Below are 60,948 nucleotides of genomic sequence, written 5' to 3' on the forward strand. Positions count from 1 at the left end.
CTGAGCCTCAGTTTGCTTATCTCTAAAATGGAATTGCAATAGCACCTAGTAATAGACTGCTAGTTGTCTGTGCAATTCTTTTCTCTTTTTTTTTTAACCACACCCTGATTTTATTCCTGATGGCAATGTACCCAGCTAAATAAAAGACTATATTCCCAGCCACTCTTGCACCACTTTTTTACTGGTGGCCAATAAGTGGAAGCTGTCAGGTGAGACTTCTGGGGAATACCCTTAGAGGAGGCTGATGCAGCTGGGAGGAAAGCCCATTTGCTTTTCTTTCTTCTTCTTCCTACATGGGACTCAGGCATTATGGCTGGAGCCCTAGCAGCCATCTTGGATCAAGAAGTGACCTTGAAGATGAAGCCATATGGTAATGAGATTGACGCAACATGAGGCTAAAGGAACCTGGAACACTGATGATATAGTGGAGACTGCACCAGCTCTGGACTGACTCTTCCCAGACTTCTTTTTAAAAATAAGTCTTTTATTTTAGGACAGTTTTAGATTTAAGAATTATTGCAAAGGTAGTACAGAGAGTGTCTACATACCCTACATCCAGTTTCCCCTATTATTAACATCTTATATTAGTATGATACATATGTCACAATTAGTGGACCGATATTGTATCATTATTAACTGAAAAGTTCATTCAGATTTGCTCAGTTTTTCCCTAATGTCCCTTTTTATTTCCAGATCCTACCCAGGACGCCACATTACATTTAGTAGTTATTATGTCTCCTTAGGCTATTTTGGTTGTGACAGTTTCTTAGACTTTCCTTGTTTTTGATGAACTTGACAGTTTTGAAGATTACTGGTCAAGGATTTTATGTTAATAACATTTCCCTCAGTTATAGGCTAATTTTTCTATTTTTAGTAGAGATGGGGTCTTTTGCTCAAGCTGGTCTTGAATTCCTGAGCTCAGTTGGGATTTTTCTTGTGATTAGACAAGGGGATGCGTTTGGGGAGGAAGACCATGGAGGTAGCACATCACATTATATCAGGGGTACATACTGTCATTATGACTTATCACTGTGGATGTTGGCTTTGGTCACTGGCAGTTTTCTCCATTTGATTGATACTGGCATCTCTCCATGTAAACTCATTCCTTTTTCCTTTCTGTCTGTACTGTACTCTCTGGAAGAAAGTTACTCTGTGCAGCCCACACTTAAGGAGATGTTTCACCTCCCTTAGGCTGGAGCATTTTCATAAATTACTTGGAATACTTCTGCATGAAAAATCTCTTCTATTTATTTATTTAATCATTTATTTATATCAGTATGGACTCACGTATATTTATCTTTACTTTGGGTTGTAATCCAGTACGACTTTATTTATTTTGTTGCACAAATTGTTCTACCTCTGACTCTTTCGGGTGGCTCCCCAGACTTCTTGACATGGGAGAAAAACAAACTGAGGTAGATATTTTGCAACGATGGTCTCAAATTCCTCCCATTCCTGTATGCTCACCCCTTTGCAATGACACTTTGCAACTTCTCTCAGCAAGACCTCATCTTTTTCCATCCCTTGAACCTGGGCTTGGCCATGCCACTTGCTTTGGCCAATGGGAAAAAGCCGAGGCTTGAAAAGGGCTTGTACGTTGGGGTTTGTTCTCTTGTAGCACCTGGGATGCTGAGACCACCGTGTGAGCAAGCCCCGGCCAGACTGCTGGGGGATGAGAGGCCAGGTAGACCACCTACCTCCATTATTCTTGTCTACGACCAGGCCACAGCCATGTGAGCGAGGCCATCGACCACAGCTGACTGCAGATGCACAATGAATCCAGAGGCAAGCTGTTTCCAGCCTGGGTCCAACACTAAGAACAGTTTATTGATCAATCCTCCAATGACCCCATGAGGCAGTAGTATTATTGGCTTGTTACAGAGGGGGCCCGAAGCACAGAGGGGCTATGCAGCTTGCTTAAGGTCACACAGATATCAAGTGGCTGTGCATTATTAAATCTATCAGCTGCTTTTACAGCCTGCGGGCTGCTGTGGGCCTGTTCTCTGTATCCCATCAGAAAGTAGGTCTGGTTAATTGTTTCTTTCCCAAGGTTAAGTGATTTCAATAAAAATAATGAATATATATCACATGGATTATTGGCAGTCATCATTTGCTAATCCTCATGCCTGTGCCACGTTGGATCAATTCCTAGAGCTCTGTGAGGTGTTTATTAAGGAGCGGGTGGCAGAATGGACAAATCAGGCCAAGTCACTTTCCCTCATTTTCTCATTTAAGAACAGGGATGATTACTTGCTGAGCTGTGAGGATTCAATGAAGTATCGCATCTCCTCGATTGTAAATGGTGGCCTCTATGTCTCGTAGGTGCTATGTCTGAGGAGATTTGGGTAGAAAGAGAAAATAATAACTTGTATTTTGCCTAATGTTTAATTTATTAACTTTTTTTTAAAAAAACAGCTTTGTTGAGGTCAAGTTGACATGTGAGAAATGCATATATTTAAAGTAAACCATTTGGTCAATTTTAACATATGTACACACTTGTGAAACTGTCACCACAGTCCAGATAAAGAACTTGACTTATCTAATATCTAATATCTAACAGCATTCACGTTCCCTCGTGTGTAATTTAGAGGAAGGTGTTGTCTCAGAGCAGGGACTCTGGAGCGCTTGTCTGTGATTTGTAGGAAAGAGGAGAATGGTTGTCCAGTGTATGTTGCTCAGTTGCTAAGCCTCAGGAAACGTCACCCCTGACACACCCCTGGGCATCCTCTGCTCACTTTTGAAACCCATCACAGCCATGCTCTTGTGCCACTAGGGCCTTTTTAAGTTGCAGGTGACAGAAACCCAATTCAAAGTCGCTTGAGCAAAACTGGACTTTTATTGGTTTAAGGAGCTGAAAGTCCACAGTGAGGCTAGTTTCAGGTGCAGCTTGATCCAGGACTCTAAAATACCTTCAGACACATCTCTAGATGCCGCTTTTCTCTCTGTGCTGTCTCACGCATGCGCACGCTGTCCTCAGGAATACAAAACAGTCTCTAGCCACGTAAGAGGTGAGGGAGGGGCCAGGCTCCGGGCTTTCTTCTTTCCTCTGGAGTCCAGTGGCAGTGCCAGCCATGGAAAGGGTTTTTAACATAAGAATGACCTGATTAGATTTGAGTTCTGAGAAGATCATACCACCAGTGGTGCAGAGCTAAAATGGTAATTTAAAAAAAAGCTTTTTTTCTTTAAAAATCCTTTTTGAAAAAAAGAGTCACAATTGAGTTAGCATCAGGCAGCATTCTGGATCCCTCTTTGGGATCTTATGTCTCTTACCAAGTCCCTGGGGAAAAAATATGTATCAGCTAAGATTATAAGTCCCAAAGAACAGTGGCTTAAAGAAGATAAAATTTGTTTGTCTCTTGTGGAAGGGGGCAGGGCTGGTGTGGGAGTTCCATGATCAAAAGAAATCCCTGCTCTTCCCATCATCCTATCCTGCGGGCCCACTGCAGCTTTGGTCCTCAAGCTCACCTCATGGCCCAAGCTGCTGGTACTCCAGCCATCACACCTGCACCTCAGGTAAAAGGAAAAGGGGGGTGGCAAAGGGGCCCAGCTCCTGGTTGGGTCATCTCCACTTAAGTGGCTTTCCCATTTTTACACATGGCATTTCTTCTTATGTGTCATCGCCCAGAACATAGTCACATGCCATACCTTTATATCATGGGAGTCTGGGAAACATGACCTCTATATGAGCACACATGATGGGGTGTGTGTGTGGGGGGGTTTGAATAGGCTGTACATTCTTCAACACTCTTCCCGTCAACAGGTGTGGTTCTATAACTACTGTGTACCCCCCACTCCCCACCTGCATCTGGGCCGGGCTCTGTAAGTGCTTTGATCAATAGAATATAGTGGAAATGATGGTGTTACAATGTGATGTACCCTGCTAGGTCAAAAAAGGCCATGCAGCTTCTGCCTGATTGGTCTGGAACCAGAACCAGCTTCCTGGCATGTGATTTGTTCCATCTCTCAGGGCCCGGTACTCAGAGGTCATGCACTTGTTTGAATGCCTTGCTGTGGTCTTGAAATTCTTATTGATTTTCTTTGAATTTGTATTTTGTAAGTGACATCTGATGTAATGGCGGAGGACGTGCAGAGGCCTCCACCACTACCTTGTCACCCTATCAGCACGTTTGTGATGCCTGCCACACGCTTCCATGACACCCTTACCTTGTATGTAGGGCCCCATGCTCAGAAGGGCTCCTCTCTTGGTTTAAGGCTCAGCTGTTACCATCTTGAAATTCTTTTTTTTTTTGAGACAGAGTCTCACTCTCTTGCCTGGGCTAGAGTGCCTTGGCATCAGCCTAGCTCACAGCAACCTCAAACTCCTGGGCTTAAGCGATCCTACTGCCTCAGCCTCCCGAGTAGCTGGGACTACAGGCATGCACTACCATGCCTGGCTAACTTTTTTAATATATATTTTTAGTTGTCCATATAATTTCTTTCTATTTTTAGTAAAGATGACTCTTGCTCAGGCTGGTCTCGAACTCCTGAGCTCAAATGATCCACCTGCCTCGGCCTCCCAGAGTGCTAAGATTACAGGCGTGAGCCACTGCGCCCGGCCCATCTTGAAATTCTTAACTTTATCTTTGAACTTGGTATTGGAGGTGAAGTCTGATGGGAAATGGAGCATGCATGTGAGCAGAAGACATACATGTAATATGGGTGTCCACTGTGCACATGTAGTGTTCACAGTGCCCCATGGGCATAGAACTCTGGAGATCCCACAATGCATGGATGCTTGGCGAGACTCAAGGTGAGTACAAGGTGAGCATGCTACAGCTACCCGGGCTGAGGCTCAGCCTCCACAGAGGAGAGACAAACCTGAACTCCTGACCCAAGTAATCCATGAGCATAATGCAATACATGGTGGCTGTTTTTCGCTACTAAGATTGAGTTACTTCGATGTGCAGAAATGAATGTAATAGAGTTTATTCTCTGGGTGACTCCAATCTTTTGTTTATACAAATGAAGCCACAAAGAATAATCTTGTACATATATTATGTATATTCAGGGTAGATTCCTAGAAATGAGGACTACTGCATTCAAGGCATATATAATTGTTTTAGCTATTGCCAATTTTTTTCCCAAACTCTTACTTTTCCCCGAGTGGCTTTCTTTGTGATTACAGTCTATTTGTATATGTGTAATCCCCCAACATACCTACACAAATGTAGAGAAACATGCAGAGAGAAAAGTGCATGAATAAAGGCACAGCTCGATGAATCTTCACAAACTCAACATGTGTGGCTCTCACCCAGGTCAAGAGCCAAACATTCCTAGCACCCCAAAAGCTGCCCCAGCACCCCTTCCCAGTGAATACTCCCTTCTATGGTATGAGTTTGCCACTATTTATCCATTTTCCTCTTGACATTTCTAGTTAAAGAGTTTTATACTCTTTAGTTTCTGTCATTCTCATCAGAACCTGTTGCAAAGATGTCAGGTTTGCTAGATACTCCCTTAGCTGTCTGTTGGGCTAGTTGTTCTCAGACTAGGTTCCTGTGGAACCCTGGGGTTCTTTCCCAAAAGACAGGAAAAGAACAAATGCATGGATTGGCTTCTCTCAGTTTAAAATTCTCCCTAAAACCTTCGGGGTACAGTCCCACCTGTCTGCTACAAATCAAGTTTTAGTGATGACAAATGGTCAAGAAACAGGAAATAACGGGAAACCCCAGAAATGCCACAGGCTGCATTGAGAATAACAGTGACCACCATTTACGGAGAGGTGCCTTGGTGTGGGTCTTTTGTACACAGCAAGATACATTTTCTCGAATCTGCAAAAGCCTTGGCAAGATGGGTATCATGGTGCCTATTTCACTGGGAATAAAAAGCAAGCTTTTGAGCAGGGAAGTAACTTGTTCCAGGTCCCACACTCACATCAGGGGACAGGAAAGCCTGCAGGCTCTGGGCCACCCCACGCACTCCTCTTTTATGTCCTCTTCAGTCTGGCACCCAAGGCCCTGCCTTCCTCAACCCCTGCCGGGCTCGGGCCTCTTCCCCTCTGCCCCCTTCCCAGCTGCCTGAAGCTCTGTCCTCCCAACCCCAGGCCTTTGCATGTGCTGTTCCCTCTGCCTAGAACCTTCTTCTTCCTCTTCGTCTAACCCCTCCTCGTCCTTCAAGGATGCCTTCCCCAACTATGTTGGTGTCCTTACTCCAATAGCACCTTCTAGTTCCCCTATCACGTTCACTGTACTTTTGTTGTTGGGTTAAATTATGTTGAATTTCTGCCTCTTCTCACCCACTCCAAACCTTAGAGCAGATGTCAGTCGGTTTTGTTCTTGGCTGTGTCCCCAGCTCCTAGCACACAGTTCCTGGCACATAGTAGGAACTCAACAAATACTTGTTGTGGAAAGGGACAATCCTCTTTGAGTCTTGTGGCAACCCTGTGAAGCAAGCAGGGCTGGGCTGCGCACCCCCATTTTACAGATGAAGAAAGTGAGGCCCAGAGAGAGATGAGGCTGGTCCAGGTCTCTGATTTGTGGACACGGATTGGGCGACTGTAGTCCTGACACCTCCCAGACACTGGGATGTGAGGGGGCAGGTGATGGCTGAGGGAAGGGGCCTGCCAGACTCCCACAGTCCTCCCTGCTCCCAGATTACAATCAGCAATCGTGGTCTGTCCCTGCCCCTGCGCTACCCAGGGCACAGTGCAGGAGGTCCTGGAGGTTGACAAGAAGAAAAAGTTCAGCCCCACTCAGAAAAGAGCTGGGGTGGCAGGTCCTGTGGCCGCGCATGCTGACCCCAGGGCAGGAGAGTCAGGAAGTCAGAAGCCAGGAGGAGGGTCCCTGTCCCCTACCCCCAGGCTCCAGTTCACTCTCAGGAGGGACCAGTGGGGACAGTGAGCCTTTATCTCGTGTGAGTTTCAAGCACGGCCAGCTTGAACTCAGCATCTGCTTATGGATTTAATGATTTTTTTTAACCTTGGTCAGAAGACCAAGATAAAACACACTCTGGAGCAGGTGATTTGCATTCAAAGCCACCTCTGTGACCCTTCACTATGTGATTTTGGCCAAGTGACTTCACTTTTGCCCACCTGCAAAAGGGGGTGATGACAATAACACCTATCCAATAGGGTCACAATGGGGCTGTCATGGATATGCTAAGGGAAGCTCTTTGTGTGGTGCTTGGCACAGAAAAAGAATTCGAGAGAACTTACTGTGCACAGACCCTGTCCTAGGTGCCTTGCAATTGACTAACCCTGCACAGGGATTTTAGAGGCGCTGTCGCTATCCCTCTAAGGGGCAGAAGCGGGATCTGGACTCGGCTCTCCGCAGAACCAGAGGCCGAACCAGGAAACCATATACCTAGAGCAGCTGCTGCAGGCTGGGCCCTGCACTCGGTGCCATAGGGCCATGGAGGTCATGTGGAAACGGGCACTTCTTCCAGGACAACTGATGGTCATCTGAGACCCTTTCTTCAGAAGGGACACTCAGGTCTGAAGCCTCCGAGCCCCATACTGAGAACCCCTAGAGCAGAGGGGGGGCTGGAGGCAAACAGAGTGTTAGACTTCACTCTCAAGGTACTAGGGAGCCACTGAAGACCCCAGGCAAGGGAAGTGACATGGACTAGGAGGAAGCAAATCTAAAGATGGCTCCCTGTTGGGAAGCTGCTGGGATTGTCCAGGCAAAAGACAAGGCTGGGGTGGGAGGGTAGGTGCTGGAGGGGTGGGCTGTGCTGGATGTCCCGTTTCCCTTCCTGCCATCGGGAAATGGCACCTTTGGGTGCAGCGAGCCTGGCTCCAGAAAAGAAAGCTGCAGTTGCAGATGGCAGAGCTACGCACCAGCCATGGATTGCTCAGTGGCAGACGTACATGACAGAGATATATTAATAAGGAATCCACTGAATTCTACAGCGGCTTAGCTTGTGTACTAACTCCTAGTGTGACTTCAGGCAAGGCACTTTGCTTCTCTGAGCCTCAGTTCCCACATCTGTAAAATGGGGGTGATAAAAGAACTTACTAAGATTCAATGAGATGGGGTATGTAGAGTTAGCATGAACGAGGCACACAGGCCACGCCTGTTGTTCCCACCCAAGGCTCGCCCCCATGTAGAAGACACTCCTAACGCCCTGTTTGTTTTCTCTTCCACCTTCTGACTCCCCCAGTGGCACCCAGCTCTCAGGGCAGTGGACGCAACAGGTCTTTGACCTGGATTGAGACCATAACAGGATTTGGGTGACTTTCAGGTGGAGGTGATTGGTGATCCCTCTCCTGCATTTTACAGACTGGGAAACTGAGGTCTAGCGAGGGGTAGGAATTTGTCCCAGCTCCACAGAGGGTTAGGCAGAGAGGTGACTGGATCCAGCCATCAAAGGGCATCGAGTTGGGTTTGGTCTTGGATGGAGGTGTTTGGAAGGTGCATCCTCCCACTTGCTCACTGGGCTCCAGCCACGCTGGCCTCCTGTGGTTCCTCAAATTAGCCAAGCTCGTGACCACCCCAGGGCCTTTGTACCTGCTGTTCCCATTAGTGGGTCTGCTCTTCCCACGCCTCTTCACCTGGCTGCCTCCTTCTCACCTGATTAGCCCTCAATTTAAATAGCACCTCTTCAGAGGGGTCTTCCCTGAACCGAAGTGGGACCCTCTGTAATTCTCTTCTCTTCTTTCTTTCTTTCTTTCTTTCTTTCTTTCTTTCTTTCTTTCTTTCTTTCTTTCTTTCTTTCTTTCTTTCTTTCTTTCTTTCTTTCTTTCTTTTTCTTTCTTTCTTTCTTTCTTTCTTTCTTTCTTTCTCTCTCTTTCTCTCTCTCTCTCTCTTTCTTTCTTTCTTTCTTCCTTTCTTTCTTCCTTTCTTCCTTTCTTCCTTTCTTTCTTTTCTTTCTTTCTTTCTTTTCTTTCTTTCTTTCTTTCTTTTCTTTCACAGAGTCTCGCTCTGTTGCCCGGGCTAGAGTGAGTGCCATGGCGTCAGCCTAGCTCACAGCAACCTCAAACTCCTGGGCTCAAGTGATCCTCCTGCCTCAGCCTCCCAAGTAGCTGGGACTACAGGCATGGGCCACCATGCCCGGGTAATTTTTTCTATCTATGTTTTTAGCTGTCCAAATCATTTCTTTCTATTTTTTAGTAGAGATGGGGTCTCGCTCTTGCTCAGGCTGGTCTCGAGCTCCTGACCTCAAGCAATCCTCCCGCCTCAGTCTTCCAGAATGCTAGGATTACAGGCATGAGCCACCATGCCCGGCCTGTAATTCTCTTATTTCTCCCCACTGATTATTGTCTTCATTTGCAATACGTTATTAATTTGTTAATTTCCTCTTTTAAACTATTTTTTTTAAATTTAGGTTTTGCCAGTCTCTGCCTCTAGCTGCTCAGCTGTGAGTACAGGAGGGTGGACGTCTATTTTGTTCACTGCTCCACCCCCATTACCCACCCAGGCCTTGGCCCAGGCAGCCACGTGCTACACATTTGCTGTGTGATTAAATTAACGCATGAAGGAATGAATAAATGCATGAACGAATGTGCTGGGCTGTCCACCGTCGCACTGAACTCTTACGACTTCCCTGTGAACGAGATCCCAGGTTCCCCACATCGCAGACAAAGAGAGGGAGGCTCAGAGTGGTCCCATACAGTAGGGCAGGAATGTGTCAGATGCTGAAGGCCGTTAGACCGCCCTGCCCTCAGGACACATGCGAACCTCAGCTGCACAATCCCACATCAACCTGACACTAGAAAATAGCAAATTGCTGCTGGACATGGCGTGGACCAGACCCCATTCTCTGGAGGGCTGTTCCATCAAAAGATGCTGATGCTGGTGTTGCCAAGGCAACACGGTTAGCTTTCTGAAGCATCTTTAAATGGGAGGAGTGAAGGCCCACACAGACACTGAGGGGAAGGGAAACTCAGAACAAGGGGTCAAATCCCCCAGCCACTAAGACAGACTGTCCTGATAGCGGCCATCCCCTACCCCCGCAAAGGGCCACTTTCTACCTCGCCCGTGGCTGTTGTCTCTGGGGTGTGCACGGTGCACTCTCTCCCCAGTGTGGAAATTGCCTTTGCTGGGAACACGCGCAGGTCTCAGAAACAGTATGTTCCGCCTGGCTGGCTCTACCGGGATCTCTCAGGTGCCAGTAGGAAAGACAGCCTAGTCTTGGAGGCCTTTCCAGAAAGTTCCTTCAGTCCTTGATATAGGTGGAGAGGACACCACTCCCACATTTTTGGGTGGATCCTAAGATGCCTCCAGAGTGCTCTGGCAGCGAGTGGCAGCTCATAGATGCAAGTGTGCTGGGGTGGTTTTTGGCTGTGCTGCCTTGGGTGAGACCCTTCCCCTCTCTGAGCCTTAATTTCTTCATCACTAAAATGGGGAGAAAACTGGTCTGGTGCAGGGAGAGGTGACAGAATTTTGCATGGGAATCTGCAGATGCAGGTATCCTGGAAGCCAGTTTCTGGTATAGTCTTGGCCCCAGGAGACCCAGCACGGGGCCTAGTGCTGCCCAGGGTCCTCTGCCTCGTCTTGTCTGTGGCCATCGTGAGTCTACGGTGAAGGGAGACAGCATCACTGTCAGAAGGGGTTTTAGAGGTTGGCAGATACTCCGTCCTTATTGCACCGAAGTGACACTGAGGCTCAGAGAAGGCGGGGCTCTGATCCAGGGGCAGAGAGAGGCTGTGACCGGGGTCTAATATCCCTGGGCAGGACACAGCTTTGTCCCTGATAATCTGAGGCCACCTGGGGATGAGCTGAAGTCTGGGGCCAGGCGCTGGGGACAGAGAGGCTGAGAGGGGACAGAGATGGAGAGAAGACAGGTGGGAGTCAGAGACAGGGAAGGAGGGAAAGTGAACACCTGTTCTTACCTGCCCAGCGTCACGACTTGAGTGGGACTGACCCCGCCCCTGGTTCTAGACGTGATCATGTGACCCAGGCCTGGCCAATCAGAATCACAGTGATAAGTGCAGGGATGGACACAGGACCCACCCTGGCTGGAGAAAATCTTCCCTGTGCTGGAACCACTGGGACAGGGGAGCTCCCTGTGTCAGGGATGCCGAGCTGGGAGGACACGAGCCCGGGGCTGCTGGAGCCATCTTGTCAGGAGAGACCCTTCCTGGCTGAGAACGAAGTCAACGCGGCAGACGGTAGGGCTGACAGGTGGAGCGACATCATTTGAGCCTCTGGATCTACCTTCCCGTGCACCCACCCTTAGACTTCCCAGTTACATGAGTCAATTTATGTCTTAGGATTGAGTTTCTCTCCCTTGTGCCAGAGAGTCCCGGCACGGAGGAGGAAGGAAGGTAAGAAGGAAGGATGAATATTTAAGAACAGGTGTCTGAGTGTAACCCAAATCGGCTTCCTGGCCTTTAGAACACGGGAGTGCAGACAGAGATTTGGCCTTCACCCCACCCAGGGGAGTCCTTTCCCTGGGGCTCAGCGCCTTGCCCCACCTCCCCTCCAGCACGCAGCCAGCCTGTGAGCTCTGCAGTACAGAAATAAGTGCTGTGGATCCAAAAACCCAGTGCCTTCCCCTCATCGGGGCCCAGGAGGGGGATGGCATGCACTGGGGGGATGCCTTCCTCACCCCATTCACCTCTCTGAGGACTAACAGTTATTAGGCACCTGCTTCGTGCCGGGCTCTGTTAAGAGGTTGATAAACATGGTCCATTTCCTCATTGCCACAGCCCAGCGAGGAGGGAGTCTTACCATTTTCAGTTTATGGACAAGACAACTGAGGCTTTGACAATTGGGAAGACAACTGTGGCCTTGAGAGGCCGAGCCACTCGCCTAAGGACTGCCCAGGGCACCACGCTGCACACAGCAGGTGCTAAATGAAGGTCTACTGGGCAGATGCTGCGTAAAGCAGTTTGGGCTTTCTGGGCAGCACCCTGCCCCCAAACACTTTCCCCATCCTGCCTGAAATGCCACCGCTGGCAATAACATCCTCTGGGGCTTGACGGGGAGAAAGTGCTGTTTCCCTTGGAGGAGATCAAAGTCAGTCTGTGCTGCGTTTACTCGGGGGTCGGCTGGGCGTGGGACTCAGGGGCCGGGGCAGAGCCACGTGGGATGAAGGTGTCCCGTTCCCACTGGCCCAGCCTCATCCTGGAGAAAACCTTCCGGAGACAGAATTGTACCCTGGGCTAGGGCAGGTGGGGCCTGGCTGGGCCTGGGTGTTGGCCAATGACGAGGGCTGAGAGAGTGACACGGTGATGGCGTGGGTGGCAGAGTGGCTGTGGACCCTTCCTGACTTCAGCCTCTGAAGGAAGCTCACGAGGGACCCCTGGACCCCCAAACTCAGGCAAAGGCACTGCTGTTGGGTGAGGTGGGGAGGAGGGGGCTCGGGGTTCTGGCTGGGAGGCGGGAGGGATCTGGCCTGCTGTCCTGCCCAGCAATCCCTGTGCCTGAGCCTGGGTGAGCTGAGGTCACAGGGAGTCCTGAGGGCAGCCACACGGGCAGAGATCCGGCTGCATGGGGCCAGAAGGAGCCTTGGAGGACTTTGGCACATAGCACAGATGGGGACTTAGTTCTAGATCTTTCTTCAGGGATGATGTGTGTCTGTTTCAACCCAAAGCTTCCTTCCAGTTGTTTTTAGAGGCTGAGACTGTCACTGTGGCCCTTGTAGCCAAAAAGGTTGAGTATGGCTGGGGTGGAGGATGGGGCCTTGGGGTTCCTCATGATGGGTGAGGACCAGCTTTTCCCAAGGGCATCTACAGCCTGGAGAGATGCCCTGGAACAAACAGGGCCAATTTTCAAATAACTAAATCTGAAGAAAGCTGCCCACGCTAGCCCCTTTGTGTGCAGTCACAAGGCACGGGACTACATTAAAGGCTCTGACAAGTCCTGCAGGTAAGAATACCTATTCATTTTGATTTAACCTGCTGTTTCCTTCTCTGACTTGATCACAGGTACTTTTAGAGAGGAGCCCTAGTTATTCCCCGTGGAACACACTTTAGGACGTGCTGGGGGTGAAGTAATAATGCCTCTTAGGTCTTCTGAAGCCCCTGAGCTCCAGACATCAGAGACTAGCTGTGGTGGAGTATGGAGGGGAAATCATGATTAATCCACCCACTGGGGGTGGACGCATTCCTTTCAGTCTTGAAAAGAAAGTTCAAGGATATCTCTAGTCTAGGAAAGCTTGGAACAGGAGCTTGGAGTGGGAGATGGCCCTCTCACCCACCCCAGGGACGGTATCTGAGCCTCCACCCGGCGGCTTCCTGCCCGCAAACACCTTCCCACCTGCCTGCAATCCCACTCCTAGTCAAGTATGCCTTTGAGGAGCCAAGTTTGGCCTATTCGGGGTATTGCGACTCTCAGGCTGGCGGGGAGGCCCTGCAGGAGGGACAAGGGAAGAGGGGCGAGGGGTACTGCAGAGGCAGGGGTCCCCAAAGCCCCACCATTTCACAGACTGAGGGGAACGGGGAGGCAGGTGACTCGTCTGGACTTCTGGGGCAAGGAGGGTGGCTCAGGAGGCCCAGGGCGTCGAGGACGAGACCCTGGCATTGCGTCCTGTGTTTGGGTGCCGCTGCCCACGGGCTGCCAAGGCGGGGCTCCTCCTGGGTGGTCCGGCCTCAGGCCGCCTGCCCGTCAGACGCCCACGGGCCGCAGCATCATGCGAGTGGCACGCAGCGAGTAGCTGGGGCCCTGGAAGTAGTGCCAGCGGATGCCGTTGAGCTTGCGCACGTGGTGGCGAGCCGGGTAGTAGATGCCGTTGAGGTTCGAGAGGCCGCAGGCGTCAAACCACCACCCTGGTGGAAGAGGGAGGAAAGAGGCTGTGGGAGTGGGGGTTCAGGCCAGTGGGGTGAGGGCAGCCCCCGTACCCCAAAGAGAACAAAGACTAACAGGGGCTGCTGCCTCCTCTGGGAAGCCGGCCCGCTGGAGAGGCAGCCGGGTGGGCATGGGTGAGGGCGGGCGGGGGGTGGGGTGGAAAACAGACCCCCTGCCTTTGGGGCCTCGGGACAGCGAGGGGGCTCTCCCCGCCTTCTCCCCATCCCCTCTGTGACCCTGCCTTCCTCCTTGGCCTTCCCTCCATGGGCCCGCACCCCTCCCCCTCGCCCGCCCCGTGTTTCTCGTGGTGCTGTCGCTGTCTCTGAGTCTCGCACACCCCAGGTTCACCCCTTCCTCCCTGGTGGTCTCCGGGCTGTGTCTCTCTGCGCGTGTCTCTTCCTGATTGTGTTCCTCTTTCCCTGCCAGCCTCTGCCTCTCTCCGCCTTCGGTCTCTGCTGTCCCCATGCAGCTCTCTGGCAGCCTTGGCGTCGCCCTCTGCCTCCATCTGTCCCTGTCTCTGTCTCAGGAGGTCTCCCCTCCTGTCTCTGTCCTTCCCTCTCTGTCTCTGGCTCTCACAAATCCCCACATCCCACTCTGTTCGCCCGTCTCCCCGATCCCAGTCCCGCTTGGCCTGGGGGGTGGGGCATTCTCAGGCCAGGGGTAGGGACGGACGGGACACTGTGCCCCGCCTGTGGCCCCACCCTCAGTGTTCCTCTAGCTTGGTCTCTGAGGCAAACTGGTGGTGCCAGCTTTAGGGGGAGATGAGACCCCGGCGGGGACCTCAGTGACCTAGCAGGAGGAGGCATGGACGGAACATTGACCTGCACTTCCTGACAGCACCTGGGTGCACAAGGACCTAGGGAGGGAACAGGGGTGTCCATTCTTCACCCCACTAGGCACTCACCTCCAGACAGCATCTGGGCGCATTTGCAGAGGCAGTTGTCATTGTCCGCGTCACGGGTGCTGAAGTTGGTGCCCTGCAGGACCAGGCTGCTCTGGCGCCCTGCTGAGCCGCTGTACCCACTCAGAGAAAGCCTGGAGGCCACCCAGAAGTGGTGACAGGAGAGGAGCCCAGAGTCAGGTTGGAGCTGTGTTGAGGAAAGTCCTCCCCAGGGGCTGCGTCCCAGGCTGGGTTTCCCCTCTGGCTGTCCTTGGAGGGGGAGCCCCAGCCTGGGTGGGTGCTGGGCCATCTCCGCTATTGGGTTGCCCTTCCCGCCTGCTGCCTCCCAGGACAAAGCCCCTACTGTGTGCCAGGCCTCCCTCCTCTCACTGAATCCGTCTTGCAGAGAAGTGAGCATGGGCACGATGGTGATAATAATGAGGACGTGGCTAACATTTTTTGAGCACCTACTATGTGCCAGGCATTGTTCAAAGTGCTTTGCACGAGTTAAATCATTCCCATTTAATCCTCACAATACTACATTATTCCCATATTACACACAAGGAAACGAAGATCCCAAGAGCCAAAGGAACCTGCCCAAGGTCTCAGAACAAATGAGGTCAGAGCCAGATGCCAGCCTAGAATGGCCTGACTTGGGGTCTGTGTGTGCTCTGCTGCCCAGCTGATGATGACAGAGCCCCATCACACCTCCTCACCACCTCTTCCAGGAAGCCTTCCCTGACCACACAGCCTGATGGATCTATGCCCCGGGGCAGCCCGGCTCTGAGACATTGACATCCGCAGCCAGTGGCATTAACAGTGTCAGCCTCGTCTGTCACTGCGATCAATGACGTGAGCATGTGAAGTGTGCAGAGAAGTGCTCGCAGGGTGAGTGCTTGCTGTTATTCAGCGCTTGGCCCACAGCTGAGCCTGGCCGGAGAGGGTGTGGGGTGCTCGCCGCCGGAGGGGGCGGCCTGCACTGCCGGCCGTGGCAGGGAGCCGGGTTGGAAGATTGATGAAGGTCCTGCTGGGTGGAGGCACGAGGATGGCAGATGCAGCTGGGGCAGCTGGAGGAAGCTCTGGCCTCCCCCACCCCGGGCAGGGCCTGCCTGGGAGATGCCCCCTCGTGGGGTCCTGGGGGAGGGTGGGACCTGAGTATGTGGCTGGCCCAGTCCCCACACCTCTAACCCATGGACTGTCTACGGTGAGGCAGGGGCCCCCCCCTTGGGATCCAGATGGCAGTGACCAGCCATGAAGCCCTCACTGTGCCCTTAACCACGACACTCTGGGCTCACAGGGCCGGTGTTGCAAAGCCCCCTGCAAAGAGGCCTGCGGGGCCTGGGGCTCCCTGCGGTGGGACAGGCAGGGTGGCCCAGCCTCTCTTACAGTCCTGGCTTCTCGTTGTGGCCACCCAGGGCTGCCTGTGAGGGCTCAGTGATGTCAGCTCAAGGCCAAGTTCAGGGCTCAGACTGAGGTTTGGGGTCACATTCAACCTGGGGGTCAGTGGAATCAGGTTGGACAAAGGCGATTGGTCTCACAGGGTCACTCCAGCAACACCAGCTCTTCTCCTGTCCCCAAGTCATCAACTCAGCTTTGCCTCTCTTCCCTCCCTCTCTGGGAGGCAGGATGGGGGTCTGTGACCACTGGAGGACGCCCAAGTCACGGGCCAGGGAACTCCCACTTCAGATGCACTTTAAGTGTGTTCATGGCTCAGGCCTGAACAAACTCAAACAATTATGCGAGTGTCTTGGGGTCCCCAAGTAAGACACACGGGGTGTGTTTTCCACGTGTCTGTGGATCTGTGTGTGAGTCTGTGTGTCTCAGTTGTGAGCATTTGGATACTATTTGTGCCTGTGTGTGTATGTGTGTGCTGGTTTTGAGTTCGTGCTGGAATATCTATCGTGGGTCTGCGCGTGTGCTCTGGAATCTGTCCTGTATCTGGGCTTGTGTGTGTGTTTACCTGCAAGGGCTTCTGGGGGGCATGTTTGCACATGTCTGGGTATGTCTTGGTGTGTGCTTATGGGTGTAGCTATTCATGTGTGTGTGTGTGTGCGTGTGCGTGCGCATGTGTGTTCTGTTACCTGCCCCCACCCCCAGGTGCCCACTTCCTCTGCAGGCTTATGCGTGTGCCCCGGGGGTGTGGTGAGCCCCTCCATAGCACATGTGTGTCTGTGTGTCCCTGGGCTTCTCTGCATGCAACTTGCACTTGTAGTTGGGCCTGGGTGTGTGGGTGCCTGGGCTTTGTCTGTGCCTCCCCTCATCCCCCACCCCCGGTGGCCACTTCCTTTGCAGACTTAAGCACGTACCCCAACCGGGCTCCATAAGGTCCCCACGCCTGCATCTGACGAACAAGATGCCCCTCCCACCCCACCCCTGCACCTGCTCCCCAGCTGCTGACTGTGCACGCACTCCACCCCTGGCCTTCCTTGTGGGGATCCCCTTGCCTTACCAGCCAATTGACCCTGTAGGGTCGGGGCACAAGGGCCAATGTCGGCTCTGTCCCTCTCCCCCAGCCCTCCTCTGGCAGCCTCCAGGCCCTGCTGGGCTTTCCAAGATCTCCACCTAGCTGGAGGAAGCAGGGGCATTTAATAAGAAGAGAGGTGGGGGCACATCACTAAGTCCCCAGAAGTGGAATTAGGTGTCAAGTGCAGGGGGGAGGGCAGGAAGACTCAGGGATTTGGACAGGGATTCAGAGAACCTCTGAATCTCACTCTGAGATTCCTTGGGAGGAAGTGACCTCCCCATCAGTGGAGGTATTCCAGCATCTGAATGATGACTGCAGCTGTGGAGGGGATTCTGGCAACCTTTGAAGAACCAGGTGACGTGTGAGGTCCTTCGCATCCCCGTGACTGTGAGTCTGTGGATTCAATTCTGTCCTGGTTCCGAGGCAGCCAGGACCCAGCCCTATCTTCAAGATCCTTGAGTTTCTCAGAGAGGCACCATCATGTTGTGGAGACACCATGAGTTTTGGTGGCAGGGAGACCTGAGTTCAAATCCACGCTGTACTGAACTTGTAACTTTGGACAGGGTACTTAAGCTCAGTGCCTCAGTTTCCATATTGCTAAAGTAGGTTCAGTAATGCATACCTCAAAGTGTTGTGGGGAGGATTAAATGGGGTAATATGCCCAGGATGTAGTAGGTGCTCAATAAGTGCTCATTTCTTCTCCTAAACACACCAAGAACCAAGCTGAGGAAGGAGTGGGAAATCTTGATGATTTTACAATACCCTCATATCCAAGCCCATCCTGCTGTTGGAGACACAGAGGCACTAAGAAGCCCGACCTTGACTTGGCCATATTTGCAAGCTGGAGCGGAGCCAGAATGAGCCCAGGTCTCCTGACTCCCAGCTCAGGGACCTTTCCACCCAATCCTGGGCCATAGGACAGGCTGGGCAAGTCATCTCCCTCCTTCTGGGTCTCCATAAAATGGCTGACCCAGGGTGACTGACCTTGGAAGGCCCCTTCCTGCTCCCGGGATGGTGGTGCCAGCAACATGCTTTCCACCCCACCCAGCAGCCGGGATGTGCTGAGTGCTAACCAGCCGCCTCCAGACCCCATGACGTGTGCCCAAATGGAGGACAGATGGTAAGAACAGGAGACGCCCAGGGACTGACCCTTGGTGCAGACTCTGTAGCCACTAGCCCAGGGACCCCAGCCCACCCACCAGCCTGGGGCCCGAGCCCACCTGTACAGCTGCCCCTCGCTGCCCAGCTGGAAATGCTCGTACTGGGCGTAGGCCTCGTGGCCTTCCCAGTCTTGCAGCTCCACGCGCAGAGAGTAGGCTGCCCGGCTGGTGAGCTGGTGCACCACCTCATTGCCCAGCCAGTGCTCCCCGGCTGGGTCGCCGAAGCCCTACAGGGAGAGGAAGGTGGGGGTGGGCTCCATGCCGAGGAGGGAGGCTGCACCCCTGGCTGAGGAGCTGGGCTGGGCCAGGCTCCCGGGCCACTTATCCAAAACCGCTGTGCCTAATGATCAAGTTCATAAGCACAGAGCAGGCAGGCCTGAGAGTGGGAACCCCCCACCTAATATAGGAGAAAGACTAAGACGTTTGTAAATGTAAAAGCCTGTTGAAAATAATTGAAATCACATTTCTCTGAAGTTCAAGAACAGGCAAAACTAATCTGTGCTGATAGAAGTCAGAATAGTGACTACCTTGGGGGGTGGTTATTGACTAGGAGGGGCACAAGGAGGCTTCTGGAGTGCTGGAAGTATTGTGCATCTAGCTCTGAATGGTGGTCACGTGGGTGAATACATACGTAAAAATTCACTGAGCCTTACGCTTACACTGAGATTTGTGCACTTAGCTGCATGTATATTAAACCTCAGTAAAAATCAAATAAAATATTTTAACCAGCTGCACACATGGTAGAGCAAACTTTGCTCAGCAACAGCAGCCAGCACAAAATTTCAGCAACTAGAAATGTAAAGCTAAGAGTGCAGGGAGTGTCTTGTCCCAACGCCCTTGGCCGCAACAATAATTCAGCACCAAGGACAGGGATACACCTAAGCCCCGCTCCCCATTTTTGTCACGATGTGCCACTGCTTAGCCTGATGGTTAATATTCAGCACTCTTGTGTGTATTTATGCATCTGAACACTCTAGTCCTCCCTGCCATTTTAATGACTGTTTAAAACCCAACTGGTTCAAGAACACTCATCACTTGGTATTTAAGTATTTATCAAATGAACAGCCAGCAGACACAAATAATAATACTGCTGTATTACCTTGTGGCTATCTTTTTCTATTTCTTTTGTTTTGAAAACTTGAAGAGCTTTTAAGTCAGCTTACCAAAAAAATCCCTTTATTCAAAGTTTAATTTAAAAAGTTGGAAGACAATCAGGCTCTAGTTCTCATCTTATAAAATGCACATGGTCTTTGAGCCCACAATTTCACATGAACAGAATCTCTCTTGCAGATGTGGAAAGACCAGGAAATTCATTTAGTCAGGAGTGGGTGGGGGAGTTTTTTTTTCTGTCTCATCCTTTGTATTCTTTAGAATTTTTTTAAGCAATGTATACATTTTATCTTTTCCAAAACTTAAAACAAAAATGAAGTTAAACTTTCATTCTTAGGACATATGTCAGAACTTTCAAAAAGAATGTTCAAATTCAGTTGGTAGAGTCCCGGAAAGTAAACGTGCACTGGGCAAATCTATTTGAGGGTGGTCGGCGTTAAGTGAGCTGATTCTTTTCTGGAAAGGGGTGAGGGCCAACCAGTCCCCTTCCAAAAACCCGGCCCCTGCCCCGGATTTCAGGGCTGAATGGTCTCTCCCCAGGGCAGCAGTGTTACCTGTCTGTAATCCTTCCAGTTCCGCTGGAAATTCACACTGCCGTTCTCACGGCGCTGGATTAGGGTCCACCCGCCTCCGTTGGCCTCCATGTCACAGAACACCTGGAAGGATTGCGGGGTTGGGGGGAAGCTCTTGGAGGCAGCCAGAAGCCTGGTCTGGGTTGGCCCAAATGTGACTTGGCTGACAGACACCCTCAGAGCAACAGGTGAGCCTAGTGGCCAAGGGCATCAGAAAGATCCAGTTCAAATACCCCATCCATTGTCATCATTTTTCTAAAGTGATGGGCAAGTGATGGCCTCTCAGAGCCTTCTTCTCATTTGCAAAATGGAGATTCATACCTTCACCTCTTTGTGCCTCAATTTTTCATCTGCAAACTGGGGTTGTTGTGAGAAACTAAATGAGATGAGTCCTGTAAAGTGTTTAGAACAGGGCCTGGGACATACTAGGTAAATGGAGGCCTTCACTTATTATTGCAGGATTGTTGTAAGAATAATCTTTTAAAATTCTTCTCTCCCTTCCTTCCTTCCTCTTCTTCCTTCCTTCTTTCCTTCCTTCCTTCCTTCCTTCCTTCCTTCCTTCCTTCCTTCCTTCCTTCCTTCCTTCCTTCCTTCCTTTTCTCTCTCTCTCACTCCTCCTCCCTCCCTCCTCTCTCTCTCTTTCTTCTTTATTTGTAATCTTTTTCTCTTTCTCTCTTTTTTTTAGAGATGGGGTCTTGCTCTATTGCCCAGGCTGGAGTGCAGTGGCATGATTATAGCTTCTTGCAGCCTTGAACTCCTGGGCTCAAGCAATCCTCCCCCCTCAGTCTTGCTCCTAGCTAGGATCACAGGTTCAAGCTACCACACCCAGCATTGTAAGAATTAAATATCAATAGGTATAAAGTGCTTAGTGCATGGTGTAGACTCAGGAAATGCTATTGCTACTGTTATTCAGTGGACAAATGTTTTCTGGGCACCTACCATGTGCCAGGTTCTGTTCAAGGCACTAGGTATGTCGTTATGGATTAGAGTACTTTCTCTCAAAGAGTTTATATCTATGACAACTAATCTTGCAGCCTAACCTTTGTTCACATATTTTTCTAGCCAGTTCAGTACATGTTCAAAGTTCAGTAGACACAAACATGGTGTCTGGCCCTGTATTAAATGAATCATCAACAAGTCAGAGATAAATCAACCCTCAGGACTGGCTTGGTCTGGGAGAGGCTATGATAGGGCAGGGAGAATATTAATTATGAACATTTGGGTAGCTACAAGGAGGGGCCCCAAGAAGGAGTCACTGGGCAACCCTGGAAGCCTTCCTGGAAGAGGTGGCATTGGAACAGAGCATTGCATGGTGATGTGCCTGCCAGGTAGAGACAGTGGGAATGGAGTTTCCAGTGGAGAGAGCAGCAGGAGCAGAGGCTCTGAGATGGAAAAGACCTGCTGAGGAAGACAGTGTCATCTGTAATGGGGGTAGCAGAGGAAGCAGGAAAGGAAACTGAGGCCCAGAGAGGGGAAGAACTTGCTCAAGGCAAATGAGTCAAAAGTAAAGCTGAGGTGGGAGCCTAGATCTCTTGCTTTACGGAAAAACTCTTCCCTCTCTATCCATGCTCCCAAATTTCAGCCATTTACACCTTCCTGAATTCCATCACAGCTGAATTTACTTAGTTTCACATTGCATATTGACTTTAAAAAATGGTGTCCTTTATTTTTGACATAAATACTTAGATTAAATGTATTTTAAAAGGAGATCTGATCAGGACAATAAATGGAAAACTAGTAACATTTGCCTTTATTCAGGCAATTGTGAAAACAGCTATAATGAAAACAAAATATTATAAAATCCTAGCTAGACATTGTTGCTGGCACAGAGCCCTAGGCTCTTTGCCGAAGAGCTCTTTTTGTTAAAAGGAGAGTTTAGCAGGTGTGGGAGAAGTTCAAGACAATCAGAGACAATCTGAGCCATTCACCTTGATATATTCATCAGGGTTGAAAGGAAAGTGAAAAGGGAGCTATGCAATGGGAGCCCTGCATAGTTGTAACCCACACTTTTCCCCTTCGGGGCCTGGCCCCAAACCCTCACTCCTGACATCCACGCTTCCCTCCGACTCCTCCCCATCTGCTGACTGGACCTTAAAGCTCAGGCGACCTTGGAAGCCACTCATTGAAGATGGGGGCACCTCCATCAGCCCGGGTTTCTAATTTCCCACGTGGAGCAAAGCCCCAACTCCTGCCTTCAACTGGACTGTATGTAAACTAGAAAGACACTTCTTTGTGCTAAGCTCCTGGAATTTCGGGGTTTATTTGTAATAATAGCTAGTATCGCCTTAAGCAACACAGAACTATCTCCTGCTATTCCAGTTAAAAACATCTCTGGGGAAGGTGCTGGTGAAAGATGCACTTCCAACCTTGGGAACTTCTGCTTAACCATACAATCTGACCCCTGACGGGGCGGGGGCTTCAGGGGACAGGGCCACCCCCACCTCTCTAGCATCGCAGATGTTGGACAAAGCCTGATGCTGATGGGGAGTCTGTCTGGGAAGCCCTTGGTTCAGCACCCTTTGACAGTCTCGGTCCCCAGGGAGCCTCCTAACCGTCCTGGGCTCCGTCATGTTGCCCACGTGGATGGTGTAGACGCCACTGGCATTGGCCCCGAAGCGCTGGATCTCTGCACAGTCCTGGAACGCCTGCTCAGCTGCCCTCATGGAGGCTGCAATGGGACAAAACAGAAGTCAGCTACAGGTGGGAAAGGAAGAGCCCGGTAAGCATGCCTGCCGGCTCTGTGCCAGGTTCTGGGCTGGGAGGTGCTGGGGACAGGGAGGTGGATCAGACCTGGGAGGTCTCCTAGAGGAGGTGACAGCGATCTGGGACCTGGACGATGAGCAGGAGTTGCCCAGGTGGACAAGTGGAGGATGTTCTAGGCAGAGGGGAACAGCATAGGCAAAGGATCCCAGGGGGAAACAGTCCTGGTGTGTGCAGGGGAGGGTGTCAGGAGGGAAACTGAGGCTGCAGCCAGGGAGAGGAAATGACTCACACCATGAGAATAGGGCTGAGGTCAGACAGACCTATGGCTGTTTGGTGAAACGGAGACAGTAGGACAAGGCTGGCACGGAGAAGGCGAGGAAGGCAGAGGAGAGAAAGGAGGCTGAGATTTTGGCAGGGCCAGATTAGCCTTGAGTGCCAGGCTGAGCCCAAACTCTGTGTGCCGAAGAAGAGCACTCTGGCCAGAGTGTGCACTGGGGCCTGGAGGGGATGAGGCCAGAAAGGAGGCTGCTGGGGTCCTCTAGAGGAAGACAATTAGGGCCTGAACTCCAGTGATGTACTTCCCATTTCACAGACCAAGAAACTGAGGCCCAAGAGTGAGGTAATTGGCCCAAGTGCAGCGGACCCTTCCCTCCTTGGAGTTCCTTTGTGTGGGAGGCCTTGGGCTCCCCTCCACAGCCCACCCTTTCGGCTGGACCTTTCTGCTGCCCTGGGCGTGGGTTCCCTCATTCTGTCCTCCCTGGGAGCCAGCAACTGGCTTTAGAGGGCCCATGTTTCTTCCCTTTGGACTGCGTGAGATCAGGAGAGTATTAATTTAATGACCAAAACCTACCAACGTCCTGGGGGCCTTCAGGCCTGGCCTGGAAAAAGGGACTGTTGCCAAATAAACTGAAGGGATTTAAAATCCCCTGTCTCAATTAGTGGAATCCAATTAGAGGTTTGGGCTGTGATTCTACCAGAATCCAGACTCTCCGAGCAGGTACCCAAGGAGGGGACTAAAGTTCCAGATGGATAGGTATCAACACCAATAAGGAACCAGGAGGCTACTGGGGTGGGACTTCCTGTTTTGGTTTACACCTGAAGTGTGGATCCTGGATCTGGGATACTTATCTGAAGGAGGCTGTTGTCATATCACAAACGAGCTGACTAAGGCCCCCAAATCCATCCCAGCCTATGCGTAAGTATTTCCTGGGCAAGAGTCTCCACTGTCCCACCCGTGAGTGGGACAGTTAGCATCCCCATGGGGAACTGGAGTGCAGCCAATCATGGGGAGGGAGTGCCGGCCCACAGGTGAGCAGGGATGGGCCACACTTTCCCCAGTGAGGCAAGGGCTGAGGTTGGCCTGAGATTTCCAGCCACCCTTTCCAAGGCTTGGTCCACTATTGTTTTCCTTAGTCAGCAATAATACAATAGCAACAATAATGGAAACAATAAAAGTGAAATACCCACCATGTATTGTAGTGTTTCCTAGGTGTTACATACTTCCAGAGGCAGTCTGGGGCCAGGAAAAACATTTGCGGGGGCGTGTGTAAGAATAGGATAGACTGCTATTAATATATAACAGAGTTTGACCCCCACCCGGGCCCCTCTGAGTCCCTGGGCTGGTAATTTGTACCAGTTTCACCCCTTTTTGGTCCTAGGCACGGTGTTGAGCCCCTTCACATGCATGAACTCATCTGACCCTCCGGGCAAGAACTCTGTCAGATTGATACTCCCATTTTATAGGTGAGAAAAATTGAGGCTCTGAGAAGTTAAATGACTTGTGCACAATCCCAGTGCTAGTCAGTGAAGGAGCCAGTGCTTGAGCTCTGGTCCATCCGACTGCAAAGCCAGTGCCCTTCCTACGACACACCTCCCCCGTCTCCACCACTGAGCACAAATCAGGCTGGCAGACAGGCTGCGTTAACGAATGTTGCTTCTATACTGAGCACAGGTCGGGTTTTTCTAACCTCTGGATTGAACTCCTTGGTACCTGGAAACAGCAGGAGACTTGCCTGTATTCTCCCTTCACCAGCCTCTACCTGCCCAGGACAAAGCCATGCAGAGGAAGGGAGCTCCCTTCCTGCTAGGCTTCAGGGACAGCTGGTTCCTGTGCCTAGTCCCATCCAACCCTCTACTCTATACTCTCCATCTGGACAGGGGGCAAAAGCAACTCCCTGGTGTCCTTCCCTGGTGACAGTGGGGAGGAGGACAGGGTGTTTGGGCAAAGGGTGCCCAACACAACCTCCCACCCAGACTGGTGAGCAGACATTCGGCCACAGCTGGAGACTGGGTTCATGGTGGGCTAATGGAGAGGGGCACTGGGCTCAAGTCCTGTGACTTGGGCTGAGCTACAAGAAACCCACACATGGGATGAATTCAGGCAGCCTCACTGCCAGGGCTATGCACAAGCCGGAAATGGGTTGGGGTCACCCCACATCTCATGCTTTGGAAGGCATCTGCTTCTCCTGCCCGTGGCTTCCTTGGGCCTCAAACCCTCACCCAGCAGGGTCTGCTGGACTTAGACGAAGCCAGGGTGAAATCCTCTGCCCCAAATCCATGTCAGCCATGGTGGTGCCTGGAATCCCATCACTATTGCCTGAATCCTTGTGCCTTAAAGGCTTCTAGCCTTCCCCTGTGGCGATCCAGCAGCAGTCAGAGCCCCTTCCTCGGGGCTTTCTCTCTAATCAACCTATTCCCCACTCTGTGGTTCTGATCAGAGCTTCCTAAATGTAGCCCCACCCTGTTCAAAAGCCTCCTATGCCCCCACTGGTCTGAGGTTAAAGTCCCTTCTCCTTAGCACAGCCTTTGGGCCTTTCATGGCCTGGAAACTTCAGGAACACTGATAGCAGAATATCTGGCACATAGTAGGCACCTGAAAAATACACATTTCCTTCTCCTTCCCTCTGGGACCCACAGACAGGGGGTGGGTATTTTTGCAAGAGACAGGGACCACGACGGCCCTGTTTACGGCTGTATCCCCAGCACCCAGCATTGGGTCTGGTGCACAGTGGATGCTCAGTAAGTGTCTGTTCCCTGAGTGATTGAAGCTGCAACCAGGAATGCCTTGGCCACCCAAGGTGGGGCCCATTAGAAGCCCAGCGAGGGCTGGGGAGCCGGCCCAGGCATAGTTCTCCCTTCCCAGAAGCCAGGGCCAGGGACGCTGCCTCACTTCTGTTTGGCCATCTTGGGCTTAGGGGTAGGGATATTACAGTGAGAGAAGTTCTTTGGGTGCATTGAGTCCAACCCTCCCCCTTCTATAGATAGGTAAACTGAGGCCCAGGAAGGGGTGGGGCAAGCCCAAGCAAGTGGGGATGGAGCTAAATCCTGGGCTGCTGTTGTCGTTGTTATTATCACCTCCACTAAACAGATGGGGAAACTGAGGCCAAGAGAGGGCTAGGGCATGCCGAAAGTCACCCATGGAGTCAAAGGACGAAGGCTGGATTGGCTCCTCATGGGACTGTCAGTGTCGCCATTATTATTGCTGACTGTTGTTCTTTTTCCGCGTTGGGTCCCAGGCCCCGAGAGAACCGGGAGGGTGGGCAGGGGTCTCCTCCCCTCTCCCGCCCTTCTCCCGCCGCACCTGGGGCGCACGCCGCTCGCTCACCCGGGCCCTGCACCACGACGCGCACCAGACGCTGCACCGACTCCAGCAGCTGGCGCTGCTGGCGCTGCAGGAGGCTGGAGTTGCTGCTGGCGGCGCGCAGGCTGCGCTCGAGGCCGGCGAGGGCGCCGCTCTGGCGGCCCAGCAGGCGCCGCAGCCGCTCCTTCTCGCCGCGGAGGCTGGCCAGCTCCGCCTGCTGCTGCGTCTCCAGGGCCTGCACCCGCGTCTCCAGCGCGCTGCGGGGCGGGGAGCGCACGGGGGTGAGGCTTCGGCCCCGCCAGGCTTTCACCCCGCGCGCTTCCCCGGGGCCCCAGGGTCCCTGCAGACGGGCGCTGGGGCTCAGAGAGGTGGAGCGTCCTGCCCAGGGTTACACAGCCCGGCAGTATATGGATTGGGGTCCAGTGGAGGATAGAGTGGGGTGGCAGGGGCGGGCAGGGAAACAACCAGGTAGCCATGATCAAATCCCAAGTATGGTCACCCTTTAACCAGCAGTCAGCTGGGTATCCTCCAGGGAGCAGGGACAAGAATGCCCTCGGGGGAGGGTTGTAATAGGGAATGGCAGACAGCCTAGATGCCCGACAGCCAGGACTGGCCGAATCTGTTGCGTTTGGGCGTCCCTGGACATGTTCTGCCGCCGTGAAGGAGGCAGAGCGCATTTGCACAGATTGGAAAGATGCCCAGGACTTGGGGCTCATCAGTGCCTCTAGTCTGCCCCATGTGCAGGAAGATAAAAAAGGAGAGAAAGAAAAAAGGTAACAGTGTAAATGTAGAGCGATATGGCCGAACATAGAGAAGGCTGGAAAGACACGTGGAAGGGAAGGAGCGCAGTGGCTCCTGTGTTTGGGCGAGACCGTGACTTGGGCAGGCGGTTTTGAGTGGAGGAGGAAGATGGGGGCCGGGTGGAGGGAACCAAGGTTCACTTTTATTTTACACGCGTCTCTGTTGCTTGTTGATACTATAATAAGCATGGGACATTTTTGTAATGGATTTAAAAGCAACAGAGAGTTTTGCAAAAAGAAAGCTTTTGACTTAGGTCTTCCCTTTTTGGCATTTTATCCTATTTACTCACGTGTGTGTGTGTGTGTGTGTGTGTGTGTGTGTGTGTGTGTGTGTGAAATAAGATATGGAAGTGTTATTCATTGTGTCACTGATAGGATTAAAGCCTGGAAGCAACATGGATACCCATTAATTGGGGATTGGGGAAATGAAAGCTGGGACAGCCGTGTAGCAGCAGAACATTGTGAAGTTGGGGAAAAGAATGGGCGAGCAGGTCAGGCAGTTATATGACCATTTCCCAGATAACCGGGAAAAAACCAAAACATGACAACAACAAGGCATATGCTACATTTGGGCTTAAAAAAGGATAAAGAAGGGAAAGTACAGATGCTCCTTGAGTTACAATGGGGTTACGTACTGATAAACCCATCGGAAGTTGAAAATGTAAGTCAAAAATGCATTTAATACACCTGACTTACGGAATGTCCTCAGGTAGCCTAGCCTACCTTAACGGGCTGAGAACACTTACATTAGCCCACAGTTGGGCAGAATCATCACACATAAGGCCTGTTTTGTAATAAAGTGTTGAATAGCTCACGTAATTTATTGAATACTGTACTAAAAGAGTAAAACAGAATGGTTGTATGTGTACTCAAAGGACCGTTTCTACTGAATGCATATCGCTCTTGCATGGTTTTAAAGTTTAAAATTTTAAGTCAAACCATCATAAGTTGGGGACCTTCTGTATGCATGTTTGCATATTCCTAAGATAGCCTGGAATATCAGCTCATAGCATGTCAGCTGCATGAAGATGCGGACTTTTTCTGTTTTTCACTTCTGTATCCCCAGTGTCTACAATAGTGCCTGACACATGGAAAGGGCTCAGTAGATAATTGTTGATTGAATGAATGCAAGGACACACAAGAAACTAGGAACAGTGGTTACCTCTGGTTGAGGTAGGTGGGGGGCTGAGAAGCAGGGCTGGGAGGGAGACGTGTTACTATTAATATATATCCAGTTGTGCTGACCCATTCTGCAGACTAAGAAAATGAATCCAGCTAGGGCAAAAGGAATTTCTTCCAGACCTCAAATTATGCTGCAGGAAGAGAGAGAATTTGGACACACTCAGATTCTAGAATTCAAGCTGTCTTCATGGGCCAGGAGTTTACTGATGACATCCTCCATCTTTACTGAGTTCTAGTGATTAAAAGTGTCCCAGTCCTTGCCACTGAAACCTTGGGGCAAGGTAGCAATAAGAAGGTGGACAAGCTGTCATTAACTGCACCCTGATCAGAGGGAGCTGTCCATCCTGTGGCCTTATCCTGACCCAGCATGTGAGCAACAATAACATCTTGCCCTGTTGACAGGCCTGTGGCTGGTTCAGTGGGTAGATTTTGCATCCACCAGAACTCTGACCTTGGCAGATTTGTCTCCACTCAGCTTGAAACTGAGATGAAATCAGCCTCAGCTGTCAGATTTCTCTGCCTTATCTCTACTCCATGACTATTCTTTTCTTTGTAATTTAAAGGGTGTTCCCCTGATGCATATTTGCTTATAAATGCAGAGACCCTGATAGTACAGACAAGAGCCTGGCAACTGTGGTTGCTTCTGGGAAGGGGAACGGGTGGATGGGATCAGATTTATTTATTTACAAATAGGTAAAGCCAATAAAATTTACCAGTTAAATTGTATAGTAGGTAAATTACATCTCAAAAAATTGTATCTCAAAAATTATAAAGCTGTTAAAATTTACAAAATAGGCTGGGTGTGGTGGCTCATGCCTGTAATCCTAGCACTCTGGGAGGCCAAGGCGGGAGGATTGCTTGAGCTCAGGAGTTCGAGACCAGCCTGAGCAAGAGTGAGACCCCATCTCTACTAAAAATAGACAAATTAGTCGGGTATCGTGGTGTGTGCCTGTAGTCCCAGCTACTTGGGAGGCTGAGGCAGGAGGATAACTTGAGCATAGGAGTTTGAGGTTGCAGTGAGCTATGATGACACCACCACACTCTACCCAGGGTGACGGAGTGAGACTCTGTCTCAAAAAAATAAATAAATAAAAAATTACAGAATAAATGACGGAAAGAAGGAGAAAGAAAGAATCAAGGTGTCCTGAGCCCCAGGAAAATGCCCATCCCTGTCCCCACCCAGTACCGGCCCGGCCTCCAGTCCAGCCTCACCCCCAGCCTCAGTCTGGACTCTAGCCCTGGGTTCAGTCATTCCCCAGCCCTGGCTAGTCCCAGCTCCAGCTCCAGCTCTAGTCTCCAAAATACTCCCTCACCCCCAGCTCCTCTCCCAGACACCAGCCCAAGTCCAGCTTCCCACCCTGGCTCCAGCCCCAGTCCCAGCCCTGGCTCTGGTGTCTGCCCTGGGTCCCAACCTGGGTTCCTGGCCTGTGCCAGCGCCAGTGCCCACCTGTTGTGGCCCTGCAGCCGGTGGAGCTCGTGGCCCTGCAGCAGCAGCTGTTTCTCCAGCTTGTTGGTGGAGAGGGAGGTCTCTAGCAGCTGGATCTCCATTCGCGACGTCTGGTTCAGGACCTACCCCAGCAAGCAGAAGGGGGTGGGGTGGGGGCTACGTAAGCCGGGCAGGAGCCCTGCCACTCCAGAAACTTGCTGACCCATTTCCCAGCCAGCAGTTGCTGCGGTCACTCACTCACAGGCCCTAACTGAGCTTATGATCTGCTCCTACATCAGCCTGCCCTATCACGGCACATGGCAGTTTCAGGCCCCAGCTGCTTAGGACCTGGAGGAGTCATCCCTGACCCCCACATGCAATCCATCAGCAAGTCCTGTCAGCTCCGCCTTCCAAACGGCACCTGACCACTTCCTCCCTGCTCTGGGGCTCCCACTCTGGCTCCAGCCTCTGTCTCCTGTGTCCTGTGTGAGCTTCCTCACGGTGCTCCCTGTTCCCACCCTTGTCCCTTGCAGTCTATTCTCCACTCAGTAGCCTGGGGTAGCCTTTTCAAACACGTCCACTCTGTTTAAAATCTTCCTGTGGCTTACATATCACGCAGTAAAAAAGCCCCCGTCCTCACCATGGCCTGCAAGGCCCTGTGATGAGATCTGTCCCCACCACCTCTGGCCCCTTGGCTACCACTCCTCCACCGGTCACTCCAGCACACTGGTCTCCTGATGTTCCCGTAACCTGGCATCATGGCTGCAGCCCCTGCCCCTGCCTTTGCACGTGCTGCTCTCACCTGCAGTAGGCCTGGCCCCAGTCCTACCTTCTCCGTGGTCCTCCCTGGCCTTGCTGTATGAATGTGTGACTCTCACCCCTCCCACCGCTCCCAGCACACACCCTCCACCGCATGCTCTCTCCTTAGCACTCTTGCCATCTAACACTTAGTCATGTGTCACTTAAGCACGGGGATACGTTCTGAGAAACGCATCCTTGGGGGATTTCTTCGCTGTGTCAACATCATAGAGTGCACTTACCCAAATCTAGATGGTGTAGCCTGCCACGCACCTAGGCTATGTGTCCTAGCTGCAAACCTGGGCAGCACATTGCTGTACTGAATACTGTAGGCAGCTGGAACACAGTGATAAGTATTTGTGTATCTAAATATATCTAAACATAGAAAAGGCACAGGAAAAATACAGTATTATAATCTTATGGGACCATGATCACGTATGTGGTCTGTTGTTGACCTGAATGTCGTTTCGCAGCACATGACTGTGCATGTTACTTATCCTGTTCATCTTCTGGGTAAGCTCCGTGGGGTAGGGATACGCCTGTCTTGTTGACTGCTATAAACTAGAATCAGGTGTCTTCAACAGTGCCCGGCACACAGTAGGGATTCAACAAACATGTCACCCCAGGGCCCGGCACAGCCCTGGGCACTGGAGTCACAGAGGTGGAAAAGCCAAGCCCAGTGCCCGCCCCCGGGGCTCATAGCCTGGAGGGATGGCTTTGTGAAAAGGTCAAGGGGGGAGATCAAGGGGCTACAGGCCCAGAGGAGGCCTTGACCTTACTCAGAGACAGAGGTCAAGGCAAGATGAGCTGGCCTGTGAGCCGGCCTAGCCAGCCGCAGCCCCCTCAGCCTCGCTCACGCGCCCCCATTACCTGAGCCTCCACGTCGGTGAGCTTGCGGGTCTGGGCGGTGGTCTGGTTCAACAGGCTGCTGCCCAGCTCTAGCATGGTGGCTGTCTGGTTCTGGACCATGTGCTGCTGGGCCTGCTCCAGCTCCGACCTCAAGTTCATCTGGATGTACCTCTCTAGCTGCGGGAGACCGTGGGCTGGGGTCATGGGGTAGGGCTGGGGTCTTGGGGTGGGGCTGGAGTCATGGGATGGGGCTGGGGTCATGGGGTAAGGCCGGGGAGGCCTCCTGTCCCTCCCACGTTCTCTATGGAAGGGCACAGAGCCCCTTGGAACATGCCAGGCCACCATCACCTCAGGGCTGGACTGTCCCAGGAGATTTTTCCCTGGCCTCTCTGCCTCCACCCTGTCCCCTGCACAATTCATCCCCTACTCAGGGATCTCGTTAAACCTAAGTTGAGTCACACTCCTCCTCGGCTCAAAACCCTCCCAGGGTCCCTATCTCCCTCCGAGGAGCAGCCATGACTGCAAGTTCCTTCCTGACCAGGCCCCCACTGCCACACTCCTCTCCTCTCCTGTTCCTCTCTGCCTCACTTACTCCGCTCCAGATGCAGTGCCTCAATGACATCCCTCCAACACAGCAAGCTTGCTCCTGCCCCAGGGCCTTTGCACACATGGTTCTCTCAGCGTTCCCTCTGGAACCCTCCCCCCAGCCCCCACCGCATCCACATGGCTCGCTCCCTCATGTCATTTCAGATTTCTTCATAACACTTACCACTCCCTGATTTGTACTACGTATTTATCCGTCTCTTGTCTGTCTCACCCTCTAGAATGCCAATTCCATGATGCCCCAAGGACTTGGTCTTGCTCACTGCTTTATCTCTGTGTCTAGCACAATGCATGGCACACTGTGAGTGCTCAGGAACGTGTTCACTGAGTCGATGGGAAAGGGGAGCAGCAAGGGTCAGAGATGGCCCCGATCGCGTGCCCTTTGCCCAGCTTTCTTGGGGTGAGACACAGGCAGGACGTGGGCACACATCTTTCCCTCATACGAGAGCTTGCATGTGCATCAGCCAAGCTGTACTTTCTGTCTTCCGGCCCCGCCATCTGCCAAACGGGGCTGGACTGGCCAGTCTCCAGGGGTTCTTCCAGCTCTGATGTTCTGGGATCCCACGTGCTAATGCTCATTTCTCTGACAGGGCTGCTCTCTTTCCCGAAAGCAGGAGAAGCTGGCTCGGCATGACACCAGGATCAAGGTGAACAGTGTGTTCTCAGGGACCCGTGCCTACGGGCGGAGAGCCGGATCCCTCCCCATCTGGCACACACTCTGGCCTCTCACCACCAGCCCGGCTCGTCCCTGGCTCCTTCCCTTGCCCTCTCAGTCTTCCAGGAGGTCTGGCAGGGCTGCTCTCAGGGTCCCAGGGAAGACTGGTGCTCCCCAGGGAGAAGAGTTGACCTTGGCTGAGGCCAGGCCCCAGCAGTTCATCTCTCCCCCCTTCTCCCACTGTCAGATCCTGGAGGAGTCCTCATGGGCTGTGCTGATATCGGTTAGAATCCCGTTTCTCAAAGTATGGTCCTTTGATTGGCATCAGCTTGGAGCTTGTTAGAAATGCAAACTTCCAGATTCCTACTGAACCAGGGAGCCTGGGGTGTTGCCCAGCCTTCTGCATTTAACAAACCCTCCTGCTGAATCCATGCGATGCTTGCTCAGGTGGGAGAGTCTTTGGTGTAGAGATGGCAGAGGAGACTGAGGGCCTGAGAGACCCCCTGCCCACTGACCCGGCAGCACACACGCACAGCTAACAGCTCCCATCTGGACACTTAACTCCACAGCCCTCTAGCTGCGTCCCCCTTCTCCCTCCGCCCTCAACACAAAACCTCTACCACAAGTTGTTATCTTCTCGCCTCTGCGCCCGCCCTCACTTTTTTTTAAACTGACAACATTAATAATATAATTATGGTACATTTCACACGTACAAAAAAGTATAAATATAAAGAAAAAAACAACCCATAATGCTCACCCTCCTGTGCAGCCCCAGTCACATCTCTCCAGCCCCGGGAAGCCCATTTGCTCTGTAATTCACCTTGTCAGGGACACTTTTGTGTCCTCATCTCACCTGACATCTCAGCAGCCATCACCCCGCGGCTCCTCCCTTCTGCCGGATACACTTTCTGGATGTACCCGCCGCCTCCCTCTCACTCCCCCTTCATGGGTCCCTATATGTTGGGGTCTCTCATCTCTCTGGACTTTCTCTTCTAGTCAGGGGTCCTCAGTGGGGAGCTACAGGGTCCATGAATTTGGGGTAGAAAAAAATTACATTTTTTGTCCACTAACCTGTAATTAAAAGTTGTTATTTCCTTGAGTTATGAGAGCTTAGGTCACAAACCACAGACATACTAGCAGGTCCTCCAACTCATTACCAATAGAAATCACAGATATTTTCGTATCACAACACATTGTTATAATAGCTTAATATATTGTTTTTACTCAGCATGACTTTGGAATTATGAACATTATCAAACTCACCAGTGGATAATGCTACAGCTTTGTCACAGATTTTATTTTTAATATTGTGATTATAATTTCAATATTACCAGTGTGCTTATGCTTTTATTTTATGCATTTCTGAGAAGGATCCTCAAGCTTCACCCAGGACCAGATGCCAAAGGGTCCGGGGCTGCAGATGCATCAGGCCCTGCCCCAGGTGCTGAAGCGGCCCCAGAACTTCCCCAGCCCCATGCTGAAGGGGCGCCACCATCTCCAGCCCAGCCTCTCCCACGGATGTCCCACCAACTCACCATCTCCGCACGGGTTTCCAGTGAGCATCTCAAGCATAGAAAGTCCAACACGGAACTTTCGAGTCCTCAGCTTCCTCCGCCCCATCCCTGCAACTCCCACCTGGTTCTCCCAAGTCTTCCCCATCTCAGTAAATGACCCACCCAGTTCTGGAGCCCCAAACCCAGACCTCAGTCTTGACTTCTCTTTTTCACCCGCCACACTCCACCCACTAGTAAGTTCTGCCCACTGTGATCCCTACGCGAATTTCGAATCTATTCACTCACCTTAGCCTGGGCCAACTACTGTCACCTCCCCGCCGGTCTGCCTCTCGTGCCCTCGCTTCTAACCCCTCCACTGGCTCCCGGGAGAGTCTAATGGCTGGGCCCACCGGGGTGCATAAAGCTATTGGGAGCAGAGCTATCCTGAGTCTGGTCTTGCGCTTTTCCATGTACCATGAACCTCCTAGAGCCTGGATTCAAATGCAGACTCCCAGGTCCTGAGCACCTGCTCCAGATGGTCAAACAGCAAATTCATTCCTGAGGTGAGACCTTCCCAGGCATCTCGCCCAAGGCTCTCATTTGCAGATGAACAAAGTGAGGCCCAGAAGTCTTGCCCAAAGTCACCCCTGGCAGGCTAGATTCCAAGACTCCTTGCCCAGGGGCCTCCCCAGGTCTGCAGAGCTGGGCTGGTGACCAGGGTAGCTTAGGGCCACTTCGTGTGACTGGAGCTCCCTAAACACCCTCACTTGTCCCCCACTTGTCCTGTGGTTGCAAGTGGCTGGGCAGGGCAAAGGCCACCCGCAGCTGGAGCCCATCACCCAATTTGCCACATCCGCCCACCAGCATGGGACCTGGAATGGATAATCCAGGCCAGATGGGCCCAGTTTGGCCAGGCTGGGACTCTGGGGACTAACACTGGCCTGGGGGTGGGGGTTGGGTCTGGCCCAGGGCTCGGGCAGCAGCTGAAGGGTGAGGGAAAGGTCTCAATGGAGGGACCCACCGAGGATGGGATGGACTGTTCTCCAGGCCCCACCTGCCCCAGGATTAGACCTGCCCCCTTCTCCATCACCCTCACACTGGCAAATTCTCAGGCTGAGATGGGGTACAGGAGCTTGACCTTTCACCACCTTCCAGCTGCAAAGTGGTTGAGCTTTGGTCCCTGAGCTACCTTTTCTCTCCCCTCGGCCCTGGGTTTGAGTTCTGGCTCTGCGACACTCCCGTTGTGGACCCTTGGGGAGTGCTACATTTCTCGGAGCCTCACTGCACAAATCTGCGACATGGGGTCAGTAAATCCTGCTCTTTGTTGGAGACAGGGCGTTAGAAAAGGGGCTTGAAGGAAAGCAAAGGAGCTTGGACAGGCAGGGGCTGGAGGTGGAAGGCAGGTTTTCCTGGACAGACAACAGATGGATGCTGATGGATGAGCAGTTTCAGGGGCCATGGAGACCTGCTCAGGCCTGTTTCTGTCCTGTATTATTTCTATAAAAAGGGGCTTGAAATGGCAAATGGAGAAACAACTGTGGTCCATCCATCCAAGGGACTCTACTCAGCAATAAAAAGCAATGAGCTATTGATGCGTGCAACAGCATGGACGAACCTCAGACATATTATGCTGAGTGAAATATGCCAAACTCAGATGGCTACATACTGTCATTCCATTTATATGACTTTCCGGAAAAGTCAGAATCTGCTTGCCAAGGCCTGGGGCCTGAGGGTGGGGATTGACTGCAAAAGGACACAGGGGAACTTTCTTGGGTGTTGGCCATGTTGTATATCATGATTGTGGTGGTAGATACATGACTGTATCTACTTGTGAAAACTCACAGAACTGTATGTGAAAAGGGTGGATTTTACTGCACGTGGATTATACCTCAAAAACAAAACAAAACAAAACCCAACAGCAAAACAAAACCTAGCAACACAAGGTTCAATTAAATGTCCCATATAAAAGTAGTATTATTATAGTATCAAAAATGCTTCCTCCAACTAGTCCCCTTATCCTCTGAGTTTCATTCATGTATTTTTCAGTAATTATGTCTCGAGTACCTACTATGTGCTGGGCCCTGTGTTAGGTGCTAGAGAATCAGAAATGAACAAAATTGGTAAGCTTCCTGATTCCAGGGCACTCCCTCTAAATATTAATAAATCAGTGGCGTTGCAATAGTGATGAGTGCTATGAGGAAAATGAGAGGGTAATGCGTGGGGTCAGGGGCAAGTTCAGCCAGAGGCAGAGAGAGCCTCACAGAGAGGCCCGCCTGGGCTGAGAGGCCGGGAAGGGACCAGCTGTGGGAAAGTTGGGAGGGAGGGAGTTCCAGGTGGAGGAAAAGGCAAGTGCAAAGGCCTTGAGGTGGGAGTGTCTGATACCTGAGGATCAGAAAGAAGGTCAGTAACAGTGACATGCCCGGCGTGTCTCTGCCATGGAAAATGGTGCGTGAGGCTCATGTTTGGGAAATGCATTTTGTCAATTGCAGTTAAAAGCTAATGCAGAGAGAGCCTGGGTTTGAATTGCAGCTCTTAGCTTATTGGCTGTTTGACCTTGGGCAGGTACGTGCCTCTACCTGTCTCAGCCTTTTCTCTAGAATGACGCTAATCATAGCTTCTACCTTCCAGGTTGTAGGGGGCATTCCTGAGAGGACTCTAGTGCATGGTTACATAATCAACACGTGACAAACTCTGGTATGTCTGGGCCATGCCTTCCCATGCAGCTGTTAAAGAGCACATGAATGAGCTGCATCAGGTGCTGATCTACAGAGATGTGTCAGACATATTCACGAGTCAGAAAGCCAAGATGTAGAACATTACCTACGGTGCGGGCCCGTTTATATGTAAGAACACTGCACATGATATATTTCCTAGGTACGCGATGGACCAAGAGGACCAAACTGTTAACAGTAGTGACTTGGGGGGCTACAAGAGGAGGATGGTGATGGCATTTTCCTTTTCCACAACATACATTGAAATTGTTTGGCCTTAAAAAGTAGAATGAGAATGTATACAGGCATAATTCATATACTAGTTACAAGTGAGTATATAAACTAGGTGTTCTTAACTCATGTCCTGGGCCCCTGAGGGATCTGTGAATAGAACTCAGGGAATCTGTAAACTTGGATGAAAAAATGATGCATTATTGTTTTCACTCATGTCTAACTGAAATGAGCTTTGTCTGTGGTGATGAATACAGGCCACAAGCTACTAGGGTAGTGGCAGCGGTGCCCGTGGCTTTGTCACCAGCAGAAAGCGCAGGTATTCTTGTGTCTCATCACAGTGGTGGTGGACGTCTACAACATATCATGTACACTCATCGCGACCTCAGAATGAGGGAAGGCACCAGATCCACCGCTAGATCTTGTTATTTAATGTATTAACAGAAGCAATTTATAACTATCAGAAATCTGCTTTTAAAAATATTTTGACATTTACATCTCAAGGCAATTTGTGTCTTTTGTAAATCTATGCATTTTATTTTATATTTTAAAAAACATTCTTCTGAGAGAGGGTCTAGAAGAGATTTACCAGATGCCAGAGGGGCCCAGGGCACAGGAAAGGTTAAGATCCCCAAAGTCCCCTGCCACACAGGTTTCCTCGCCAGTGTGCCCCCTGGGGGACATCAACTCTGAGAGTGCAGGGATTCTGTCTGCCTTTTCTTCTGGTGCCCAGAAGGGTGCCTGGCAATTTACAGGTGTCCTGTAGATACTTGTTAAGTTGAATGAATGAATGCATGAATTGTACCCTTCCCTGGAAGAAGCAGCTTTGAAATAAACTACACTGAGCATCTCTATGGTGCAGCCATTGGGAAATATAAACAGGAAAGGAAAGAAATGCATTTACAAAGAAACTAAACCCCAGCCGAGCTGCCCCCTACCTTGTCACTTCCAGCCTTTGTGCCTTCATTTCCCCGTCCACAGATGGTGGGATCACAGTGGCATTTTGGGGGTGGAGTGAGCAGTAATGCCTGTGGTGCTCATAGCCAAGGGCCGTGTTTGGAGCTTCCCTGGTTGAGGATGCTGGCGGGTGCAGGGAGGACAGTGGACAGGGTGAGCCCTGCTGCTGGCTTCCCTGCCCCAGGCTTGTCCTCGAAGCACCAGGGTTTCTGGGAGTTGGGGTGCGTGTTAAACATAAAAGCCAGGGATTCTCCCAAAACCACCCCCGGATGAAACTGCCGGTAGCTGAAGACCACTGGATTGGGAGGCAAGAGCCCCCCTACTTCTGGCCCCAGCTCTGCGTCCCCCAGCTGCGGGACTTTGCTCCAATGGCTTCATCTCTCGGTAAACTCCACCCTTCCAGTTGTTCTGACCCAACCCCTTGGAGTCATCCTGCCCTCCGCTCACTCTCTCACACTCACATCCCTCAGACACATGTGGACTTTGACCACGTCTCTGCTCTGCCACTGCACTCTGGTCCCAGCGGGGGTCACAGCTTCCTCATTGAGCTCTAGGCTTTTGTCCTGTCCTCGCTCCCCGGGCCCCCAAACTGTGCTCTACACGTAGCCAGAAAGGTCCTTATAAACCTAAGTCAGATCACAACACCTTCTACTCTCAACACTGTTATGGCTCCCGCCTTGCTTAGAGAGAACCAGGCTTCCTCGCAGATTCCTTTCCAGGGAAAAAAAGTCTTTGCTTTAGAGACTGGCAACATCACCCCAAGGAGCAGAGTCCAACTTGTCACTGAGTACTCCTGCAAGGCTCAGGGGATGAACCCTTCCAGGTGTAATTGCTGAGTTAAGGGTATATACACTTCTGATTTTGACTGTTAACAAACTGCCCTTGGCAGAGGCTGTGCCTGGTGGTTTCCACCCTGCATTTGGAGGAGGGGCCCTGGGGTCTGCAGAGGTGGCCACAGGAACAGAGAGTTGGCCACTGAACACCCCCCAACATACCTCCACACCCCTCAATCTCAGTAGCACCCAGAGCTTCTCCCACCAGCCTCCTGCTGACTTCCAGGGCACCCCGCAAATGTCACCTCCTCTGAGAAAGATCCCCTGACCACCCCACTGAAGGTAAGCACCACCTCCCCACCCCTGCTCTCCTCCACCCAGCGTGTCTGTCACAGTGGCCGCAGCGCTGCACACCATGTGCAATCACTGTCATCGTTTGTCATTTGTTCCATCTCCCACCTGAACATCAACCCTAAGAGCACAGAGCTTCATCTGCCTTGTTTGTGGTCACATTCTCCGAGCCTGGAATGGTGCCAGGCACATAGAGGGTGCTCAGTATTTGTTGAAAGAACAAATGGGGCAGTTTTATTTAAGGGGCACTGGATTTTCACTGAATAATTACTTGGCAGCTAGAAACAAATTTGGACCCTCCAGCCTAGCCCCAGCTGCTGCCGGAGCCCTGCAAAGGGTGAGGGGTGGAGGCGACAGAGGCTGGGGAGCAGAGAGCCAGCTGGTGCCGGGGCAGGAAAGAAAGGGGAAGAGATGCCCACACAGAGGCTGGAGAGTGGCAGGAGTGCTCAGGGAGGAGCACAGGAAGGCCCATGGTGAGGGAGGGGACCAGCTTGGGGTATCTGTAGGAGGAATGTTCCGGAAATTCATAAGACAGTCTTGGTGTTCATTCACCTGTTCAACCAACTCACTCAGATGTGCCAAGACCTGTGCCGGTGCTAGGGACAGCAGTCACCAGGACAGGACAGGCCCTGCCCAGCTGCCGCCGGGGGCTCCCAAGGAAGATACCTGCAGAGCTGCTGTGTCCCAGGCGAGGCCCCAAGGGCCGTATCAATACAGCTCATTCAGTGCTCAGTTCTTGCATTGTCCCCATTTCACAGACGAGGCAAGGAAGACACTGAGAAAACGAGCACTTTGGTTTGTGAGTGTCAGACGCTGGACTTCAATACAGGCCTTCGGGCTCCAAAGACCATACCCTTAACCATTCAGTAGGCTGCTGTGGCAGCCAGCCTCCACGATGGCCCCAGTGACAACCTGTCCTGGCGCTCGTGCCCTCGTGCAGTCCCCTCGCTCACGGAGTCAGGTTGGCCGGTGTGGCCAAGTGGGTATTGTAGAAACGTTGCAGCGTGGTGTCACTGGCTAGGCCGTTACACTTTGGCTTCTGTCTTGTCCTCTCGGATCACTTGGATCACAGGGGAAGCAGGTGACCGTGTCCTAAGGACCCTCAAGTGGCCTGAGGAGGGCGCATCTGGAGGGGGACTGAGGCCTCCCACCCACAGCCCACCCCAGCTCACCAAACACGGGAGGCTGAGCCCCAGCCCCACTGAGCCTGCGGGCCCAGCTGATACGTGAGTGCTACTGTGTGAAAACCCCAAGTCAGAACTACCTTGTTAAGTTGCTCCCGAATTCCTGATCCTCAGAAACCGAAAGATATTATCATAAATGTTTGCTGTTATTTTAAGCTGCTAAGTGTTTTAGAGTAATGTGTTATGCCATGATACCTCACTGCTTTTCCAGAGCTTATAGAGGGTAGAGACCCTCATGTTTCCAGTTTCTGCTCCCCTTGCTTGGCAAGCCATATCCCCACCCTGCCATCCCCAGGCCTCAGTTTCCTCATTGTGACAGTGGGCCAACTTGTGACTTGTGCGCCCAACAGCCAGGGGTTGGGCCCTTCTCCTCTGCCTGCGTCCACCCCTGGGCCCAACCCCGGCCTGACCCTGGGGCTCAGCGCAGAGCGAGGGTGTTTGTCTTGTCCTCTCTGAGCAGCAGGGCCCAGCCTGCCTCAGCCGTTTTCCTCTCCGCAAGAGTCTGTGGCTTTTCTTCTGGGTCAGGGCTCAGAGCAAGCAGAGCAATGGGCCCGCGGCCAGGGGCGGAGAAAGTCAGGGACCAACCGGCTCTCCTGGGAGGATGAGCCTCTCCAGCTCAGCTCAACCACAACCCCGGGCAGGGCCCCAGCATTTCCAAGCTTCCAGCTGCAGCCTTGAGTCTAGTCTGGGCCTGGAGCACTGTGCTGGGAGTCAGGGAGCTTGCTCAAGTCCTAGCTTTGCCACTGCCTTTCTGTGCCCGTGATGTAGCTTCTCTGAGCCGCAGTGGCCTCGTTGGAAAATGAGGCCCCCTGTGTCCCGCGCACAGAGGGGCTGGAGGAATAAAGGGCATGGCCACGGGAATCTGTGCTCCGCAGGGGCTGGGATTCTTGTCTGTTTTGTTCATGGGCCTTGCATAGGGTCTGGCAGGTAGTAGGCGCTTACCAATACTTGTAGAGTATTTGTGACTGCCCTGTCTCTGGACGTCAGCTGTCACAGGACGGGGACCCAGTGTCTGCCCCAGGTAAAGAGGCCATAGGGAGAAGGTGAGAATGTTCGGGAAAGGGTTGCAGAGGGAAGGAGGGCCCTGCTCCGCCATTGGGACTTGGGGTGGTTCTCAGAAGATGGGGAGAGACTGCCGGGTCCTTGCCCCCTCAGGCTCCCTTGGTTGTCTGTCTCCACCTTGACCTTGGGAAGTTTGGCTAAGATGAGGCCCAGAAGATGGGCCCTCTGTATCCCTCCACGTGTAACAGTTGGAGGTTTAGTGGAGAGAAAGTGCAGAGGCACATTTCCTGTGACCGCTCACCTCCCTGCCACCCCAGTCAGCTTTGCACAGAATGGGTGCTGTGTCCGTTTTGTTGGCAAATGCCTATCGAACACTTATTGTGTGCTGGGCACTGTTATAACCACCGAGTATATTAAGTCCTCGTAGCCACCCTCTGAGGTAGGACCTGTTGTCAACCCATTTTACAGATGAGGCACAGAGAGGTTTAGCAACTTGTCCAAGGACAAGCAGCTCTTCACCAGTGAATCCAGGCTGCCTGGGAGCCGCTCCCCCAGGCTGTGCTTCTGCAAGGTCACCTTGGCTGGAGTGATCATGTGACAGCACCCTGCCCACCCCCCAACGCCAGTTCAACCTTGGGGAAATAGACAGAGGAAGGCTTTGCTGGGGTATCCCCACGTGGCGTCAGGCCTTCCTGCCTGTACAAGTCCAGCATGTAGCTCTTCCCTTGCCTGATCCCAGCAGCCTGGAGGAAAGGTGCAATTGTTCCCCACTTGTCAAATGAGTAAACTGAGGCCCAGAAAGACCAAGCGTTACTCACAGCTGGCAAATGAGGATTTTAATTTAATGGCCCAACTCTTTCTACTTGCCTGTCTCGCATCCTTGGTGGCCGAGGCTGATCCTGCAGATGTGGTGACAGGGGCAAGGTCAGGGTCACAGGCCCAGATGTCTACAGCCATTGCCTGTTGCAGTGATCCTCCAGTGGGGGCAGGACCAAAAAGTGGCCACACTGGTTCCTGGTCCCCATGTCCCTCAGCACAGGGTCAGACATGGGAGGTCTGGCCTGGCCACTGGTGGGTACTCCAGCCTCACCCCTCTGGCTGGGTGCAGAGAGCCAGGTCCCACTGTCCTAGCTGTGTGCACCCAGCCACACTGACGCCTTCACTTTTTGCTCCATGCCAGCCCGGGGACTTTGCACTTGCTTTTATCTTTCCTTCCTCGCCTAGGCACTGCCAACCCAGCCTTTAGATCTCAGCTCTGTCCTTCTTCCTGTTGCCCTCCCTCCATCAAGGTCAGGTACCCATTATCCACCTGACACACCTCGGCCCCTGCTGCACAGCACGGTCGCGGCTGATCATTACATATGAGACATTACCAGGTTAGGGGAGGGGGAGAAGGATGGTGTCTTCCTTGCTCACTGCTGAATGCTTGTCACCTGCACAGTGCCTGGCACATGGTAAGCCCTCAGTAAACATCAGGGGAAGGGAGGACAGAGTGAATGCAGAAATGAATACTCTCACCTGGCAAATTAAGTTCAGAACTATGCGTGTACATACGTGTGTGTGCGCGTGCGCCCACACAACCCCAGAACTGTAAGAATGCATGGATTTTTCCCGATGGTCATGACAGGCTGTGTGTCCTGTTGCCACTGGAGAGGAGAAACAGATGTCTCAGCCGGGTATCAGGAACGCTGGGTTCTGATCCAACCCCTGCCACTGACCCCCTGGTGAATGCGGTTGCATCACTCCTTGCCCAGGCCGAATGTCCTCATCTGTAAATGGGCATGAAGAGGTGCTCTGTGCAGTGGTTAGGAATGTGGGGTCTGGAGCCAGTTTGCCCAGGTACAAACTCACTGCTTTCACTTCCTAGCTGTGTAAACTCCCTGGAGCCTCAGTTTCCCCACTATAAATGGGGATCACAGCAGTCCTCACCTTTTAGGATGTCATAAAGTTTAATGAGTCAACGTTTATAAAATACCTATAAAGTGTTGGGCACAGAGAAAGTCCCATATGGGAATTAACCACAGCAGTGCGCTCACCCTGGAAGAGAGAGGAAACAATAGTAGCATCGCCTGCTTCCCTGCACGCTGAAGCAGTGCCAGGCACATGCCCAGACTAGCCACTTGGACCTCACAGCAAACCCAGGCACCGGCTTACCATCATCCCCATTTTACAGATGGAAAACCTCAGGCTCAGAACTTTAAGAGCTAAAAATCTCACAGATAGAAGGCTGAGCAAACAGAAGCAAATTGCAGAAAGATATGGATGGTGTGACACCATTTATATAGGAAACAAATATTATACCTTGATGAGGGGGGGATAGACATGGAGGAAGAGGTTAGCAATACTGAATTCAGAGAAATGCTTTCTGGGTGGAGGAGGAAGGGAGGGACAGAAGCTTAATGGTATTGGTGGGGTTTTATTTCTTCAGCTTGGCTGTGAGATCAAGGAATTTTATTTGCTTTTACTCTCTACTTTTTCATATACCTAAAACATTTCAGTAAATTTTCAAAATGCATTAAAGAAAGATCAAGGAAATTGACTAGGAGAGGGTCAAGGGTTGGGATGAGAAGTAATTTTTTTTCTTCTGTGTCTTCACGTGTTTCCATATTTCCTGATGTTTGCACACTGAAAATTAGTATAAAGCTGAGAACAGCAACTAGGCTGTTGACAAGAGGTACAGCTGGGGCTGGAATCCAGGTCTGCTGGCCTTGGAGGGGAGATCCAAGCTCTCCCCCAGGCCCCTTTCTCCTGCTCAGCTCTGCAGAGATTTCCCTTGGGGGTTCCCCTCAACAGCTTGGAAACTATCTTCCCTCCTTCTGCCCTAGCTTGAGGGCCACACTGTGCTATAGGCCAACAGGTGTTGGACTAGGGTCAGGAGTGAGGTCCACAAGGCTCTGCCAGCCTAAGGTTCCAAGCCTCTGTTCCCTTGTCCCAGGGAAGGTGGTTTTGCTTCAGCTTCAAGGGTCCCCAGGCATCTCCTCACCCATAGACCACGCCAGATATTTGCAAACTTTGTCTTATTTTGTCTTCACCTGATGTACTTGTTATCATAGCTCCCATTTTGCAGATGAAAAAACTGAGGCCCAGAGAGGAGACAATGGCTCTTGTACAAGATAAGAAGCAGAGAAGCGGGAGTTGGACTCCTGGGCTACCTGGCTCCAAAGCAGATTGCCTCCCTGTGCCGGGCATCCCTGCATCCCTGCATCTCAAGTTCACGTAGCTCCTCCTCTCTGCCAAGCACTGCACTGAGCCCTGCGTGTGTATTACCTCATTTAATCTCTGCAGTCACCTGCAAGATAGCTTCTATGAGTGTCCCCATTTCACAGATAAGGAGACTTGAGGTGCAGAGCTGCAAAGCAACTGTCTGAGAGGACACAGCCAGCCAGCAGTGAGCTGGGATTCAAATCGACTCAGCTGGGCCTCAGGGCCTGCATTCAGCCTCCGTGGGATTTACCCTCAGGCCCTGGCCAAGGACTGGGGTATAACAGTGAGGACACCCAGAGAGAGTTTCTGGAGCCCCTCAGCTTTTACGAGCCATCCCTGCTGGCTGAGGAACCACCTGAATCTTCTCTGGCAGAAGAACCCCGGAGAAATTCTCCTTGGCCAAGGGGCTCCTGGGTGAATGAAAAATCTAGCAGCTGTGAGTCTTAGCTTTAGGCATCGGGGTCCCTGGTTTCCCCAGGTGCCAGCTGGTGTCCAGGGACACCCCCACCTCCTCACCACAATGGACATGTCTTGTTTATTAACCAAGAAACTGGCCTATGTGCTGAGATGGTGGGTTCTGGCAACCGATGTTTGAATTTGACCTCATCTTCGTGGGTGTGTGACCTTGGCCAAGTCACCTAACCTCTTTGTGCCTCAGTTTCCTCACCTGTTAGTGGACAAATAATCTTACATCCTTGGGCCATTGTAAGAATTAAATTAAACCTCACACAGCACACAGGACAGGGTGTGGCGCACGGTGCTCAGTAAATGAACACATGCTCACTGCTTCATAACGTTACTTTCGTTGTCTCTTTTAATCCTGCACTTGCTCCGGGGCAGGGGGGATTTTGCGTTCCACTTCACGGAGGAGTGAATGATGTAGGTGCTTCCCCAGGGTCCCGCAGCTGGCCAGCGGTGCCCGTGGGGCATGACCCCCTGACCTCAGCTCAGTCCGCCCCGGACCCCACAGCCAGCTCCTGGGGTCCATTCCAGGCATTTCAGAGCTGGCTCTGAGGTTACGCAAACAACCCGAGGCCCGAGTCTGGCCGGGCGCAGGCTTGGGGGCAGACCTGGGGCCTGTTTTCTCACATTTCCTGCCCAGGGAGGAGAAGAGGGAGAAGGTCTGTGTACGCCCAGGCTGGCTGAGCTCTAGGGCCGTGGGGGAGAGAGCCAGAAACATGTGGCCCTGCCCCTGTGGGGTGGCCTGGCCAAGCCACTAGAACAAATAAACTCGTCCCTCTGGGGAAGCTGTGACAGGGGCCACTGCTGCTGTTGCCCACCCTGCAGCCTCGCCCCGGGCACCCGCCAGCGGGTCATCCCCAGGCCGAGGGCATCTGTGCCAGCCGTTTCTAGGCCCCCTTCTTGGAAAAATAATCCCATTCCTCCAAGAAGCAGATGCTGTCCTCCCACCCCACCCCCAGTCCCAAACTGCTTAGGCAGGAGCCAGCGGCGAGGTTAGGAAATCAAACCCTAAGATATTCTGTTCGGCAACCGAGACTCATTTCTTGTTTGTATAACTGGAGGCTGAAAACGCCAAGAATTTATGGGCTGCCCGGGGAGGCTGGGGCAGCTGGGAGTCCCGGGTCAGCTTGGAGGGTCTCAGGCTGAGCCAGGACCCCACGCTGGGCTCCCGCTGGATGCTCTCTTGACCCACATCCAGCTAGGCAGGGCCTGGCGACCAGGGGGCCGAGGGGCCGAGTTATTCTGAGCTTTGACGTCAGGGACCTGGAGCGAACAGCAGAGGCTGGGACAGTGCCAGGTCGGGAGGCCCCTGCCCAGCCCCTGACCCCTGTGGGCTTGGCTGTGGGCACAGAACAGGGAGAGAAAGAGGCCCCAGCTATGCAGCCCAGCGGGGGGTAGGCACTGGCCATTGAGCCCATGTGCCCTGGGGCTTCCAGTGTGGACACCCAGGGAGGCAGGAGGGACGGCCTAGGGGACAAGGGATGAGGACCTGAGAGACACAAGGAGAGACTCAGAGAGACAGAGACACCCACAGAGTTAGCGGCAGTGAGTCAGGGCCACCGAGAGCCCCGAGGGAGAGACCCACAACAGGCAGAGAGGCACAGAGATGGAAGAGAGAGACAGAGAGAGGCTGAGACAGGGAAACAGGGGGAGAGAAAGACCTGCCATGGCCCCCGGGCCAGCCGTGCGTGGTTCAGGTGAGAAAGTGGGGGCAGGGGCAGCCACAGTTTGGAGGTGCAGAGTCTGCACTGCCCCTGGGACCCCAGAGACTCGGGAACAAAGTGGTGGGGGTGGGCCAGGGAGCCTGGGCTTATGTCTGACGCTGGTTTTCCTCATTCTCCTCATCTGTAGAATGGGTTGTTTTGTGGCGACATGCGGAGAAGCCAGAGGATGGCACCTCCTCGCTGGGAGAGCCAGGCAGCTGTGGGAGTGGCAGTGAGAAGAGGGAGCTCGCACTGAGCACGCGCCGTGGGCAGATGCTGTACCTGCTCTGCTTCTCTTAACCCCCCGGCAAAGGTCAAAGGTCAGGAGCAGTTGCTTTCACTGTCCCGCCTCAAGGAGGAGGCACTGAGCGAAGGCCCAGCACTGGGTCCCAGAGCCATGTGACTAACCCCTGGGCTGCCCGGCCCAGCCTGGGAAGCCCTGCTCCAGCTGGCGCTGTCCCCCCACCCCCTCAGCATTCCTGGCTGCAGCCTTCCATCCCGAGGAAGGGGTGGAGCAGAGCCCAGAGCTGACATGCAGCCCACCAGGGCTAGCTCCAGATGTGAGTCACTGGGGCAGGGGCTTTCCAGGAGGGGGGAGGGGGGGAGGTCAGGGAGAGGGAAGGGAAGCAGGAGGGGACAGGAGAGGAGGAGAGCGAGGACGGGGGGCGGGAGGGGGAGAATGAGAAGGGTTGGGCTCCCCCATGCACCCCAGTACCGGCAGTGCCACACTGGCCAGCTGCATGCTGGGAGAAGAGTGTGAGTATTGGGGACTTGGAGACTGAGGCAGAAGGGAGTACCCAGGGTCTCCATCTCTGGCCTCCCTTTGCCTCCTTGACACCTTCCAGAGTCAGGAGGGAGAGCCTGCAGTTTGGAGTGAGAATCCAAACGCTCCCATCTCTGCTGCACGACTCTGGCAAGTGACTTCCCCGCTCTGGCCTCAGTTTCCTCACCTGTACACTGGGGGAACAGAGGAGTTGGGGGCACAGGCTGAGCAGGTGGTGGCCCCTGGGAGTTCGAGGCAGGGAGGATCTCCCCTGCATCTGCCCGGACAACAGAATCTCGCTGAGAGAGCTCCTTCATCCCTAACGGCAATGATGATGATGATGATGATGATGATATTAGGTAAGAATATTTTAAAATTCTTTTTTCCTCTTTTCTGGGGTGTTAAAGCAAAACCCATAAAGAAGGCTTTGAATTTCAAAGGCTCTGAAATATGCCCAGATGAAGGGAAGAACCAGAGGAAGGTCATGGCCACAGCCATGGAGGGTAGTAGCATCTCCAGTGGGGGGCCGGGAGAGTCAGGGGTTGGGGGAGATGACTGCTCAAGTGAGCCAGGGGTCACATGCCTCACCCGAAGAGAGGAAGGACCCAAGAGCTGCAGGGCTCATGTCTCTATTTCCAGGGAGAGCCCTGAAAGAAAATAGCCTAAATGTATTAAGCACTTACTGTATACCTGCCACCAGGCCAAGTACTACATGCACATCATCTTGTTAAATCCTCATAGAGGTACTCTTACCTCATTTTGCAGGTGAGGAAACTGAGGCTCAGAGACATGAAGCAACTTGCCCCAGGTCACACAGCCAGGAAGGGGCAGAACTGGGTCTGGAATCCCAGCAGCTGGGCTCCACAGTCAGGGCTCTCACCTTCCAGGCTGTGCTGCTGCCCAAGGAGGTGACAGACCCAGGGAAAGTGACGAGCAGGTGTGTCTGGGTCAATGGGTCTGATCTTGTGGCCGACTCCACAGGCACAGGGTGACCTGGCAGTGACCCGAATGCCAAGAGGCATGAAGGGGGTGCTCACCCCAAGGGGCTCCTACCCCAGGAGATGATGGTGCAGCAAACACCCACAGGGACCCCACCAGAGACGGGCAGGATGAGGACCCCTTGGGAATACCAGCATGGACAGCTGACACTCCTAGCCCCGAGGACACCTGCGACCCTTGTGCGGGCTTGACTAAGACTGAGCTTCTCCCTCAGTAGTGCAGGGGCTCAAAATAGGGATGAGGCTGAATTGAACAAGAGCCCAGCACACGCCTGCACTCGTGCCCGGGTGGGCTGGCCCGTGTCTTTATGAAGCCGGCAGCAGGCCGAGAGTGGTGCGTGGCGTCTCACTAGTTGTCCCGGCCAACCCCTGACATACTATCATTTCTCTCCATTTTGCCCTGGGGAGAACTGAAACTCGCTCATCTGTAGCCACGTGCTAAGTGCGTGCTGGGCCCAGGATGTGGACTTGGGTCGCTTGGACTCCTGCAGCAGTGCTCTTAGGTCCCACAGCTCTCCACGGTGATGTGGCAGACCCCTGCCCAGGAGGGTCAGGCTGGGTGGATGGGCACCTAGAGAGGACATTCCACCCCAAGCTGAAGAGTTGGCCCAGTGACCTTCTGGCCCCAAAAGCCATCAGTTCAATCCATCAACTGACCCAATCCATGTTTCCCGAGCACCTGGCACCCAGGGGGTTCAAAGATGGATGAGAGGGTGAAGCTTGGGGTGTAGAAGCCAAGCGGGAGGTGATGGCACCATCCATGGGAAAGATGATGAGGCCTGAGCCAGGGAGACAGGAGGGTGGATGAAGAGAGAAGCCCAGGTGACAAGATGGATGAGCCTGCTGCCTGGGGGTGAGGTGGGGACCACAGGAGACCCCCCAGGCACAGCTAGCCTGCTAGCTGGGTGGTGACATACCCTAAACAGAGAGAGGTGGGCAGGAGGAGCGTGTTTGGAGGGGAGGGAGTCTCAGGCAGCCTTGGGGCTGAGTGACCTGTGGACCCTCAGAGGGGAGATGTCTGGGGACAAGCAGGGTCGTAGGTGGGGGACTCAGGATTCCATCACATGCTGATTTGGTGTCATTGTGGAGCAAGATGGAGACCTGAGGCCTGAGAAATTGGAAGAACATTTTTGCATTCACTCATTTACAGACATTTATTGAGCACCTGCTATGTGTCAGGCACTGTTCTGGGCCCTGGGAACACAGTAGTGAACAAAACAGACATAGAGCTCACAGAACAAAAGCAATGATTTTTAAAACATCAGGTAGTGAATGATAAGTGTTAAGAAAAAAACAACAGTAAATATGGGGAAAGGAGTGGACAAAGGGCGACAGAAAGAGGATGGTTATTTATAGGGGGTGGGGAGGGAGGGCCTCTCCAGGGAGGTGACACTGGAGTGGATAGGAAGTCAGGGAGAGCCACATGGGGGTCTGGGAGAGGGGCATTCCAGGGAGTAAGGGTTTTTGCTTTTATTCCAATGAGATGGGATCCCCGGGAGGAGGGGCAAGATGTCACTTAGGCTGTGGCGGGGATCCTCCGGTCTGCTGAGTGGAGAATGGAGGTGGGGGCTGGTGTGGAAGCAGGGAGCCCAAGGTGGCAGCCGGGACAGCCGCCCAGGCAGGAGATAGAGGTGGCTGGTCCAGATGTGTTCTGTAGATAGGGACTCACTGATGGAGGAAGTTTCCGGAAGGATGGTGTTACTCACCAATATTCAGTTTGTCAAGAGTCAAGCAAGATGAAGGCTGAGCTGTGGCCATTGGACTTTGAAACTGGGTGGGGGTGACAGGTGACCTTAGGGCAAGCAGTAAGTGGGAAGTGAGGAAGTGGAGGCAGACCACGTGGACTTCCACGGGTTGGAGAAGAGGCTTGTGTTTCTCCTCCTCCTCTTCCTTCTCCTCTTCTCTTTCCTTCCCTTTTTTAACATGGCAGATAGTTGGGTGTGATTAAATACTGACGGGAAGGACCATAGAGAGGGAGAAGTTGTCAGAGACACAGAAGGGGATGGCTGGTTTGAGGAGATTCAGGAGCTATGAAGGGAGGTGACACACAGCCCAGGAAAGAAGAGTGGTTTTGGCCCATGGAGGGAACCCCTTTCCTCCGAGCCTGAAGAAAGGCCTTGGGGACTGGTGGGTGCATGGGTGATTCTGCAGGTGTGGGGCACGCAGCTGAGGGGCCCTTTCCCCTCAGCCTTCATTGAAGTTGGAGGTCCAGGGTCTGGAGAGAGGATGGGCAGAGGGTGGGGAGTGAAGATGGAGGTTCAAGGAGGGGGCAAGGCCTGGAGAATCCCTCATGGGACTTGGGAAGAGCTGCCCGAAGAGATGCACATAGATTTCAGTGCAGCATGCAGCCCTCATTGGGTTGGGCCCCAGTGTGAGTCCAAGAGCTCCCTCAAGGGGAACACGGGGGTGGGGTGGTGGCGGGGGGACGTGTTGCAGGGCAGGTGGGTGGATGTGCAAGTGGGCAAGGGACTATGGGGAGACGGTGAGTGAGGGACTGAGGCAGTGCTTGGGTCAGGAAGGAAGACAGGAGGCTAGGCGTGTGTGTGTGTGTGTGTGTGTGCATGTGTGTGTGCGTGTGCACCCGCAAGTGTGTATGAACAAGCGCGTTAGACACGTGTAGTGCAGCCTCTCCACCTCGGGGATGGGTAAACCCAGGCCACGCATAAGACAATCCTTTGGAAAACAGGAGGCAACTCTTAGAACTTCAATTGACATGATTTCCTATGTTATCTTTTAAAAGTTTCATTTTTATTTGTGTTATACCATGTACATATTATATTAATATGGATCAACATTAAATAAATTTGTGTACATCGGGGGCAAGCGTTCTTCACTGATTGGGCGCGTGACTGACACCACGGGACAGCATGGGGAAGGCAGAGCCGGCTCCCTTAGGCGGCACCTTGGGGAATCCACTTACCTCTGGTCTCAGAGGCTGTGGCGCTTGCCTGCTGTTTAATACGTTCTACACCTCCATGAATCGGCCCACATCCTACACCCCACGGCCACACCCCGACTGTCTCCTGCTGTCTTCCCTAGGTAGTGCCTACTTAGGAGCTCTGGCCAGTCCCATCGTGGACCACCCCCCTAGGACATGAGCCATGCCCCAATACCCACCCAGTGCCTCACCGAGGGACACAGTAGGAGCTCAGACTGTCTGCTGAAAGATGAAAGAACGACAGGGCCCTGGTCTCGGGCCCAAACCACAGTGGTGCCCTCAGCTCCCTGCTGCCCACATCCAGTGCACCAGCAGAGCAGATGGATCGGCTCTCCCTCCAGAACACACCAGAATCTGACCAGCCACACCCCCTCCCCTGACCCATCCCCCTCCAGGCCTCCCTCATGTCGTGCCTGGGGGCTGCAGTGGCCGCCTCCCTGGGCTCCCTGCGTCCACCTGTCTCCTATAATCTATTCTATTAAAACCAAAGCAGGGGTGTCTCTCCCAGCTCAAAACCCTGCAGTGGCTCCTGTGACACTCAGAGTAAAAACCAGAGTCCTTCCAGGGCCCCCCCACAGCATGTGTCACCTGCCCTGGCCTCAGCACTCAGACCTGCCCCACACGCTTTCTCCCATTCCTTCTCTGCCCCAGCGACACCGCCGCGCTGTCCCCCAGGCACAGCCCCTGCACGTGGTGGTCCCTTTGCCGGAACGCTCCCCCCAGATACCTACATGGCCCGCTCCGTCACTTCTCATGTCCTTGACATTCAAAAAACATCACCTCCTCTGAGACATCCTCTTCAGTGACCTGACCTCAAACAGCCACCCCCGGCGCTGCTTGCCCTCTTCCCTTCGCTTTGCTTCACCGTCTAACGCAGCAGGTAACTCTATCACCTCTTTCCCCAGCTGTCCAGAAGGGGACGTGCCATTCCGTTCACCGCTGTATCCCTCCGCACCTAGGATGGCCCAGCCCGTGTCAGCACTCAACCAGTTTTTGTTGGCCGAATGAATGAATGGTAGTTAAGGAGCCAGGTTCCCAGTTCTGCCGCTGCCCCATCCTGCTGTGTGGCCTCAGGCCCATCCCTGCCCCTCTCTGGGCCTGACATCCTAGTTGGTACAACTCGGAGCCAGCCCTCTGTGCCCAGGGAAGGCCTGTGGGATGGATGCTCCACCTGCCGGTCGTGACAAACGCAGAGCCACCCGCCGCCCCTGCAAGCCCAGCGCTTACCTTCTGCAGCCACTGCGTGTTGTTCTCCAGCACCTTCTCCAGCTGCCGCACGCGCTGCGTGGGCCAGTCCCCCAGGTGCAGCGCCGCGGCGGCCGGCGAGTCTCTCTGGAGGCTGTTGGGGCCCCCGAAGGCCTCAGGCTCCGGCGGGCAGGGCTCAGGCTCGGGCAGCAGGAAGGTGTAGCTGCACTGGCCGTGCTGGACCCGGTGCGCCCAGCGGCGCCCGCCCGCCTCCTGCCCCCTCCGTTGAGCCGCCGTCGTGGTGGCCGCCATGAGGAGGAGGCCGCCCAGCAGCATGGCTGGCTGCGAGAGCATCCGGGGACGTGGCGATGGCGAGGGGTGTCGGTCCGAGCCCCCAGGGGCCGCGCCCGCCCCCCGTCCGGCCCTGCGCCTAGCACACCCGGCTGGCTGCGCCGCTGCAGCTGCAAACCCCTGGGGCCGAGCTCTGGCCCAGCGGGAGGCTATTTATACTTGTCTGAATGCCACAGCTGCTCGGCTTCCTCTCACCGCCTCGCGCTCCCCACCCCTGCACCCCTCACCTCTGTTCTTTCCCCTTTCCCTTCCTTCCTCCTGTCCTGCACCGGCCCGGCTCTGCCCGGCCTCGCCCCCGAGGCCGTTTATTATCCAGTCGGGGCCTGGCCTCCCTGCAAGAAGGGAGGAAAGAAAACAGCACACGCAGACACGCGAGCAAACCCAAATACCAAGCCCCAAGGCTGCCCCTTCGGAAAGCCAAGCGCAACTTAGCAACTGAACTCTCTCTTCCTCCCTCTCTCTCTCCCTCCTCTGTCTCCCCCCCCCCCAAGGCTGGGATCTCAAGTTTCACCCCCCTCTGCCTTCTTCTCTCTGGTTCTCTGTTAGCGCTTGGAATACAAGGGAAGTGACCCCCAGAGATAGCAAAGGGGGGGCAGAGGGTGAGGGTGGGGAGGAGGCAGCGATCCAGTTTGTTCCCAGAGACACAGAAATCCTTTCAAGGCCAGGGAAGGGGGTGTCTCAGCTGGAGTTGGTCCTGTCCTCCCTTCTCCCTGGGGGCCTGGGGCTAAGTTATTCCCTGGGGTGGCCCTGGCTGGGGTGCTGTGACAGTAATGAGAAGTTGTCCTGGGGCAGGTTGTCCCTGGGCTGCCTGGGGCTGGGGGGTGGGATGGTTGGTGGTGGGGAGAGGAACTTGGGGTGCAGCAGGGTCTCGGCAGCCCTGCGAGGAGTCAGAGCCTGGCTCTAAATCTGGCTCCCTCGCTGTCAGCTTCACCTCTCTGGGCCTCCACATCCTGGTTCTATAAACCAGGGAGAACCCCAGCTCTTGCATGAGGAATGCACTTGAGTCCTCAGCATGGAGACTGAGGAATTTTTGGTTTACTGGTTCAAATCCTGGCTCCACCAACTAGCAACTGTGTGACTTTGGGTAAGCCACTTAACCTCTCTGTGCCTTCATTTCCTCTTGAACGAGGAAAACAAGACCACCTACTTCATAGGGCATGAAAATCAAGTGAGTTAGAGCAGGGCTGGCGCAAGGTGAGCACTAAGTAAATGTTATCTATTGCTGTCAGTCTTGCAGTTATTATTGTCTCCATCCCCTCACCCACGGAATGTGAGCTGATGTGAGCTGACGAGGCAGGGATTTGATCTTGGGGTCGTGGTCTCAGGGCGGGAGGTGTTCAGGAGCCGGTTGGGCCTCTCCTGGCTGTGCGGGCTTCTTCTCACTCCCCTCTTGTTTTCCTAGCGTGGGGCCAATCCGGCTGTTTTGGTATTGTTTCTTTCCTTTGTTTTCCGAAACCCTGATGGAGTTTGAACGGGTGCAGGCTGCTTGGGGGCAGCAGTGGACTAGGGGCTCATCCGGGGGACTGAGCACATTTCACCAGGTGTGGGGCTTTGGCAGGAAACGGAAATGCAGATTGTCATCAGCTGCCAGCACCCGCTGAGCCCTCCCCAGTGCTCAGGGCTCTGCTTGCCCAGCTCTGCCCCAGTCGCCTCGACTGGGTGGGGTTGGACCACTCTGACTGCGTGGGGAGGGGGCATGTTAATGCGGGTGGAGAGCGTGTCGCAGTGCCTGGTGCAGGTGCAAGTGGTGGCTGTCCTCATGACGATCTTGGCTGAGCTGCTCGATAACCCTGGTGAGACCAGCACTCATCCTCCCATTTCACAGAGGAGAAAACTGAACCTCTCCCGGAGCAGGAGAGTGATTTGCCCAAAGTCACACAGCCGGGATGTGCTTGACCTGGACCTGGGGAAAGAGGGCAGGCTCAGCCCCCAGGCTGACCCCGGAGCCCACCCCCTGACTCCCACTCACCCGCTCCAGCAGTGGGTGAGGACCCAGCCCGCTCAGCCCTGGTCTCTGCTTCTGTTCACTGGAGACACATTAGCACCTCCTCGGGGGCTATTGTGGACACCAAGATGACAATGGGAGGGACAGGGATCTCACTGAAGGAGACAATGAATGAAATGTGGTTTCCTTCCCAGCTCGGGCTTGTGCTATAGACATGAGCGCCTTAATGGCACCAACAGCACTCTGCACAGAAGAGGAAGGAGATTTACCCATCCACAGGAGGAATGTAGGTAGGACCAAACGAAGAGTTCTGTGCCTGGTGGATGGGCTGGTGTGCCTGGCCTGCCTGGGCCATGCCAGGGCTGGAAAGCCTCAGAGGCAGCCCTGCCAACCTCTGCACCTTCATTTCAGCACTGCCTCCTCACCCCAGGGCCTTTGCACGTGCTGCATTCTCCATCCAGAGCACTTCTGTCCATCCACCCTTGCCCCACCTTTCATCTGTGTTCTATTAATAGTTACTGTACTCAACATAAGTGACTGAGGCAAAAATCTCAATTAATGGAGGTGTATGAAGCCAAAGTTGAGGACATTACTGGGAAAAACACAAACCACAGACAAGGCTGTGGCTGTTTTTCTGAAAGGGAATTTGGAAGTTTTGGTATTTTAAGGCACAGAGAAAAAAAAAAAAAAGGCACGATGGGAGTTGTGAGCCAAAATGGTCACATTCTCATAAGACCCAGGAAAATCTACATTTTACATAAGATAAGGCAAATGTTAGAGGAGGAAAAGGGAGTGAAGGAAACATCAATTATGTAGATGTCCCTGGGTAGGTGGAAGAATGTCTGACCCTGTCTCGTCTCTGTTCTGCACCTGTGAAGATAAACTTGTAATTCATTATTAGTGTGGAATTGGAACAGACTTTAGTTTTAGGAGCTAGATGTGGCTTGCAGAACTGAAGTCACAGTTTGCATGTCCTTGCCTGTGGGAGGCCAGCAAGGAATTTCCTTATGAGTGATCTGCGGCCCAGTGCTGCACAGGTGCCCAAGGCCATTACCTTCCCTTTTGCACAAGGAGTTGGGGGTAGAAGGGGGTCTTGAGATTTTTATTTTCTTTTATGTTACTATTGCTGCCGAAAAAATTACCCCAACACTTAGTGACTTAAAACAAAAATAACCGTATATTATCTCTCCGGGCTTCTGTGGCTCAGGAATTTGGAAGCAGCTCAGCTGGGCCGTTCTGCTCAAGTGTCTCACGAGGTCACAGTGGGACGGTGGCCGAGGTGGGATCATCCTGAAGGCTTCTTCCCTCACCTGTGAGCACCTGGACGTCTGCACATGGTCTCTTGAGCACGGTGGCTTCAGGCAACCAGGCTTCTAACAGGGCCAGTCAGGACTGCAATGGTGCACATCCCCAGAGAGCCAGGTAGAAGCCACATCACCTTTTATGACCTTGCCTTGGGAGACATTCAGTAGCATTTCTACCACATTCTGTTGGTTGGGGTCTGCCCAGACTCAAGGCAGAGAATACAGACCCCCACGTCTAGATGGAGGAGTATCATTGTCATAAAAAGAACATGCATAAAAGGAGGGATATTGCTGCCACCATCTCTGGAAAGTGCCTTCTGTCGCAGGCAAGAGAATTTATACTCATCTTTTATTTTGCAGCTTAAATGTTGCTGACACACGTCCAAATAGGCCCTGAGTTCCATTCAAGTCTTAAACCAGAAGGCTGTCTTGCAGATAAAGATACCCTCTTTATCTTAACCCTTCTTAAAGTGCTAAGAGGCTCATTGCTCAACTCTCTCTGTGTGTGCCCAGCATTTGATACACGATATGTTCCCAGGAAACACTTGCTGAATGAATGAATGAGTGCAGGGCTTAAGCCAGGCTCTCCGTGTTGGGCTGATAAGGAGCAGAAGGCTGGGGTGCTGTTCCAGGTACCCCAAACAGAAACCTGGAAGCAGGGCTGCTTCCTGGGTGTGCAACCTGTGCAGTTACATGGGACCCCTAGCCTAGAAGGGGCAACTACCATCTTAAAATTCTCAGTACATTTTGAACAAAGGGCTCGGCGCTTGCATTCTGCACTGGGCCCCACAAATTATGTAGCAGGACCTGCCTGGGAGACATGAGCCTCCCTTCATCCCTCAACCCACTCTGGGCCATGCCACCCAAGCAGACCTCTTTTTCCAACATGACCCTTTAAATATTTCTCCCCTCCACTTCTTCTTCACTATTCTGGGCATGCTGGCGCCAGCCCGTCTGGATTGAAATTCTGGCTCAACCTCCCATTAGTGTGGTTTTTTATCAAGTTGCTTAACCTATCTGTCCCTCAGTTTCCTCTTCTGTCAAATGGGGTGGATAATGCTAATTATTTGATAGTGATGTTAAAATAGTTAAAAAGCTGATCCCTGTAAAGGGGTTAACAGAGTGTGGCACATAGTATGTGCTCAATTAATGACAGCTGTCATCATTATCCCCTGCTATGGCCTGAATGTTTGTGTCCCCCAAAATAGATATGTTGAAACCTAATCACCAAGGTGATGGAATTAGTAGGTGGGGGCCTTTGGGAGTGATTAGGTCATGGAGGCTCTGCCCTCGTGAATGAGATTAATGCCCTTATAAAAGAGGCCTCAGAGAGCCGCCCTTCCCTTCTGCCATGTGAGGACACAGCAAGAAAGCGCTGTCTGTGAAGCAGAGAGCCCTCACCAGATAGATGCCAGATCTGCTGGGCCTTGATCTCGGACTTCCCAGCCTCCAGAACTGTGAGCAATAAGTTTCTGTTGTTTATAAACCACCCAGCTCAGTGCGTTGTGTTATATTAATAGCAGCCCGAGTGGGCTAAGACGCGCCACCGTCACTCTCTTAGCTCACGGTGCTTCCTCTCTTGCGGGGAGAGCAACAGCTACAGAGGTGAACTGTAGTTAGTCCATCTTTGACACTTAGAGTGATTTTTCTAAGACACAAATCCAGCCCCAGCTTCTTTGCTTAAAATGCTTCCATTTTAAACTGCAGCTCTTTCCGTGGTTTACAAGTCCCTGCTGGATCTGGCCTCCTGCCTCACCACTGTCTCACTGGAACTCTGTGCCCTGGGACGGGGATTGTCCTCCCTCTCCGCGTGCTCTCTGCCTTCGGGGGCCTCGGTGCTCCTTGCTGTAGCCTCTGTTTGACAACTTTCCCCACCTGCCTTCACCTGGCTCCCTTTTGCCTGTCTTTTGGGTCTTATCTCAGATATCACCTCCTCTGGGAAGCCTTCCTGCATCTGTCCCCCTTCAGTGGGAGTAGGTGTTGGTGGGCACAAAGCACCCGCCCACCCGGCCTCTGCCCCTCCATCCTGGCCACTCACCAAGTGAACCCACTTCCCCATCTGAGCTGGCGGAGTCTCGGCATAACCGGATGCTGTGGGTCCTTACCTGGCTTTTAGCTCACGAGGAGACTGACACCCAGAGAGGGAGGCCACTTATCCAAAGTCACACACTGGGATCTATTGTCCTGGGAGAACTGATCTTCCTGCTCCTGGGAATGAGGGGTGGGGAAACAGAGTCACTCCTGGAGGGCCACTTGCCAGGTTGGGCTCCTCAAGTATCTAGGTCCACAATAAGAGGATTGTCAGCAGTCTGAGTCTCCCACTCCCAGGAGACGGTCACCTCTGGGTCGTCCCTACAATCCTGCACTTCCCCCAGCCCCTCTTTGCATCACAAAGTCCTGGGTGGCAAGTGGGGTGGCCTCCTGCACTCTGTTGGTCACATCCCGAGGACACTACCTGGGTGTCTCCCAAAGCCACTGATGGCAATGTGGCGAGATGCTGGTGGGAAGCTCTGGGCTGGGGACAATCTTGGGGGAGTCTTTCAGAGTCCCCAGGAGGTCAGGGGTGAATGTTGTGGAGCCAGCATCATGGTGTCATGCCTTTCCACCCAGGACAACGATCTGCTTGTCAACTGGTTCCCACCTCCACATTCCACCACCCAAACCAGAGCCACCACACGATTGCTGGGTCCAAAGGGTCCTGGGCTGGGTTTTGAGGTCACCCTGCAACCCAGGCTCAGTGATCAAGAGCCCCGCATTCCTGGCATTGAATCTTGACTTCACTTTACTAGGTGAGACTCGGTTTCCTCATCTGTAAATTGGGGAGAGCAATCCCTCTTTGACAAGATGGTGATGGGGTCCTCGAATTACCACTTCTGTGGGACAAAGAATCCCAACACTTAGGGGTTTAAAGCCACAATAACATATATTTTACTGACAAATCTGTAATTCTGGCCAGGTTCTGTGGCCATAGCCCGACTCTGCCCGGTTTGGAGTCAGCTGGAGTGGCTTGCAGGCCAGGGCCCGGAGTCATCCGAGAGCTCATTCACTCACGTATCTGGGACCTCAGCTGGGGCTCTCGGCCAGGACAGCTACAAACGGCCTCTTCGTGTGGCTGGGGCTTCCTCATGGCACAGTGGCTGGCTTCCAGGAGTGAGCATCCCAGGGGACAGATCTGGGCAGAAGGCACATGCCCTGTGTGACCCAGCCCCCCAAATGACGAATGACGCAGGGTCAAACCCTCTGCGTTCTATTCACAGAGCCGGTCACAAAGTCCCGCCCAGGCTCCAGGGCAGGAGAATATACTCTACCTCTTGATGGGCAGTGGCAAGTTTCCAGAGGAGCATGTGGGATGGGGGAACATTGTTGTGGCCATTTTTGGAAGATACAATGGGCCACTGGAGGGTAGGATGAGAAAATACCATTTCAGTGTTTAGCACTAAAGTGCTCTATGGTTGATAGCTGTTGTTATTATCCTTACTATTATTGGAAAGATCCAGCATCTCTTTGCATGAAAATGTCCCTAGACCCTGTGAGAGCTAAAGGTGCAGCAGGAAGTAGGATTATTTCCATTGGGACTGCCAGAGAAATTGGCCCAGAAACGTACTGGGATTTGTCCCAAGTCACCCAGCGTATCAACACCCAGTCCTAGCCAGACAGGCTTTGGACACGGCTGCCTCTGCTATTAGCAACGCTGTGTCTCCCTGGGGTATCCTCCTTGGCCTCAGTTTCCCTTCTGAACAGTAAGAGTGTCCTGGTTCTGCCACCTCAGAGGCTGACGGGACCAGGGTGGAGAATGTGCCCCTTCTTGGCTGTGCCCAGCCTTGGCCACCAGCCATGCCCGTGCTTTCTCAGGCCTGGGGAGCTCGGCCGCTTCTGAGCCGGCATCTGGCACTCCCTGCAGGACGGGAAGAATGAGCCTGCCAGGTCGCAGGGCAGATCTATTTTGGAACCTGGGACCCCATGGAGGCCCAGAGGACCCTGTGACCCAGAGAACCAACAAGCTTCTCTGCGTTTTGTTTGTTTTTGTTAAGTAAGCACAGCATGTCCCTCATAGAAAAGGCAGAAAATACATATTGGCAAGAGGGAGAAAATAAATGTTGCCTATGCTCTCCCCAGCCAGAGGCAAAAGCCACAGCCAGCATTTTGGAGTTTTTTCCCCCCAAATAGTTTCCCTGTGCATATATTTTTTGGAGGGTTTTCTAGCAAAAAAATAAAAAACAACAATCAAAGGAATATTGCCTAGACCCCTTTTAATTTTATTTTACTTATTTTTTATTTATCTTTTGGGAAAAGATCAGATAATATATACCCCCATATATTCATCACCCCAAGTGAGCACATGTCAACATTTTCCATATTTGTCTTAGATTGTTAAAGAAATAAAATATTACAGAGAATGTTGGTGTTCCCCATAACTCCTTCTCAGTTGCATTTCCTATCCCTCCCTGCCCATAGGTACTTATACAGTTATATAAAGAATGTATAATATTTTTGTGTTCTTGACCGGTCGAGGTGCCTCACGCCTATAATCCTGGCACTTTGGGAGGCCGAGGTGGAAGGGTTGCTTGAGGCCAGGAGTTTGAGACCAGCCTCAGTGACATAGTGAGACCCCGTCTCTACAAAACAAATATGAGAAATTAACCAGGTGTGTGCGTGTAGTCCCAGCTCAGAAGGCTGAAGCTGGAGGATCCCTTGAGCCTGGAAGTTCAAGGTTGTGGTGACTGATGATCACAGCATTATTGCACTCCAGCCTGGGCAACAGAGAGAGACCCTGTCTCAAAACAAAACAAAAGAAAACAAAAAAAAACCTGTGTTCTCAAAACTTAAGTATATGCTATTATACTGGATGCAATGTCCTGCTTATACACTATGCTTTCCAGATCTACCTAAATTACATGTACAGATCTTGTGACTAAGGTCATTTTCTTTTCATTGCTGTGCAAC

The 60,948-nt window shown here is 52.7% G+C and overlaps 1 protein-coding gene across 1 annotated transcript; it reads right to left on the minus strand.

Annotated features, from left to right (window-relative positions):
* Positions 1-12,744: 12,744 nt before the first annotated feature.
* Positions 12,745-53,069, minus strand: ANGPT4 (angiopoietin 4). The gene is made up of 9 exons (XM_045528863.1): positions 52,447-53,069; positions 31,213-31,368; positions 29,566-29,687; positions 26,161-26,393; positions 22,406-22,521; positions 19,836-19,937; positions 18,232-18,398; positions 14,572-14,702; positions 12,745-13,648 (listed from the first exon to the last, which is right to left on the minus strand). The coding sequence occupies exons 1-9, from the start codon at positions 52,756-52,758 to the stop codon at positions 13,488-13,490; spliced, it is 1,500 nt and encodes a 499-aa protein (XP_045384819.1). The 5' UTR covers positions 52,759-53,069; the 3' UTR covers positions 12,745-13,487.
* Between the last annotated feature and the right edge of the window lie 7,879 nt (positions 53,070-60,948).

The sequence above is a fragment of the Lemur catta genome, chromosome 17 (genome assembly GCF_020740605.2).
Source record: "Lemur catta isolate mLemCat1 chromosome 17, mLemCat1.pri, whole genome shotgun sequence".
Classification (NCBI taxonomy): Eukaryota; Metazoa; Chordata; class Mammalia; order Primates; family Lemuridae; genus Lemur; species Lemur catta.

What these genes read in the sequence shown, in the direction of transcription:
- ANGPT4 (XM_045528863.1), bottom strand. Translation starts at nt 52,758, where the DNA reads ATGCTCTCGCAGCCAGCCATGCTGCTGGGCGGCCTCCTCCTCATGGCG. An exon ending in TCACCGACGTGGAGGCTCAG is followed by an intron (nt 29,688 to 31,212) that starts GTAATGGGGGCG and finishes TTGCTGGGGTAG; the next exon opens with GTCCTGAACCAGACGTCGCG. An exon ending in CGTCGTGGTGCAGGGCCCGG is followed by an intron (nt 22,522 to 26,160) that starts GTGAGCGAGCGG and finishes GTCCCATTGCAG; the next exon opens with CCTCCATGAGGGCAGCTGAG.